The sequence below is a fragment of the Zingiber officinale genome, chromosome 8A, assembly GCF_018446385.1.
Source record: "Zingiber officinale cultivar Zhangliang chromosome 8A, Zo_v1.1, whole genome shotgun sequence".
NCBI classification, from domain to species: Eukaryota; Viridiplantae; Streptophyta; class Magnoliopsida; order Zingiberales; family Zingiberaceae; genus Zingiber; species Zingiber officinale.
Genome location: NC_056000.1, coordinates 80,618,850 through 80,680,924, shown reverse-complemented (window position 1 = coordinate 80,680,924; position 62,075 = coordinate 80,618,850). Strand labels below are relative to the sequence as shown.

At 39.0% G+C, this 62,075-nt stretch overlaps 3 protein-coding genes across 3 annotated transcripts; 1 reads left to right on the top strand and 2 right to left on the bottom strand.

The window, feature by feature from the left end:
• Nucleotides 1-1,389: 1,389 nt before the first annotated feature.
• On the top strand, nt 1,390-14,507 carry LOC122009705 (DEAD-box ATP-dependent RNA helicase FANCM-like). The gene is made up of 20 exons (XM_042565968.1): nt 1,390-1,550; nt 2,058-2,140; nt 2,264-2,378; nt 3,432-3,523; nt 3,740-3,794; nt 3,860-3,981; nt 4,780-4,896; nt 6,196-6,389; nt 7,235-7,365; nt 7,850-7,910; nt 8,171-8,241; nt 9,282-9,331; nt 9,409-9,574; nt 9,716-9,843; nt 9,933-10,268; nt 10,346-10,403; nt 10,896-12,047; nt 12,209-12,263; nt 12,409-12,555; nt 13,330-14,507. The coding sequence occupies exons 1-20, from the start codon at nt 1,520-1,522 to the stop codon at nt 13,910-13,912; spliced, it is 3,747 nt and encodes a 1,248-aa protein (XP_042421902.1). The 5' UTR covers nt 1,390-1,519; the 3' UTR covers nt 13,913-14,507.
• Nucleotides 14,508-16,099: 1,592 nt separating this feature from the next.
• On the bottom strand, nt 16,100-24,103 carry LOC122009706 (oligoribonuclease-like). The gene is made up of 9 exons (XM_042565970.1): nt 23,889-24,103; nt 23,140-23,261; nt 22,885-23,019; nt 22,538-22,614; nt 21,416-21,497; nt 21,280-21,335; nt 19,573-19,659; nt 18,145-18,235; nt 16,100-16,473 (listed from the first exon to the last, which is right to left on the bottom strand). The coding sequence occupies exons 2-9, from the start codon at nt 23,249-23,251 to the stop codon at nt 16,343-16,345; spliced, it is 771 nt and encodes a 256-aa protein (XP_042421904.1). The 5' UTR covers nt 23,252-23,261; nt 23,889-24,103; the 3' UTR covers nt 16,100-16,342.
• A 13,542-nt stretch (nt 24,104-37,645) lies between these two features.
• On the bottom strand, nt 37,646-39,202 carry LOC122011007. The gene has a single exon (XM_042567456.1). It carries the CDS (start codon nt 39,200-39,202, stop codon nt 37,646-37,648), a length of 1,557 nt encoding a protein of 518 aa, XP_042423390.1.
• Nucleotides 39,203-62,075: the final 22,873 nt, after the last annotated feature.

Sequence of the window (62,075 nt, the reverse complement as noted above, 5' to 3'; positions counted from 1 at the left end):
GGCCGAGTGCTATTAGGGATCTCAGCCCTGTAGGCCCCGACCATAGAGGTCCCCAAGGTCTCAACCTGCCACAGAGGTCCTGATCTTGGAGGTCTCGACCATAGAGGTCCCAACCTTGGAGGTTTTGGCCATAGAGGTCCAACTCTAAAGGTCTCGGCCAACCACAGAGGTCCAAGCCTTGGAGTCTCAACCTCAGAGGTCTTAGATCTGGAGGTCTCGGCTATCTTGAATAAGTTGATTGAGAGATGACCCCTTACTTGATACAGGCATGCAAAAGAGGCCCAACCTTACCTCAAAGCAAGCCAAGGCCAACTCGAGTTGTGTGTAAGAAATTGTCGCATCATATCCCCAAGAGAATATGTCTCTGTTGTCGATGAACTCGGGATAGGATTTTCTCAGGGGATAAGATCATAGTATCATACCCACTCTGTACTCCTGACTTCACCCTGCTATTCCTTGAAATTGAAGTTGCTAAATTTTTTGGCAACATCATCTCTCTTTCTACTTCTCTCTACATCTTCTCCATCTTTCCAAGTATAATTATTGAAGCTTTATTTTTTTTCTTATTACTCTTCCTCTTCAACAGTTGATGCTGGAAACCTATTCTTACTTTTTTTGCATTACTTTTCCTCTGATGTTGGCGTTGATTTTAAAAGATGGTTTATTCACTCTCTCGCTTCATGTATTCTCTTGGTTGTCGAGTAAATATCAAAATTATATCTAGTCTTTTCTTCTCATCTCTAAAGGAATATGTAACTGTATGTATGGCTCTTTTACATTTACTCATTTACATCATAAGAGTAGATATATCCCACTCTCTTTTTCTCTGTAACTATTCATAATTCTTCTATATTTGAAAAATAAATATTATGTAGTATCTTCAATTTGAGTGGAATAAGGAAGGAAATTAATTGTACTGTTTGGAAGATAAGATGAACAAATATCTTCAGTTTAGAGTGTTGCATCATCATTCTCAGTTGCTGCATCAGTGTCGTGTCTTCATTGTCTTTGTCAAGTGTGCTATTTGGTCCAAGTTTTTATTTGTGGTACTTTTTCTATTTTGTGTAGTGAGTTGATCATCAATCAATATCTATTCATGTTGAGTTAATAATTATATGAATGCTAGAATATATAGGTCTAATCCACATGGGAAGTAGTTTTTAGTTATTATGTTGGACTCCTATCTATATGGTTGTGATTTCTCTTTTTCTATTAGAATAAGAATAATGCAATTCTATCTATCTCAACTAGGAACATTGCACAATCCACATTTCTGCATACCATCACTTTGCAGTTCATTTAGCTTTACCTGAGCACTTTCAAAAAGGGAAGATAAAAGGGTGCATTATTTCTTATCACACTAATTCTTATCTTTTATTTTGCTTAAATTGTGTTGTTTAATGCAGTAAATGTGCCTCTACGTGATTACCAGCTTTCTATTACAAGGATTGCTCTATTTTCAAACACATTAGTAGTATTGCCAACAGGGCTTGGTAAAACTCTCATTGCTGCTGTTGTGATGTATAACTACTTCAGATGGTTTCCTGAAGGTACTATCTTTTGTGGCACAACATGCCTGATTGATCATAAAAAAATTCCCCAGTTTGATGCACTATAGTGTTTACATAAAATATTTAATCAGTTTTTTGAGATAACCTATGTAATTTTTGACAATGAAGGTAGTTTTATGTTGGCTGTGTATATAGAAATAATTGCCCTTTTAATTGCACTTACAATATCAGCATACAACTGTACATCAATTCTGATATCTAATTGATTTTGCATACTACTAAACTCTTTTTGTTTGATTTCTCTTCCTTGAGGGTTAGCCTTTGTTTGAATTATGTATTCAATTGATTTGCTGACTGCTAACCTTGAATTTAGTATATTCTGTTGTGCTACAGCTACTTCATTTGGTTTATGTAATTTTTTCACTCCTTTTCTTTCATTTGTTTGTACTTAAAAAATGAAGTTATTTTGTATTCTATTTCTTTCTTGCATTTTAATATTTTTCTTTATCATTTTTGTTATATCTTTATTTTATTTATTTGTTTTAGGAAAAATCGTATTTACTGCCCCTTCACGACCTCTTGTTATGCAACAGATTGAAGCTTGCCATAATATTGTTGGGATACCACAGGTATTATCATTATTTATTGATTTTTAAGTTTCCTTTATCGTGTAATCATCTTTTCAATCCTGTTACTATGCTTTATTTAAAATTTATGTGTTTGTGAGAACATTATTCTCAAACTGATTGCAGGAATGGACAATTGATATGACAGGTCAGGTAAACCCTGCTAAACGAGCAAATTTATGGAAAATCAAGAGAGTATTCTTTGTCACCCCGCAAGTGCTTGAAAAAGACATTCAATCAGGTTGGTGGATTCTTTTGTGATGATAGTCATTATCATAAACAGGCTGGATAAGTAAATAGCCACAAATAGTTTACCTGTTATTGTGCCATGCTGCCATAGAATATTTGTTATGTGGCCATTAGACGTGCATAAGGCTTGGTATGCTATACTTATGCACAATTTTTTCTCTTGCATTAAAATTATCTGCCAATCCATCATTGAGTTCTAATTCTTGCTACAGGTTTGTGCCTATCATTTAAATTATACATGTGTGGCTCACAAATTAGCATCAATTTTCTTAGACTTTATTGGTCAATATAAAATATTTGGGTATCCAGTGGATACAAATATTGACCTTGTCATCGTCTAGAAGAGAGAATTGTGTTAAGATTAAATTCAATTTTGACAATAAATTTTTTAATCAGATTGATGGATTAAGCTATTGAAGCTGGCTTAGGGTTGTAATGGAGTTGTTCTAAGTCCTTTGTTTTTTTATGGTCGTACTAATCTGCATAACTAGCTAGAAATTCTTAAAATTCATGAAAAATTGACCATACAATTTGCTGCTATTGCTTTACTTCACTTTAGGTAGGAAGGGTTAACTCTCTCATTGAAGGTTGATTTGGGATCATGTAGGATTTAAAAGAAATGAGATAAGTTTAAATTTGTATGGAACTTTGATGAACCATATGCAAATGTAATGTAATTTATGATTGCAAGATATAGGTGCTATTTTTTTTAATAAAGGAGGCTTATAGGCTGGCTTGTCTGAGTAGTTTCTCGCTGAAAATGCTCATCCACATTCATTTTCTCTATATTTTATATTTGCAGAATTCACTGTTATCAATTTAAACTTTAAAGATGTAAAACATTTTTTCTTTGCTCAAACCCTAACTGAGGAGTGCTCGATTAATTGTCGGCACTGTAGTTCAGGTGTCCATTGCTGTTTTACTAGTGGTTTGCATAGACTTTTAGCAATTGTTACTAGATCTTTGCAACCAATATTATGACTTTTATCACAGGCAACATTTAGTGTTCTCTGATCTCTGATCTTTTATCTTTTATGTTTGTTAGGCAAATGTTTGGTGAAACAACTTGTTTGTTTGGTGATTGATGAAGCTCACCGGGCTTTGGGAAACTATTCATACTGTGTAGCAGTTCGTGAGGTGTTAAACTTTTTTCCAGTTATCATTTGAATTTAATGTTTCATGATCGCTTGTTACACATCCATAATCCATTTATTATTAGAAATTAGAATATCTATCTCTATTCTGAATTCTTATAAAATCCTTTTTTCTTGATGTATGAGAAAGAAAGGCTAGCATGTTTGAGCTTTAACCATTCTTTCTGCATCCTGAACCTTTTTATCTTCATCTATTCAGTTGATGACAGTTCCTGTGCAGTTAAGAATTCTAGCATTGACAGCAACACCTGGATGTAAGTATTGAATTGTTAAAACTTCAAAATGCACGTATTTCCATTATCTTAATCTTGTTGCTCAGCAAAACAGCCGACTATCCAAAATGTCATCGATAACTTACATATTTCTGCTATGGAATACCGTAAAGAGAGTGACCATGATGTAAGCCCATATGTGCATAACAGGAAACTTGAATTAATAAAGGTAAGTACAAAATTTCTATGTAGTTTGTTGTTTGTTCATTATTTTTTTTCATTAGTTTTGAGTGTAAATATATTGTGTACACAATACTTTTGCTTTTGCTAATATTATTATATTATCATTTTGGTGAAGCCTTATAGCTCATATTTACTATGAACATTGATGTCCTGTTTGAAGCTTTAAGCTGTCTTTTTACATGCCTCATGCATCCTCCAACAAAAGGGCATGTATTGAATTTGTTTTTCCTTTTTTTGTGCATTTACGACTAAAAGGACATAATATTTTTCATTTATGACAAACTTTGTTCAGATGCCTGTACTTATAACACCTTGACTTGGATAAACAATTATGTAGAGAGAGATTTCTGACGATCACTAAGAGCGACGATAAATGGGTGGGGCACTATTTATGGAAGAAACTTGTCAGTAGAAAGATTGCATGCAGATGACATTGGGCTCAAGAGAGAAAGGAATTAATTTCTTGAATTAAGTAAATAGTTGTGCATTCTGAAGTTTTGGATAAATTCACCAATTTATGTAAAACATGGTTTATCAGTCTATGAGGATTAATTTCTCTCTTTTCTTGGAATAAAGACAGGCATTTTATAAAATTCTAATCATTTTGACATAAAACCTTACATTTTGTAGACTTTCAAATCACATACATGTCTATGTATCTTGTTTCTTTAGTTGTTAAATTGTTATATACCACTAAATATGAAATCTATCACTAAATGGCCAGGGATGCTATTAAAATATTGAATTTAATAACATTTGCTAATGCACATATGTGGCTAAGCAGGTTCCAATGAGCGAGGATGCAAGTGCAATCAATAATTTGCTATTGAAAGTTATACATCCATATTTTGCCTGGCTCTCTACCATTGGCGTGATGATGCTAAGTGTAGATGTTTCAAAAGTATGTAGTTACCTTTATGCTTGAACTTGCAAAGTAAACACATGTTTCACGTGTATTTATTAATAAGTGAAGCCATTTTTCATTGTAGTGCCCGTGTTTCAAAATGGTAAAGTTTCTCAATCTATTCTGTTACACATTCAATTTCGTAGTTTGGATCAAATATTAAGTGATGTCATATTAAAATGATAGTAGCATATTTGACTTCTAAATTTAACCAAGGAACTGAGGAGTTTGATGATTCTTATTAATTGTTATTTCTATTTAGCTTGATGTTAATGGGAAAAAAAAGTTGATAGAAAAAACCTTGTTCTTTTAATGAAAGTTAGTAAAATCTGGCACCATGAAAATTGGTAAATTTCAATTATTTTCATTCAATAATTTGGAGTGACTCGTCTTTACTCAGAAAATGTCAATGTCTAAATAGTAATGGTGGGCTAAAAAGGGATATGCAAAGTTGTAATGGGTTTAATGTCAAACTCATCAAGATGGAAAGTGTGGCTGAAAGCCTGAAACACAATCGGTACTTACTTGGATTTTAGGATAGAGCTAAAAGCCCAATTTTAGTCTGACAATATATTGTTTGTTGGAGATGTAACTACTTGAATACAACTCTTAGATTCTGTTTATGTGAATAACTTCTATGACAACGTTGTCCTCTGAATCCATGAGCAGCATAATAACTTAAAACATTGCAAATTTATGATCCTAGAGTGCAAGCTATGCCAGAATGGCATGAAAGTTCAAATCACTGCAGTCTTGGACAGAAAAATTGATACATCATGTGAGGCACTTTCCACAACTATGTGTATATTGCCGTATTCCTAAGGTCTCATACTTTCTTCTTGGAAACTTTCCAATAGGTAATCAAGATCTCTTGTTGCTTCAAAGTACTTGCACCAAAGAGAAAGTAGTTCTGAATGCTAATAAGCTAAAGCATGGCAGATAAATCTATTTCTGTGTGCCATGAGCTATGATGAGGAAGGTAGAAGACTAGAAGTGAATGACTTAGCATAGAGCCTGTAGGGTCTGAACCTCACCCATATCTTTATATCATTCATGGATTAGAGGAGTAAGATCTTCAATGGACTCAGTTTAGTATGAATTGAATTCTGATTATTTCTCAGGCATATTTAATATGCTCCAGGGATTTGAAACAATGGTTAGTTGTAATACAAATTTACTCCTGTTTTTTCTGGTGTTATGCTATTTATAATTTAATTACTTGACAGCTCCTCCCTTGGTAATTTTGTCTCTTTTTTGTTTATATTCTTTAATACACAAGTTTTTGCTTATTTCCAGTTGAGTCCTTGTGTATTACTTAATTTAAGGGATAAATTTCGTCAAGCACCACCAACAAGCCTTCCTCCCAGCAGATATGGAGAAGTAGAAGGATGCTTTGGAGTTATGATTACACTTTGCTACATACTCAAGTTGCTTTCAAGCCATGGTATAAAACCAGCTTATGATATGCTTGAAGAAAAACTGAAGCAAGTGTACGTGCATATATCCCTCTTTTTCATAATTTAACTTGGTTAACTAAGTGCCACATTTTCATCTTTGAACTTGCAGTACTTTTGAGTCAGTAATTTGATTAAATCAATCTAGTTTGTCTTTCTCTTTGAACTATTGTTCTTTTAATTTCCTTAAACTGTGTAAAGTTTGTGTATTCTATTATCCCATCTTATTTTATGTTTTTCTTCTTCATATATTAGTGTTTTGTGCTTCAGAGAGTATGCGAGGTTATTCAACTCCTAATAAGGTGTATGCATAGGTGGCTTTTTAAAAACAGTGAGCTGGTTGCATGAAGTGGTCTAACCAACTCTATGACTATAATATACCCTAATCCTTCTATCTCCTAATTATTCACTTGAATTTAAAAGAACTTTCAGTTGACACTCACTTGCCAATTACCAGAGGGCTTCGTGATCAAATTACTTCAGTTTTTTTTCCTCACTAAACGAGGATATTAAAATGAAAATGCAAAGTGAGAAAGGTGAAATTTTGCTCCCTCTCCCTTCTTGAAGAGTGTTCTGGAGTTCACCAAAAAAAAAAAATGCTATTCTCAAAATGAAAATGCTATTCTCTGAAGTTGGACTTGGGACTTAACTAGAGCCTCACCAATCATCACATAAGTCTTGTTACAATCATATTTGAGGTCAAAGCCACATCCTTTTGAACTTTAATTGTTAACTGTATTAGAGCCAGAGGTTTCTGTAGCATTCTCTTCTGTGGTTGTGAATTGTCCATTCCTCTAAATTTGCTGCCTCTTTTTTGTTCGATAGATATTCTTTATCTGTTGATTTCTTGTTTGCTAATTTCCACTGAGTGGCATTGGCAGATCATTTGGTCGAATGATGTCCAGAAATGAAAACATTTCCAAAGTGATGCATTTGATGCAGCGGAGCTTGTCTCATGGTGCACCAAATCCAAAGTTAATGAAAATGACAGAGATTTTGATGGATCATTTCAGTATGTATCTTAGTAGCCCAAGTTTTGATGACTGCTATTGTATGGTTATTTTCCTTCTTCACACACTAATTTGATTTGCTAAGAATTCCCCTTGTCCACTATCATGTTAGTGTAGTCCTCTCTACTATATATTCTCTATGGATTTTGTATGGGTAAGATATCCATGACATCTGAAAATATGTTATATATTAATTTTTCTCCAGTAACCTTATCTCGTTGCTTGTTTGATAGAGGGTAATTACTCAAGGGATCTTTGCACCAGACTAGAGTTGACACTTATTACAATGCAGCTGCTTGATGATTTTTTTTTCTTTTCTTTTATCTTTTTTGTTTTTGTTTTTTTACATTCTGATCACTAGAATTGGGCAAGGTCTAGCAAAATGACAACTTTTTCCTCTTATAGGGGAGACAATTTAAATTTGTTTCATCTCATATTTTTCCAGATTCATTTGTAATCAAATTTCAATTTTCTATCTGATCGCAGAGAAAAATGATCCAAAAAATTCAAGAGTGATCATCTTCTCAAATTTCAGAGGGAGTGTCAAGTAAGGAAAATCTTCCATTGATTTGATGTTTATTGATTATCTCATGCTGCCATACAACAACATTTCATTGTGTTTGCTTATGAAAAAAAACAACTTTTATCTTTAAGCAAATCCAGTGACATGTAATATGAAGAATTTTACAAAAAGCATTCAAAATGTCTTAGTCTGAGATAATGTTTATTGGTTGCATACATTTATCTTTTGGGTGTTCTTTCACTATCAAGTATAATGATACAAGCTTGATCTTGTTGATGTTCCAGGGATATAATGAACTGTTTATCCAATCTTGGTGACCTTGTTAGGGCTACTGAGTTTGTCGGTCAAAACTCAGGTTTGTTGTCCTGTGCTGTAACCTATTGTGTTTATGTGATCAGTTCTATCTTGTTCGAGGAGAACATTTTTCTGAATGTAGGCACCTTTTTCTTTATCAAAATAATGCTTATCTTGAGTGATTAAGTGAGAAGGAAGAAGTAAACCTTCTTGCTAGAACATTCTGATCTTTATCACCCTTTGTTCTCATTGATTATCAATTGCCTTTTTCATGTGATGAGGGGATTCTACTACATTTTTTTGTATCAAATTCTGCTTTGTGAATGATCACAACGTCCGTAACATTTTTTTTACTATATTTGAGAGATCCACAATCATTGGGGTAATTCAAAGATGAATACTGTACTCGTAGTCTTTAGAGTGTTTGTTGAGAAATTGTTCCATTTTAATATTATCAATCATGTATGTATTTTGTTCAGCTTATTATGGACGTTCCACATTAGTCCCACACCAAATTGGAGTGCTAGCATTTTGGTGGTACAAAAAGGACAGATTTTATGAATTTTATTTCTGATAGAGAAAATACCTTCCATTGCAATTATTACCTTTCTCATTGAGTTCTCATGTGAATGGGCCTTGGAAGTTTCAGAGCATTGCTAAGAATCTTGAGTTAATAATTTGCAATATGTTGAGGCATAACTATTTGTTGGACAGCTTCTCAAACAAGAAACATTTATCTAGAGAATATGTTCAGAATGGAGGCCTAGAAGCAATAATGATGTCTCAAATTATCTCCAGTACAGAAGCCAGTTGCTTGGTCTTGTTGGCATCTGTAAACCCTAATTAAAAATTTATGTCCTAAATAGACTAACAACACTGACATCTTCCATCTCAGAGATAAGCTTAGTGAGGAGGGTATTCAAAACTTTGTTAGCTTATGAATTTTGAAATTCTATAAAACTCATTGGCTGCTGGCTTCTTTTCTATTTCCCAAATTCAGATTTATATGCTTCACTGAATAACTTGGTCTGGAATCAATCTGCTTGTTCTTCAATTGTTTCCTTTAGATTTGGTGTTCATGCAATCACTTAATTACTGCAGATAAAACACTAAAAGGACAATCTCAAAAAATCCAACAAGCAGTTTTACAGGCAGGTACCAATTAGAATCCATTACAATTCTAAAGCATAATAATAGCTAGTTAATGTTTGCCAAAAATGTACCTCAGAAATTTCGAAGCGGGGGATACAATGCAATTGTTGCAACATCAATAGGCGAAGAAGGTTTAGATATTATGGAAGTTGATCTTGTTATATGCTTTGATGCAAATATTTCACCATTGAGAATGATCCAGCGCATGGGAAGAACTGGAAGAAAGCATGATGGAAGAGTGGATATCCTTTTTCTCTTTTGATTCTCCAGCTCCTAATGTCACTTCCGAGGGAAAAGATTTGTTTTCTTTTCCTAATTTCATAATCTTACACATTCTTATTCAAATATGTATTTTTCTTGAATGATTCCCTTGACGCCATCACTAGTTCTAGCTTGTGAAGGACCTGAGCTCAAGGGATACTTGAGTAAACAGTCTAGCGGAATTGCGGTTAGGAAGCATATGCATAATTGTGGAATTAACAGCTTCAACTTCCATTCTAGCCCTAGAATGGTGAGATGTGAAATAGTGATGGGATATAATTTGCTTAAAATTACATTTTCCATGTATTATTGAGTTCAAAGAATCCTTATTATCCATAGGTTCCACATATTTATAAGCCCGAGGTGGAATTTGTTGAATTGACAATACAGCAATTTATCCCCCGAGGGAAGACATTCAAAGAAGATGCCTCAAATTCATCCCCCCTTCTGGACAGCATATCAAAAGAAGAGAATTCTCTGATTGCTAGATATTTTGGTTCTTCTGGAATTAATACATGGAAACCATCTCTGATTGCCTTCCCTGGCTTCCAGTGTTTTCCATCTAGAATACATACAGTAAGACACTCATTCAAGACAACTGCGATGCTCATTGATACTATGCAAAATCTGGGAGAACTATCATTTACCAAATCCAAGAAAGATTTGGTCATTGAGGTATCACTACTTTTTCCCTTGTGCTTGTTCATTGAATGATTTTCTGAAAATTGTAAATTTTTTTTATCTATATTCAGGACTCAATAAAAAATCATTCTGATCCTGGTATACTCACTAAACCGAAAGCTATGCAAGGTATCCTCTAAAGATTAAACTACTGCTTATTTGCATTCTGACATAATATTCATATTGGTTTTACCTGAGGATATAAGAGAAGTTGATTGATGCTTTGTTGCACTTATATATGTTTTAGAATGTGAGTAAATATTGTAGAGTACTTGTGGTTGTGGGCCTCGTGGCATTCAATGCCATTGATTTATCAGTGGGGAACTATTGTTTTGCTGTAGGTAAAGAAGCAATTGATGTGTGGTTGTGCTCTGCAAGGATTTGTCTATGATTAAACTGCTACTTTAGCCAAACTAATGTAGCCGCACTATCACAATGGTCTATGCTAATGGTTTAGTATCGTTTCAGTGACTATTTTAATCTGGATTCTTTAATATTTATAACTTGAAACTTACTCATAGCATGGCATAAAAAAGTTAGATTTTTTCTACAAGATTTGGTTCTTTGATAGATAATTGTATTGTGTTGTAAAAATACTAGGATGATTCGCTCCATTTGCAGATTCCACTAAAGATTGTAGTGATGATAATATTGGCATCTCAAAAAAATTGCTCCATGGTGGGATTTGTGATGTAGAACCACCAAGTTGTGAAACTCCTCGACGAAAAGACTTGCATGGTGTCACCATCTGTAGACCTCATAATTACCTTTTTGGGGGAAATTTCATATCAGTAAATGCTTTAGGTGGCGTTTCTGTACCCTATGTGCCTTCCCTTCCGCTTGTTCACTCTGTAATTTCAGATATTCTTGAAAGCGGAAGCAAGAAAGACTTAGTTTCAGATAATATTGATGATGCATCTGAGATTATCACAAAAAAGAATGAAGCTACAGCAACAATGCTACATGATTCTTTATGTTTAAAAAATGTTTTAGAACTAGCAGATGCCACTAAGTGCTCATCTGATCAAATTAATCCAGGACCTTGTTCACCTAATGACGGTTTACAAGAAGAATATGAGCAAATGGAATTAGTATTTCAGACACCAGTTCATGCACAATGTGCTAAACTTACAGAAGGAGGTGTTGCTGAGACACCCGGTGACAGTGTTAAAGAATGTATCTCTTTAATGGTGGGCGAGTCTAGCAAAAACCCAAGTCCTATGGAGCTTAGCCCTAGACTTACTCATTTTATTGAGGAAGGCATTGTTCCCGAGTCACCTATTGCTAAACGTAAAGCAGATAATTCTTTTCATGCTAGCAAGATACCAGAAGATGAGCTAGTTGACATGCTTCAGCAGAAAGTCTGGGATCACATGGAATCATCTTCAACAATGTCTCACAATGCATTTCAACGAGACCCACATGAATTCACTTCTAATTCTACTAATGTCGCCAATCCTATAGGTAAAACAGAATCACACAATATCAAAGAAACTGATATTAACAGCAAAAGGAAAGCATCAGCTTCCCCTTTGACAGCAGAGCAAAGTCCTATGGCTAATCAATTAACTAACAGCTCTACAGATGATCGACAAATGAGCTCTGGGGCAAACTCAGTTACTCAAGCACCTAAGTATAGAAGGTTGCGCAAGTATGGTGACAAAATCAAGAAGTTATCTTGCCAAAATTTGGCTGACAAATACAATTGTTCTGTTCCAAAGGACACTGGACTTACTACATTGACTAAATCAAAGTTGGTCAACTGTCACAAAGGTAATATGGCCTATCAGTATACAAGCATTATTTCCATCTTTCACCTGTTGTCGTCATTTATTTTTTCTCTTTTTTCCAATTTGACATACACGGAAGGCATAAACATACAAGTATTGAATTTGAATTTAATTTTCATTATTTTCTCGTTATTTTGCATGTAGGTAGAAAAAATAAGTCAAAAAGATGCCCTGGCAACTTCATTGAAGAGGAAGCTGAGTAAGATTTTTGATGCTCTTTATGTGCTCCGTTTTACAAATTAATAACTGTTTTTTTCTATACTGCTAGTGCACTGTAACAGATTTTTTTATTGCGCTATAATTGGTCTGTAACAATGAACTGTCTTTTCAATTCGTGGACCCAGCGTATCTGAGGATGCACAAGTTTCTGAAGATGAGGTAGATGATGAACAAAATGAAAAATATGAAGACAGCTTCATAGATGACAGGATAAATCCCACTGAAGAGAACACTCAGGCAGAAAATGGAGGTGACATGGTCACCTTTTATAGGTAAATAAAAATATCCTTTTCCCTATTTAATACAAAGCTCCTTCTCCTTCCTGTTAACATTTTTCACATTAGTTTTAGTGAGAAGATCATTATAGTTATATGTTTGGCCAACTAATTAACCATTTCGTGCTGAATTTGTAAGATTAAGGTTCTAGTCTGGATTTTTAAGTGATATAGTTGGTGAAATTAAACCAAAAATTATGTGCTCTACCTACAGAGTGATTGTTAGGAAACCTTGGCTCTGGATGGGACCTGGGCTTTCACCAGTTGTTTTCCTCATGACTTTCTTGAAGTTATGGCAACTTTACAATATGCATTTCCTTTTCTATAAACTGGGACAGATACTAGTGGTTTTGGGTTACTTTGCATTGTTATTCCAACCTCACAATATAAGGTTGGAGATTATTTATATATTTAGTTTGTAAATAGGCTAAATGTGGGTACTAAATGCCTCATAAATATATTATACTTGGTTATATGGCTTTCATATGAGACTCACATCAGTGTTCCTTTACTAATAATTTCAACATCAACAAATCCGTTTAGTCAAACTACTTGAGGTTGGCTGCATAGATACTCTCTACTTTGAACTTTTATGCAATACCAGTTCTTCTAAATTTCAGTAGATGTCCTTGTGCTAGTGTCATGTTAGCAAAATATCCCATGACCTTCTTTCTAATTGTAACAATCATAGGGATATTTTGGTTTTATCAATAGTAATTTTTACTACCTTTTATTCTTGTATGGTTTCTAACACAAGTATCTTGTTTGCAGGCGTTCTCTTCTGACCCAATCACCCATGGAGATTGTACCTAAATGTTTGGTTGACTCAGTTTCCTCTATAGCTAGTAAAAGTCGAAGCTATTCTTCGGAGGGAATTTATATGTCCCTTCAGACTCCTCAAAATGGCCTACAATCTTTAAATGTTTCTGGCGGTGTACATTCTGCAACCTGCCATGCAGGTTCTAAGCAGGGTAATCTGGTAACAAGTCGCAGTGAACAGAGTTGCATGCTGAGAGAGACCTCAAGCAGACTGGAAGACAGAAAAAAGAAATTAACTTTCCAGAACGCTTATTCAATACCAACAGAAAACTTCCAACAAGATATTTCACATTTAGAGCTCTCTGCCGTGGACTTTACACATAACCAAGTTGGCAGTGACCTTTTCTGTGATGATGAGTTCTATCAGAGTATTGATCTTGATGCTATTGAGGCACAAGCTACTGAGCTCTTAAAAAACAAGTCTAGACTACCGGAAGATGCAACACCAGCATTGAGCCTTAACGCTCCTTCAGAAATCAATGAAGTTCCCCATGTGAATCAATTCAGTCATCCTTCATTTGACTTAGGATTGTAGTTGTCTATGTTTTTGCCTTTTCAGATTGGATGGTCGTTTGCACACATCCCTCTGGGCGCTGCACTGTTCTTAGTTCTAATTTCAAAAGTTTATGCGGCTGGGACTTTATTCAGGAACAGAAGTATCATCCAGGATGGAAAAATGCCTTACTGGCAATCAAGTTGCCTTTTGACTGCCGAGCTTTAAAAGACAGCAAACAACTCTCATCCGTGAATGCAGCAGTGGTGTTGGTTGTGCGCAACTACAGCCATTGAGTAATTGGGGAAATCAACATGTAATGTACAGCTTATGCCCAGAAAAAAAGAAAAAGCAGGTGAAATAGAATATTATGTATATGCATGCGCCAATGGCTACTGGGAAAAAAAAGGGTTTAGTATGCTGTAATTACTGCTTAAATTATAACATCCTGTGGAATCTTGGGATTAGCCTGTGACGAATCAACATGTGGTTGGATCGCCAATCCTTCCATTGGACATATAAATTGTTAAACTTTTTTGAAGAGTAGGGATAAGGTAAGGTAGCATAAATGTAGTCAAATGATCTGTGTAATAGCGTCATGGCTTGAGATGCAATAAACTTGAATGAGTGGGATGGAGATCGGAACATATCCATTATGAGCGGCGCAAATTAAACTCTAGCCTGTTTGTTGTTTGATGAAGAATTTGAAAGAACCTTGAAATTGTTTCAGTTTTTAGATTTCAGAAGATAAGAATTAAAAATAAAAAAAAAATGTTTCATAGTTAATTACCGTTCAATAAATTTTAATGTAAATATTTATTTTACAAATTTTCATTTTTATATTTTTTAAAAAATATAAACTGAATATAATAGGTTTTTATAAATTTACAAAATTCTTTTAATAGTTTTTAAAAAACATTTATTTCTTTCATGACACCGCCCACAATAATAATACAGCTTTATCCATTTTTGTTACTTTACTATAAATTCAAATAAACGATCACTGAAAACAAAAATCACATTAATATTAAATTTTGTACAACAAGAGCCTGAAACCAAAAAGACCTTAACTTTGGAATCGAATTAACCACGATTCACAGACATCAGATTTTCTATCTTAAGATTCTCATGTCCCCGTGAGCATTTATCAATCGGACGAGTATAACATCATTGAGATATGATCTAACTTGTTCTATCGGCGAGGGGACGCGGGAATATAAAAATCTTGGGACATGATTTGTGATTCACATTGCTAATGTTGTGCATGATAATATTCTTGGACAATCGGCCAGATATTTTAGAGAATTAATTCAATTTAAATGATACCTAATTAAATTTAGTTTATCTACTGAGATAGGTATAGCTTTTGAGCAGACAGTACAGAAGAGTGACTATTCAGGCCGAGTGGTGCAGGCAGCCGAGTGAGTAGGGTGGCCAAGTCACAGATCAGATCGAGTGACCAATCAGGCAAATTGGCCGACCGGGTAGTGCAGCAGAGCCACTAGTCGTGCCGAGCGGGCGAAGCGACCGAGCGGGCAAGGTGGACCAAGGCCTATGATGGACACAGTTTCCTTGAGATAGATTCGTCCCACCTTCGGCTATGCTTCGAGGTTTTCTTGGATCATCTGTTTCATAGGATACAGCGGTTAACTGTGATACACACCAAATACTGACGGTCACGATGAACTGAGAGGTATTCAACTACTATCATGAATACTCAACCGAATGAGAGATGAGGGGGAATGTAGGTGGAGAGCTTCAGCTCTTTCCGTGTGTGTGCTGCTCAAGGTCATGGTCTCCCTTTATATAAGAGCATCATCCCTTACCTACATTGAACGCCGAGTAAAGACCATTCAATACATAAGGATTAATCATAGCTGTCGATCAGTGGTCGACCATTATTATTCTAGAGATTACGAAATCACCATTAACAATAATTATTGCTTCTGTTACTTTTTTGAGCAGCAAATAAAAAGAATTAATGTGACAAAATATTAGTTATTTTGCCTAGACAAATTTTACCCGAATCAATCTGGCATTCGGCATGAGCAAATCATGCTCACACACAAATCAACTTACTTTAGTGGAATCTAAACCCTGGATTTGCACCCACTCTTACGTATCCACACGTGAAAGAGAATATCTCTCTATACATTTGTTTACATCATCAATGCATATGAATCAATATAAATCAACTAATATACCTTGAAATTCCCAATGTAAGACGCATCGTTTAAGCGGTAACGTTTATTAGCAACGTAATGATTATATTATGACAGTGTCTTAATCCATAGCATTCAGATTCGCATTACAACAGTTATCTGTATATAAACGATCCAAAACAACCTTTTAGTGATATTAACATTCTCCTGGATCCTGGGTAACGAGAGGGAAAAGAAACTTGGTACCAGACTCCCCTTGACTTGCCAATAACTTAATTTCCCCCCTCCAACCCATGGCGTAAACAAATCATCAGTGTCTGTACTTGGCGTTGTTTGGTGCTTTGAAGATGGCTTGTTTGTAATATTTTAATTCATTGATGCTCTCCTTGATGTCATCCATAGCTCTATGCCGTTGAGTCTTTTCTGGTGCGTTTTTCTTCTCTGTTTCATAAAAGAAGCAATCTTATTTTCTGAAATTCAATCAGATCTTGGAAAGTAAGAATGTCGTATTAACAGGACAAACAGTAGCCAATAATCTAGCTTCAGTCAATGCCAATCAGTTAAAGTCGGATTTTGAATACCTGATTATGCTTAATAGTCGGTTTCGGTCAAGTAAGGATTTGCTTACAATTGCAGACACCTACAGGCATCTACATATTTTTCCTGTTTAAGTCACACGCATATTCTGATATCCATTTATCATCTGAAACGGGTATATACCCACAAGTATATCCTTTTATCATCCAAAGTGAACCAAAAATTCAGAAATCTAGCATGTGGCACCTCTAGGTATCTGCAGAAGCTTATCATTTGAGCTCAACCGAAAGTTTGATATAAAGCATTCAGAGTGTAACAAACAAACAAAAACCTGGTTGTTCGCACGATGTTATTATTACCATTTCCACAGATGCCACAGTTGCTTAAATCACAAGTTCATGAAAGAATCGTGTTTAAATTTGAAAAAGGATGACCCATTCCCGAGTCATCAACTCCTTTCTAAGTTCTACTTAAATTTGTATGAAAGACAGTGTCATTTAAAAAAAAAATTATAAAAAAACTGCACAAGGCATTTATCATGGAAGTACTTTATCCATACATGAATGTATACGCACTGGTTCATAAAGAATAGGCAAGAATGCGGTAAATTGAAGGTTCATTGCCAAAGATGTCATATAGATGCTAGATCCCATTATCTAATGGATGTTTGCCTAGATAATGTTGAGAAAGGAATGACTTTTACTGGATGTTAATAATTTTTATATTTAAATCATAAAATCTTTTATATATTTAATCATTTATTAAATATCTGAAATATTTGCTAAATTAAATATTGAGCATATTATAGACAGAATTTAATATAACATTTTCAATCAATAACTACAAAATATGATATTAATTTATGGATAATTATATATCAATAATACAAAGTTATTTGTCAAATTTGAAACATGCTAATACTTTTATAATAGATATAGAATGTTATATATTAATATTCATAAATTAACAGATTAGTTTAGAACTATGGTTACGAAAATATGATGGTGAGAAATGAAAAGAGAAATCATTGGGATTGTATTGATTCAGTAAAGAATTCAATTTGCTTATTATCTCCAAAGAAATTTATATGTATTGATATTCTCAATGAAGTATAGATTATCCTTACAATTTTTGAACTTCTTGCCTTGTCTCAGGCATTAGATACTTTATTTTGTTTTCTCTTTCTCCTTTTCTTTTCACATTTTCCTACCCATTCCAATTCCACTGATCCTATATGGACATTACATAGATTTCCTGCTGGTTATGATATTAATATCCTGAATTGTGCTCATTAAATAGACAAATATTTTCCTTGAACCACATGCATATGCATTATGAATCTTGACTATTCTACCCCACGGGTTGGTGTAGTGGGTAAATGCATGGGTGTTTGCTCCCATAAATCTTGACTAGAATAAATCAGCTGCTTATTATAACATTTAGACAGAATGAGATTGAACATTATCATTGTGGGCATGAAAACCATGCTTTCAGAAGCATCTAAATTGTAAAAGGGAAAAAATATCCAAAATAATATGACCCATAAACACAGTTAAATGGTATCTGATGCATTACCTTTTGGAAACCAACGGATGCATAAAGCCATAATGCTGCTAACATCAACTAGCACATGAGAAAACATGGCAGCCAGAGAAGGCATATACTTCTGTCAGATCACATTTTAATGATTAGACAATAAACTAATTCCTTGAGCGATAAAATGCAATGGCATTAGAAAAAAGCCAATGAGATTTCAATGATGTTACAAGGCAGCGACAGATATGTCTAACATATGAGTTTGTTTGATGAGGAAAGAAAACAGAACAGGACGTTTTAAGGTTGAACACTGCCTAGGCTTCAATCAAACGAAGATGTTCCCTAAGAAAACTAGAAAAGCATAATTCCTACCCGCTGTAGCACTTCCTTAAGGCCCAATTTAGCCGCACCAATTTGCAAGGAGAGGAGAGTTCCAATTTCAAAGTGCTTTCCCTTGTTTAAACAAGTAAAAATCTTGAAGAGAGAAAGCAAATTCTCCCCTTTTGGAGCTTTTCAAACCAAAATCACGTGAGCCCAAAAATGGGTGGAGATGGATGGTCTTCATGGAAGGTATTCCCCGCAAGTGACATGGGGTGACAGGCGAGGTTGGCATTGCGTGGGGAGTGAGAGTAGGTTAGCATTGAGGAGGATGTCAGACAAGGTCAGTGAACAGGCTGCATCAGACTGTTGGATGGGCAGAGAGGGGATGCTGGGCATTAGAAAGCATGGGGATTGGAGTAGTGTCGGGCCTCGGTTGGCTTAGGGTGAGCTCAGTTGATGAACATCATAAGGTAGAGAGCATCAGGTAATTTTACCTTTCCTCTCCTCTCAGTCAACCAAGATGAAGTAAACAGGATCCTAGGAATTTTTTCTCCTCCATTAGCAGGTGAACCCAACCTAAGGCAAAAAAGTGAAAATCCATCTTGCTTGACAATGTTTCAAACAAAATTAGGTAAAAAGGACTTCAGATAAAGGTTTACTAGTATGAAATCCATCAACAATAAGAAGAACAATAACATTTAAAAATAATGCAGCACTTGTAAAACACAATATGGAGGGAGAAGTGGTAGGATTGAGCATTTTGTATTTGAAGCATTTTATTTATTAATGAACGTCAAATTTTGAAAAGCAAGAAAGAAGCCTTCTCATAATAAACCTTACTGGCAGTCCCACCTCCCCATGGTATCACATACATTTAAGGTTTGCCAATTGTGATAAGAAGCTACTAGAGTAAAATAAGTCAAAGAACAAAAGAAGTTTGTTAATCAAATGAAGGCCGTTTAAGTTTATTCAGATTAATAATTAATTAGAAGCATTCAGATTGCCATAGACGTGCACAATTTATTCCATATCTGTTCCTTAAAGAAAGCTTTTGCATGGCATCAGAAGTGTTGGGAGATCCAAGATATTGACAAATAAATGCTGAGTTTAATTATTCATGTAATAAAAATGAAGAGATGTTCTAACCTTCAAGAAGAGAAAATCCATATAAATAGAATTTCCAGCCAACTGTGGAGTTTGTGAACCCACATGCTTCTTCACAAAGTCTATAACCTGCAATTGGTCAATTGATCATTCAACAAAAATGCAAGAACTAGATAACATGCAATGCCCCCACTCTAAAAATTCATGCCACTCGCTACGTAGACCTATATATAGAGAGAGCAGAAAATACATGTGATGCTAGCCACTTGAGCTGCATGCATCAGCATGGAAAATTGTGCATACACATCTACCAAATAACCAGACAAATATGGTAGTCACAACTTGTACAACAGCATGTATACTGTATAATTTATTTGACAGCAAATTTAACAGATATCAACAACAAAAATACGGAAACTATCAGTAACTCAAACACTATATGCTACTGATTGCAATCATTACATAAGATGGCATACTTTGCACTTTAGCAATTCGTGCATTTATAAAAGGTGTGATCCACGGAAATGGGAGTACTAGACTCATGTGTAGTGGATTCAGATATACATTGTTAATATGCTAGAGCACTACCATCAAGCTCTAAAATATTGACCAGGTATTGATGGGAGACCAAAATGGTAAAGTTTCAGTGTCAACCTGGATATCAACTTTGTGCTCGTTTGCACCAATCAGGAAGAATAATACCCTAATGGAAAGATATTTCTGGCCTTCCAGTGTCTGGTATTGTGGCTGGCCAGAATGGTAGGTTTTGGAGTCAGACAACATATTGTGTCTGTAAAATTTGGTGTTGATCAGCACCAACCAGTAAGAAGAAGATGAAAAAGTACAAGATGGATGGTTGCCAAAATTCACATCTGATGACGTACTGTTATCCAAGAAACAAGTTCAAATGATTCATGTGCCCTTTTATGAAAAAAAAATGCACTCGAGACTAGCTATTTAAACAACATTTGCAAAGAAAACTTCTGGTATGCAGAAAAAAATTGTATCAACTATAATGTTGTCAATCATTATAATCAGTAGGTTTAAAAAAAAGACAAAATTATAATGTAGTCATGGAGGAAAAGCTAATTAGTCGGTGCATTGAAAAGTCTCAAGTAGCCAACCCCATTTAGCTACGAGAACATTCTGCTTCTTAATTTTGTTATGTTTCATTTTTGTAAAATTTTCAAACAGGATTTTCTGATGAACGAAATATTATACAAACCTTGACAACATGTCTAGTGCTGTACTACTTGACCGGTCATTAGGGATAATAAATCAATTGATGTGATCATTAACAAACTATATAAATAAATGTCCCATAAATATGTTTGATAAGGACTGGCCCAACCAGCACTATATCCTTTTTCAGTTGGATGCTATCTCTGCATCGAACAATACAAACAGTACAGAATTAAACAACAAAGGATCAATGCAACTACAGGCATCAAGATATAAAGCGTGTTTAAAGAAGTTTGTTGTTTGATTCAAGCTAAACCTTGAAAGTGGAAATGGAGGTTGGTTGTTGATTTATAATGTAATCAATATGTCATAGCTTCCTAGTCCAAATATACCCAAAGGAAAATCATCCTTGAAATGTGGTAATCCCTTCCAGCACATGTTTTTTGGTATTATTCCATGTGAATTTGGTTTATAGCATTACAGTTATATGCACCTTCATTTACTTGTTGCTGACATGAGGAAGACTACAAGCAAGTAATAGGAAAGCATTTAAAGGATTATCCATACTTGATTTTCCGCATCTGTTTCTGTTACTGTACTTTTTAACACTCTCTCTGTCAAACCTGCAGGAATAGCAAATGAACTTCCCAGTTTTTTAGAAGAAAATAGAGGAGAACAAAACTAAGGACAACAGGGCAGATACCACTTGCTGCATGATGATCACGACACCATTCTCCCATCTTGTCCAAGCACTCTTTTGGTTGTTTAATAACCAAATCTGGACCCTGAATATAGAAATGATTTAAACTGATTCAGTGTCACAGCTCATAGAATAAAGGCAGGGCCCATCAGTGTTCTACAAAACATATTTCCATCAAACATATTTGGTAAGAATATTACAGGTCCTTGTTCCCTAAAAGAGAAGGGGATAAAAAAAAGCATCCACTGTGGCCAGCTCAGAGATCTTTATTTGTAGGAAAATAATTGATCAATAATCTGGTAGACATAGAAAGCATCGAAGATTGTTGTCAAACTCCTCTGAGAGAGGAAGCAGAGACAAACTTATTTCATAGCGAAAATATAGATTTAGGCAACGATCCAATGTCAAATGTTGCTTGTATATACAATCACAAAGGTGACAATACAATGTCCAAATGATATTAGGAACAATAATTGTAGAAGGTTAATTGTTTACAGAAACAGTCCATTTTGTGGTTTAACATCTCGAGAAAGCCACACAAGATTCAGTTTGAATAATGAACTGAACTATAATAAAGAACATTTTCCTATACCATTACTATAGCTACTTTAATGAGTCTCTTGTGCATTCTTTAATTTATTTGGTAGGCAAACTGCCTTCTGTTTCCTCCAAAAAAAAAAAATGAACAGCAAGATAGTAGTTTTCAATAATAATAAGAACTATTATCCGCTCAAATAGAAAATGCTGCATATCTAAAAGATTTCCAACAATCTATAATCTGCAGAAAGATGATTCTCATTTAATATCTAACGACTCTAACCACATTGGTGCTCACACAGGCCTGCATCTACAAATTATGTATCCAAAGTAACAATATAATAATTTCATATATAGACTTGTTTCAACTTCAAGCTGTCAGAATATATGGAATCCTGTTAGAACTAATTTAATATTTCTAGTTCAAAAATGCAAACAAAGAGAACATAGAAATAGCTTTGCCTTACGAAATTTTAACAATTAGGACAAACATAGCAGAACAAAAGGGCAAATAAGAAGATGAAATAGATGAGAAGTTACACATGGTGCATGGGTAAATAAGATGCATGAACAAACAAAAGAACTCACATCAACTGATTTGGTTAATTTACCATCTGTTATAACACATGCAATCTCCAATATCCGATCAACGTCAATATGCAAACCTGTGTAAACAAGTCATAAAAGATCAAATTCTGGATGTTTGACAAACCATGCAGTATGGAGATCACACACACAAAAAAAAATTGCAAGCTATGATTGAGAATTGACTTCTTGTTTATATATGTTTTAAAAAGCAGGCATTAGGAGTACATATGTCCATCACTTGGTCCTGTGAATGTACATATACCAACAAGCATTGCCATATTAGATTCAATAAACTCACCAATGACTACCCTTTCAACGTACAGCATACCAATTCTTAAAATTCATACCTGTCATTTCCAAGTCAATCCACACAAGAGGCATTCTGTAGTCTTCTGAAGGTGATGCAAATGTTTGTTGTTCTACTTTATCATCTCTCGTGTTTGTATTTTCCCTTGGCCTTTGATTTTTAGTCTTTGTCACATCTGTTAGGAGAAGTACTGGAATTCCATCACAAAACAGATACATTCCAGAAATATATTCGAATATTGATTTCTCTAGATTTGAAGTAACTCAATTTTGATTATATATAACAAAGAAAAGACCTGATTTTTTATCCTTTTTTGCATCTTTGGCAACTGCGATAGAAATTATCTGTTCTTTATCATCTTCAGCATCCACTTCCAGAATAGAGAAAATATTTGAAAGATTGCTCATCTCAAAATCCCTAAGCAATAAAATAAAGAAAAGTATGCTTATCTGATTCAGGAAACATAGTATGGTTTTAGGAAGATGGTAATGCTAGAAGCAAAATATTTGAAGAAATTCATTTGTGTTTTCGCAATTTCAACCATAAACTCACGTGGAAATAAAAAAAAAAAAAAAAAAACTAGTTAAAGCATCTAACAAGAGCAAAAATTGTCAAAATCTGAACGGCACAATCCTACCATCCTGAAATTGAGGTATGGGCATGCTCCAGAGATAAACCAGCAAACACAGATGTAATTCCTAATTGTATGGTAAAAAACCCTAAACAGTTAGTTCGTGGAAAAAAGGCTGCCAACAAAGGGAGTTGAAGTGTATTAGAACGCCACCCGTATTCTCTACTTTGTAATCACGGAAGTTTAACGAACTTATACTACATCTTGACTACTGTCCTAGTATCCGGACAATCTGAGATCCATAGTAGAAGAAAAAAAAAGGCAGCCCTACCACAGATTAGTGGCTAAACAAACGCCCGGCGATCACGACACCGCTTATCCTATATTAAAATCACGAAAGGAAGATCACAAAAGCCTGTATCCCATATTCTAAGAGATCAACGACAAAATATTTGTCTGGCGAAAATGAATACCTAAAGCATCAAATCTCCACGGAATTAAGACCAAGGAGAAGAACCGTCAATGAAGCCGCAAAGCCCTATAAAGATCCTCTCCTGCGAGACTGAAAGATGAAGGGGAAAATGTTCCGTGCGCGAAGTAGAGAAGAGAAAGCCGCTGAGGACGCCGTCGGGTGTCGGATCTCAGAATTCGGAAAGCTGGAGCACGAGCAGGGTTCTAGTTTTTAATGCGCGTCTTTTAAAACCGAACCGAGAATCAAGGTTTTTTTTTTTCTGAACGAATCGATTAAATTTTTTAATAACGAATCAAGCCAATCGATTTCACTGAATTAAATAAAATTTTCTAATTCAGATCTAAAAATTTAGTAAATTTGATTTCAGTTTAAAAACACAGGGTCTAAAGATTTAATTTGATAAAAAAATAATTTATTAGATTATTTTATTTAATCGAATAAAAAATTTAAAAATAAAATCAAACTGAATTAATTAAATTAATAATTTTTTAAAAAAATTTAAATTTTTGAAAAAAATTAAATTTTTGAAAAAAATTAAATAAAATTTTAAAATTCAACCGGTTCAATTTGTTTAACCAAACTTTTACTCATCCTTATTTGAGGAAAAAGAGAGGTTAGGGTTGATTGAGAGAGTGTGTTAAAATTGTGCTAGAGATTTCAAATTGAGTTCTTATCTATTAAATAGAAATATACAGTAGCAGTTAGGTCTGTAACCTTAAAAAAAAATATCTTAAATGTTCCATGTGAAAGTAAAATTTCAAAAGCATTAAACTACTACTCTTAATTCTTTTTTACAATTTAAATATTTAATAATTTCTTTTGTTATATTGATTTTTTTATAATCCTTTGATCATTTATCTGTAGATAATTATTTAATAACTAATTAATCATTTTTTAATATATAATTATTGTTAATAATTATGATCCTGTCTAATAAATGATTTTATGAATTTATAATTTAATTTTTTTTAATATAATAAAATCTTCAACCTAAGTCGTCTTAGTTGATCATAGTATTCAACGGTTTAGAACCGTCAAACACTTTTAAATAAGAATCAATATTTGTAGGCTGTGTTTATCTATTTGTACTTATCACTATGAATCTATGATCAATATCTTACATTACTATATTTGGTTTAGGGGAATAAGAGTGGGGAATGAGAATAACAATCATTGATTGTCATTTTTGATTTTTAGATTATAGAAATGGAAATACAAATAAGATAATGAATTCTTATAATTGGGTAATGACTCATTCCCATGTCTCCCCCTTCAATGAGTCATTACTCTATTTTCAACAATCAAAATATTCTCTTATTCTAAAAATACCCTTGACAAAAAACTAAAATTTTCCCCCTTAATATCAAATATCAAAATATATTTATTTAATTTTTCTTTCATATCACTTTCTCTCTCCTTGTTCTTTCTCATCATATTTGCTCTCTCCTCATTTTATCACTCACTTTCTCTCTCCTTAATCTCTCTCATCACATTTTCTTTTTCTTTTTTTTTCTCATTACACTTTGTTTCTCATTACACTTTCTCTCTCCTTAATATCTTCCATCACACTCTCTTCCCTCTTTTTTTTTCTCATTACACTTTCTCTCATCAAACTTCCTCTCTCATCATACTTTCTCTCTCCTCAATCTCTCACATCACACTCTCTTTTCTCTTTCTTCTCATCACACTTTCTCTTTCATCATGCTTTTTATCACATTACACTTTCTCTCTCCTCAATCTCTCCCATCACACTCTCTCTCCTCATTTTTTCTCATTATACTTTCTCTTTCTTCATCCTCTCTCATCATATTTTTTCTTTCCTCATATTTTCTCTCTCATCTTCTATCATCATGCTCTCTCCCATCACACTTTCTCTCTCTTCATTCTTTCCATCATACTTTCTCTCTCATCATACTTTCTCTTTCATCATTCTCTCTCATCATATTTTTCTCTCACATCTAATTTTTCTCTTATTTTCCTTTAAGGGTAAAAAAGAAAATTTTAATTTATTCTGATAGAAAATATTCAATTAACCAAATATTATTTTTAAGAGTGATATCCATGCTCAGACCCATTCTCATTCTACAATACTATGATTCTCATTCCGATTCCTATTTTTAGGAAAGAACCAAACACCCCCTAAATTGTGTAAAGGGTCAAAAGTTGTATATTTATTAATCTTGCTAAATATCGAAAGTTGTGAGGTCCATAATATTGTTGAGGGTTAAAATTACATGCTTTGATAATTCTGGTTAAAGTTGATAATTCTTGTTATCTCTTATTATTTTTTATTCCACTGCTTTACTATGTGAGTTTTAAACTCCTAGTTTAATTAGCTCATAAAATTTATAATACTATTTATACCCCTCTAGTATTGAGTTAAATCCTACATGTTGTACAAGTTTTGAAATAAGAGCACATCACGATAGATTTTATGGTGGAATTACCCAAGACTTAGAAGGGGCATGACTCGATTTGGGTAATCGTTGATCGATTAATTAAGTCTATCCATTTTCTATCTATTCGTAAAATTGGTTCTTTGGATTACTTAGCAGAGTTATATTGCAGAGATATCACTAGACTTTATGGGATACCCTTTTACATTATTTCCAATCGAGATCCACCTTCACCTTACAATTTTGGTGTAGTTTCCAACAAGCTATGGGTATAGAACTCCATTATTTCAATATAACATTTCACCCTTAGACAGATAGATAGACGGAACACAACATTCAGATACTAGAGGATCTACAACAAGCATGGGTTATGGATTTCATAAGTAGTTGGGAAGACCACTTACACTTAGTGGAGTTCGACTACAATAATAATAGTTACTATTTTGCTATTCAGATGATGCCCTTTGAAACTTTATATGGTAGGGTCTGTAGATCCCCTACCCTATAAGAAGAAGTTGGGGAATGACAACTCCTAGGCTGATTAGGTATTCAATGGGATACGGAATCTATGCAAATCATCCGACAAAGATTACTAAGAGCTCAAAGCCTACAAAAGAGTTATGTAAATTGCAGACGAAGACCCCTGAATTTTATAGTAGGAGATCATGTATTTCTACGTGTTTCATCCATCAAAGGAGTGAAGAGATTTGGCCTGAAAGGGAAATTTACTATAGCCTTATTGACATGATACAATTACAATTCAAATTATGGAACCCCGCTACACTAATATAGCATAGGGAATGACTTGGACCATCTCTCACAAGTAATATAACGATAGGGTGGGTGATAGTCTCATGATTAAGTCACTATTGGTTTTGGGGTTTTTTTAATTGTAAATGGGTGGTTTGTGTTGCATTCTAAGACTACTAATTGGAAAAGTGATGTGAATAATTAAAACTCTAACCTAGTTAAACTACAATTGTAAGAGAATTAAAAAAACATAGAGTAAAGGATTCCTAACCTGATCTAACCTAATTACTATTCAAATTAATGAGAAGAACTTAAAGCATTAGATGAAACAAGCATGCAAGTAATTAAATGAATTGAAATGTATAAACAAAAGTAAACAAAGCGTAAGGGGCATTAAATAAACACATGATAATAAAAACTAGACTAAACTAGAGATCAATATCTTACATACTTGGATTACTAAATTATGTTAAGGGTAAAAAGCTGCATATTTATTAATCTTGCTGAATATCGAAAGTTGTGTGCTCCATAATATTATTAAGGGTTAAAATTGCATGCTTTGATAATTCTGGTTAAAGTTGATAATTCTTGTTATCTCTTATTATTTTTTATTCCATTGCTTTACTATGTGAGTTTTAAACTCCTAGTTTAATTAGCTCATAAAATTTATAATACTATTTACCCCCTCTAGTATTGAGTTAAATCCTACATGTTGTACAAGTTTTGAAATAAGAACACATCATGATAGATTTTATGGTGGAATTACCCAAGACTTAGAAGGGGCATGACTCGATTTGGGTAATCGTTGATCGATTAACTAAATCTATCCATTTTTTATCCATCCATAAAATTGGTTCTTTGGATTACCTAGCAAAGTTATATTGCCGAGATATCACTAGACTTTATGGGATACCCCTTTGCATTATTTCCAATCAAGACCCACCTTCACCTTACAATTTTGGCATAGTTTCCAACAAGCTATGGGTATAGAACTTCATTATTTCAATATAACATTTCACCCTTAGATAGATAGATAGACGGAACACAACATTCAGATACTAGAGGATCTACTACAAGCATGGGTTATGGATTTTAGAAATAGTTGGGAAGACCACTTACACTTGGTGGAGTTCGCCTACAATAATAATAGTTATTATTCTACTATTCAGATGATGTCCTTTGAAGCTTTATTTGGTAGGGCCTGTAGATCCCCTATCCTATAAGAAGAAGTTGGGGAATGACAATTCCTAGGCTGATAAGGTATTCAATGGGATACGGAATCCGTGCAAATCATCCAACAAAAATTACTAAGAGCTCAAAGCCTACAAAAGAGTTATATAGATTGCAGACGAAGACTCCTGTATTTTACTATAAGAGATCATATATTCCTACATGTTTCACCCATCAAAGAAGTGAAGAGATTTGACCTGAAAGGGAAATTGACTACGACCTTATTGGCATGAAACAATTACAATTCAAATTATGGAACCCCGCTACACTAATATAGCATAGGGAATGACCTGGACCATCTCTCACAAGGAATATAACAATAGGGTGATAGTCTCATGATTAAGTCACTATTGGTTTTGGGGTTTTTTTAATTGTAAATGGGTGGTTTGTGTTGCATTCTAAGACTACTAATTGGAAAAGTGATGTGAATAATTAAAACTCTAACCTAGTTAAACTACAATTGTAAGAGAATTAAAAAAACATAGAGTAAAGGATTCCTAACCTGATCTAACCTAAGTACTATTCAAATTAATGAGAAGAACTTAAAGCATTAGATGAAACAAGCATGCAAGTAATTAAATGAATTGAAATGTATAAACAAACGTAAACAAAGCGTAAGGGGCATTAAATAAACACATGATAATAAAAACTAGACTAAACTAGAGATCAATATCTTACATACTTGGATTACTAAATTATGTTAAGGGTAAAAAGCTGCATATTTATTAATCTTGCTGAATATCGAAAGTTGTGTGCTCCATAATATTATTAAGAGTTAAAATTGCATGCTTTGATAATTCTGGTTAAAGTTGATAATTCTTGTTATCTCTTATTGTTTTTTATTCCATTGCTTTACTATGTGAGTTTTAAACTCCTAGTTTAATTAGCTCATAAAATTTATAATACTATTTACCCCCTCTAGTATTGAGTTAAATCCTACATGTTGTACAAGTTTTGAAATAAGAACACATCATGATAGATTTTATGGTGGAATTACCCAAGACTTAGAAGGGGCATGACTCGATTTGGGTAATCGTTGATCGATTAACTAAATCTATCCATTTTTTATCCATCCGTAAAATTGGTTCTTTGGATTACCTAACAGAGTTATATTACAGAGATATCACTAGACTTTATGGGATTCCCCTTTGCATTATTTATAATCAAGACCCACCTTCACCTTACAATTTTGGTGTAGTTTCCAACAAGCTATGGGTATAGAACTCCATTATTTCAATATAACATTTCACCCTTAGGCAGACAGATAGACGGAACACACCATTTAGATACTAGAGGATCTACTACAAGCATGGGTTATGTATTTCAGAAGTAGTTGGGAATACCACTTACACTTGGTGGAGTTCGCCTACAATAATAATAGTTATTATTCTACTATTCAGATGATGTACTTTGAAACTTTATATGGTAGGGCCTGTAGATCCCCTATCCTATAAGAAGAAGTTGGGGAATGACAACTCCTAGGCTGATAAGGTATTCAATGGGATATGGAATCTGTGCAAATCATCCAACAAAGTTTACTAAGAGCTCAAAGCCTACAAAAGAGTTATGTAGATTGCAGACTGATCCTGCCCTGAAGCTGAGTAGACGGCTGCCGGGAAATAACGCTGATGTGGATCTCCGTGTGTGGTGGATACGTCTCTCTCCTGCAATCACAAGTCGTTAGTGCCAAGCCGGGAAGGGGTTCCCGGCGATGACCCTCCGACGCTCAAGTCACACAACAGCAAGAAGGGAAAATAAGGGAAACAAAGGAGTGAATGGTGGTGCTCAAAGACGTATCTGCGCGTACCTCCACGGATGACCACCTCCTCTCTTATATAGAGCTTCGGCAGGCTGACTGCACATTCCCCGAGCAGTCGCGCATTCCGAAAATTTCTCCAAAAGCTAACATCGAGAAAGGGTCCCTGACGTCCTACTATAACGGGGCGAACGCCTCTCTGTCAAGGCGGTGGGATCTTCTCCCGTACGATTTTCCGTTCATCAGCGTCGTTAGCCAGCGGCATTGACTCGCAAAAGGATGTTGGCACATATCTCCCGTCTGATTTGTCGGCCGTTAATCTGATTGAACTTCCCTTGATCGTTTTGACCAGCCAATTCCATATCCCCTTACGAGTATATCACATCCGAGAGGCGTGAGTGACTTTGGTTTCAGTGCACCGCAGGCTGACCCAACTCTTCTTGAATTCTTCCAGTCGGTCGACGAATTCTTCCGGCCGACCGGCCTGTATAGACGTCCGCTCGGCTGGTCCCTGAGCTGACCACCTCTCGGTTTTGACGTCCACCTAAGCGTTGCACTTCCTGGGAGGGGGCCCTCCTAGATTATCACCGGATCACATGCCTCCCCTTTAAGTCTAGTCGAAGGAGGCTGTAAGTCTGACTGATTGTTTTTGAAGGGGTGCTTTTGGCGAGCCGGTCGGCCGACATGCAGGATTGTCTAACCACGAGCTTTCTATCCTTGTTCGGTTGGCTCCTGGAGCTGTTGTCAGGGCGCTCTTCGCAAAATCTCTTGGAACCCGCACCAACCCAAGGCATTGATGTGAAGCACGCTTCCTTAATTACTCTGACAACCGCCTTATCGATGCACGCCATGCGTCGCCACCTGCCGACGCACGTTTGAGGTGACAGGCTGGGATGTGACCTTTGGGTTATTTGAATTTCAATGGTTGGATTTGCCTCTAGGTGTTTGCGTTGTCAATCGGACGGCTAAGCGAGGTCCCTTGATGTTTATAAGCTTGTCACCGCCGTCTTCTTTCTCTCATGCTTTTGCTTCCGGCGACTTCGTCCGTGTTCTTTGGCAATTTTCCCCGTGTTCCCCGGCGAATACATCGTGTTCTTCAGCAAATCCTCATGTTCCCCTGTCATTCCCGTTCCTGGTGAGTCCATTGTCTTCTTCTGTAGCCCCTAATTGCTTTGTCTCCTGCGATCTTCTGGCGAGCTTCTTGTCTTGCTTCTGCCCTCTTTTTCTTTTTGCACTTCCTCTCGACTCCTCTCGTTTCCTCCCTTCTATCATGGCTGGTGCATCGCAGCCTTCGTCCTCCGCTTCGGTCCCTTGGTACGATACTATGGAGTCACGATTCGATGAGGATGATACCCGAACCCTAGCTAATACCTTTGAACTCCCTCCCGGCTACGAGATCCATGTCCCGCTAGCCACCGATCGGCCTTCCGCTCCGCCGACCGGCTGTGTCTGCTTCTTCCACGACCAATTTACTGCCGGTCTGTGGCTTCCTCTTCATCCCTTCATCCTTGATGTTTGTAGATACTTCGGTCTATCCCTTTCTCAACTAGTCCCTAACTCCTTTCGCTTTCTGTGCGGGGTAATTATCCTATTCCGCTTACATCGCATTCCCCTGACCCCTTCGATTTTCCACTTTTTTTATTTCCCCAAGCTGTCCGATCAGCCAGGCACTTTCCTCCTACAAGCTCGACCGGGCTTGGTCTTTTTTGATAGGATGTCTTCCTCCAATAAGCATTGGAGAGAACACTTCTTCTTTGTCCACTTCCCCGACCGGCCTTCCTTCCAAACCACTTGGCAACTTTCGTTGGGGCCCCAACCTTCGTTGCCTCGCTACAAGAACACTCCTGCCTACTTGCTTGCTGCCTCCATGCTAGCTGGTCAGAAGTTCAACATTCACAAGTTGCTGGAGGAAGAAGTCTTGGCGCTTTTTGGCCTTAGTCCGATCAACCCCGACGAGCCGATCAACCTAGGTACACCATCAATTTTCCTCCTTTCTCTTTATCTAACTGATTTCTTTTTTTATTTTGCAGCCGACATCATCATGTGAGCGCGCTTGGTCGGGCAGTCGAAGCTTACCACTGTCGATGTTGACCAGGTAGTGGTTGAAGTGTTGGCCGAGTAGGGGTTTCAGCCGGAAGATCTCCCCGGACCGGTACTGCCCGAACAGGGGCCTACTCAGGAGGCCGGTGGTGAGTCGAACCTGATGCCAGTTGGAGCAACAGCAATGAGAGTGCCGATCGCAGAGCTTCCGACGGATCAACTAGCTCCAGAAGAGGGCTCGCAATCGGAAGCTCCACTTGAGAACACGCGCAAGAGGCGTCGCGCAAAGAAAGCTGCGTGCTCCGCGACTTCAGTGGCGAGGGTTACCGATAAGACCAGTGCTTCCGGTCAGATACTGTCGGAGGTTGCCAATGTTTCTTCTAACCGGACACCCTCCGCCCCTCTCGTTGCCTCTCCCGCCTCTAGTCTACCGCCACTATCGACTCAGGGCCGCATCTTAAGGTCAAGCATCAACCCAGTGCCCTCTTCTTCCCGCGCAGGCCGATCAGCCTCTTCCCATTCGGCCACAACTCGTCGGAGACACGTCACGACCACACTCCACCTTCCTACTGAAGATCTTTCAGCGCCGGGCAGCTCAGCCGATCAGACAGAACACCAGATTATCATTAAAGGCCATTTGGCTGAGATATGGGAAGATGCGCTCGCCTGGGTGGCGGCTGCTCCTCCGGGTGTATTAGCGAACAGCTACACTAAGTAGATTACCGGCATGAGTTTTTCTCTTAACTTCCATACCAATTAATTTGGCCTTGTTTCTGATCCCCTTCCAATCATGACTTTCGCAGTTTTGGGTGGACGGTCTGGCTATGAGCCAGAGACTTGCCTTTGTAGAGGATGAGTTGAAACGGCTGAAGGAAACCCCCCGGCCAGTCAAGCACTACTCACGGTCTAAACGACACTCAGGTGGCTCAGCTGCAGGCTGACTTAGCCAAGAGTGAAGAGCCGCTGACCGCCGAGCTGGGTAAGAGCGCCGAGCAAGTCGGGTATATTGACCGACTCAAGAAGAGATCTCCACCTTCGAGGGAAAAATCACTCTGGCCACCAACCGCAAGCAAAGGGCTGTTGAGGATCTGGAGAAGAAAAATGTGGAAGCCCGGGCTCTCGAACAGAAGTTAAAGCAGACGGAAGACAAGTTGAAAAATGTTGAAGGTCTGTTGATGTCCGAGCGGCAAGCTCGCGAGTCTGAAGAGGCCACTTTGAGAAGCTAGCTATCCGACAAGGATGCCGATCTTGCGGTGGTAAAGGCAGATCTGGAGAGCGCCCGGTCGGCCTTGGAGGCCTATAAGGAAAGCGAGCCTAGCCGATTCGAAGAGATGAAGGTGGCTTACATCCGGCCTGACACCTTCGTGGATAAGTTCGTTGCCCGAGTTCTCCGACTCTTCGGCTGCGCTGTGGACAACATTTTTGATCAACTCAAGAAAAAGGAGCATCTGCCTGCTGATATGCCTGGCTCCACGATTGATTGCGACCAGCTCAATGACTCTATCCCCGACGATGCCTTGGCTTATTTGGAGTGAACCCTCTAAAGCGTTTCTGTTCGCTTGGTTTGCTAAGTGCTTTTTTCAGTTGTACTAATCGACCATCGGGTGTACCCGGTTGGCATGAACTTTTAAGACATAACTGGCTTCTGTCTTATCTTTGACAATTTTCCTCAATATTTTTATCGTCTTTGAATATGATTAGGCAATCATCTTGTTCTTACTTGTCGCTCGATCATACGAGGGTTCAAGGTCGCCAATCGACCGTCAATGATGCGAGGGTTCAAGGTCACCGATCGACCGTCGATGATGCGAGGGTTTAAGGTCGCCGCTCGACCGTCGATGACGCGAGGGTTTAAGGTCGCCGCTCGACCGTCGATGACGCGAGGGTTTAAGATCGCCGCTCGACCGTCAATGAAGCATTTGATAAGAAGGGGTTAGGAGAGATCCCATTGTTTTCTTCCTGTGTCCAAGGAAACATACATTTAAGCAAGTGTACATGAATTCACTCGCTCACTCGCTCACCTCTCATCCGGCTCTGTAAGGTTGGAGGTGATTTGCACTCCGCGATCTCTCCAGCTTCCTTCCCTTCGCGTCCTCCAAGTAGTATGCACCCGACCGCAACCTTTCTGCTACTTTGAATGGGCCCATCCATGGAGCTTCCAACTTTTTGACATCTCCGACGGGCTTGACCCTTTTCCAGACTAGGTCACCCACCTGGAAAGATCTGGGGATCACCCGGCGATTATAGTTTTGCCGCATCCTTTGTCTATATGCTGTCAACCGGGCAGGCGCTTTGTCGCGCGTCTCATCGACCATGTCGAGCTCCAACTGTCGCCTTTCCCCATTTTCTTCGTCATAGTGAAGCACCCGATTGGACTCAATCTCAACCTCGATTGCGACGACCGCCTCTCCTCCGTATACTAAATGGAATGGCGTGAAGCCCGTCCCTTCCTTGGGAGTTGTCCGTAGCACCCATAACACACTGGGTAGCTCGTCCACCCAGCTGCCCCCATGTGATTGAGCCGAGCGCGCAACGCCTTGAGGATTTCCCGGTTGGTAACTTCAGCCTGCCCATTACTTTGAGGGTAGGCCATGGAGGTAAAAGCTTGTTATATGCCATAACCCACGCACCATTCCCCCAACTCTTGGCCTGTGAACTGTCTCCCATTATCCGAGACAAGTCGGCGTGGTATGCCGAATCGGCATATAATATTCTGCCATAAAAACTTCTTGACCATGCTTTCCGTTATTGTTGCCAGCGGTTCGGCTTCCATCCATTTTGAAAAATAATCAACGGCCACAAGCAGGAACCTTCTCTGACCGGTCGCCATAGGAAAAGGGCCGATTATGTCCATTCCCCACTGGTCGAATGGGCACACAACAGAGGACACTTTCATTTCAGAGGTCGATCGGTGAGTCAGATTGTTATACTTTTGGCAGGATAAGCAAGTGGCTACCAACTTGCTCTCATCTTTCTAGAGTGTTGGCCAAAAATATCCTGCTAGGATAACTTTCTTCGCTAGTGATCGTCCACCCGGGTGCCCTCCGCAAAAGCCCTGATGTACTTCTTGAAGGATGTATTCAGCGTCCTCAGTTCCCACACATTTGAGCAGAGGTCGTGAGAAAGCTTTTTTATACAATTGTTCGCCCACCAGGGTGAACCGAGTGGCTCTCCTTCTTAAGATTCGATAGGCTTCGTGACCTCCTGGTAAGCCTCCTGACTGGAGGAACCTAATGATGGGTGTCCTCCAGTCTTCTGGAAATGGTATCCCCCTTGACTGGTCAATGTGCGCCACTAGGGAGACCCGCTCAATGGGGGAAGTGGCGATGATCGATGTCATTGTGCTAGCCAGCTTTGCTAGTTCATCTGCCGCTTGGTTCTCTGATCGGGGAATTTTGTAAATAACGACCTCTTGGAAATTTACCTTAAGCTTTTCAAAGGTGTCCGCATATAGCCTGAGCCGAGCGCTATTGATCTCGAACGTTCCGTTCAGCTGCTGAACCGCCAACTGTGAATCTGAATGTAAGAGTACCTTCGTGGCCCTGACGTGCCGAACGGCTTGGAGACCAACTATGAGCGCTTCGTACTCAACCTCGTTGTTGGTGGCTCGGTAATCCAATCGAATGGATAGATGCATTCGGTCTTCTTTTGGGGATATAAGCAGGATGCCTATTCCACTACCCGGTCGAGCGGACGAACCATCCACGTATACCCTCCATGAGGACTTTGGCTCAGGGTCTGGTACTTCTGTGATGAAATCTGCCAACGCCTACGCTCTTATAGCCGACCGGGGTCGATATTGGATATCGAACTCACTGAGCTCAGTGGTCCATTTGATTAACCGGCCAGACGCTTCAGGGTTGAGCAAGACCCGACCCAAGGCGCTATTGGTCATCACAATTATAGAGTGGGCCAGAAAATAGGGTCGAAGCCTCCGAGCGGCGAGGATCAGAACGTAAGCGAGCTTCTCAAGACCTGTATAGCGAGACTCAGCGTCTTTCAATATGTGGCTCAAAAAATACACCGGTTGCTGCTTCCCCCCTTTCTCAGTGATTAACGCTGAACCGATGGCATGCTCGGTTGATGATAAATAAATTAAAAGCGGCTCCCCCACAGCTGGCTTGGCTAAGATAGGCAAGGAGCTGAGATATTGCTTGAGTTCCTCGAACGCTTTGTCACACTCGCCATCCCACTGGAACTTGGTCGCTCGCCTCAGAATCTTGAAAAATGTCAGGCTCCGGTCAACTGATTTAGATATGAACCTTGATAGAGCCGTGATTCTTCCGGTCAGCCTTTGTACTTCCTTCAGGTTGCGAGGCGGCGCCATGTCTTGGAGAGCTTTTACTTTACCGGGGTTCGCCTCGATTCCCCGTTCGGTGACTATGTAGCCCGGAAATCGTCCACAGCGCCAAACATGCACTTGGTTGGGTTGAGCTTGATCCCATAATTTCGCAGCGTCTGGCATGTTTCTTCCACATCTGCACATAGGTCGACAGATTGGAGTGACTTAATGAGTATGTCGTCAACGTATACCTCCAAATTCCGTCCGATCTTCTTCCAGAACACCTTGCTCATCATTCTCTGATAGGTGGCGCCTGCGTTCTTCAATCCAAACGGCATGACCTTGTAACAGAACGTCCCATCAGGCGTGACGAAACTGACCTTCTCTTGGTCTTCGCGCGCGAGTGGAACCTGGTGATAGCCTTGATAGGCATCGAGCATGCAAATCAGCTCGCATCCAACCGTCGAGTCCACCATCTGGTCTATCCTTGGTAGCGGGTAGGAGTCCTTGGGGCAGGCTTTGTTTAAATCCCTGAAATCGATGCACACTCGCCATTTATTACCTGGCTTGGAGACCAGCACTACATTGGCGAGCCAGGTTGGAAACTAAATTTCCTCGATGTGTCCGGTCTCCAGTAGTTTTTCTACCTTGGCTCAGATAATCAGGTCTTGCTCAGCGCTAAAGTTGCGCTTCCTTTGCTTGACTGGTCGGGCGTTTGGTCGAACGTGCAACTCATGCAGTGCCACACTTGGATCGACCCCGGGTAGCTCGTGCGTCGACCAGGCAAACACATCATGATTTCTTTGAAGGCAGGCGACCAACTCCTCCTTTTGCGGGCCGGCCAGATCGGATGCTACAAATGTAGTAGCCTTCGACAGGCTCGGATGTATCTGTACCTCCTCCTTGTTGTCATATACCAGTGGGGGTGGCTTTTCTCTGATGGCGTTTACTTCCAATCGGGGGCATTTCCTGGCAGCTTTAGCGTCCGCCTTGACCATCTCAACATAACACCGCCGGGCTGCCACTTGGTCCCCTCGAACTTCGCCTACCAGATTCCCCACCGGGAATTTGATCTTCTGGCAGTAGGTCGACACTACCGCTCGAAATTCGTTGAGGGTCGGTCGGCCCAATATCACGTTATACGCCGAGGGCGCATCTACCATGATAAAATTCGTGGTGCGCGTCCTAATCAAGGGCTCCTCTCCAAGCGAGACGACCAGCCTCGTCTGCCCGATTGGCGAGACTTCATTGCCGGTGAAGCCGTACAGTGGTGTTGCCATGGGCAGGAGTTCAGCCCGATCAATCTACAATAAATCAAATGCTTGTTTGAAAATAATATTTACCGAGCTTCCTGTATCGATGAAAGTCCGGCGAATGATGTAATTTGCGATCACCGCCTTGATGATCAGTGCGTCATCATGAGGGATCTCGATCCCCTCCAAGTCCTTAGGGCCAAAATTGATCTCGGGCCCCTCTGCCTTCTCCTTGCTGCACCCTACCGCGTATATGGTCAGCTGCCTCGCGTGGCCCTTCCGGGCTCGGTTGGAATCTCCCCCAGTCGGGCTACCTGAGATCATCCCAATTTCTCCACGGGAAGCGTTCCTTATGTTCTCCTCTTCTTGCACCGAATGTCTGTTCCGATCGGCCGAGGCGTGAGTAGGGTTTCTTTCTCGGGGATGATGCTCCCGTGGCTCGTGAGCCCTTCGACCCTCGATTTTTCGGTCGATTCGGTGCTCGGGCTGCCGATCCGACGTAGGCGACCGATGTCTATACTCCTTTGGCGCGGGCCGATGCACATTAGGGTCGCCTTGGCACTCCCACGTGTTGTGCGTCCCTGATTGATGGAACTTACAGAACATCGGGGGTCCACTTTTTGCCCTTCTTGAGTTGGGCAGCCTCCATATGGACTGCATACATTCTCGGCTCGGGATACGGTTGCGACCCCGCGGCCCGGGACCAGTCAAAGGCTGGTGGTTGCTTGGTCTCCTTCGATCGGCCGCCAGTTGAGGCTCGGCAGGCGCCTCTTTCCTTCGGGCCACTTGTGCTTCTTCCACGTTGATGTACTTCGTGGCCTTCCTTTGGAGATGAGCGAAATCTTTTGGGGGTCTGCGGATGAGGGATCGGAAGAACTCACCCTCTACGAGCCCTTTAGTGAAAGCGTTTACCAGCACTTCTGATGAGACTGCTGGTATGTCCAACGCCGTCTGGTTAAATCGTTGAATGTATGCCCTGAGCGCTTCTCGGGGACCTTGCTTCAGTGAAAACAAGTTGACGCTCATTTTCTGATGTCGGCGGCTACTCGCGAAGTGGTGCAGGAAAGCGGCCCGGAAATCCTTGAAGCTGCGTATGGACCCGGTCGGCAACCTGGTGAACCACCGTTGAGCTGGTCCCGAAAGCGTTGTCAAGAATACCCTGCACTTCACCCCATCGGTGTACTGATGCAGAGTGGCCGCGTTGTCGAACTTGGCCAAGTGATCATCTGGATTGGCACTCCCATTGTACTCCCCAATCGCCAATGGGGTGTAGTGGCGAGGTAAGGGATCCTCCATGATTCCTCGCGAGAACTGGTCGTTGATCCGTTCGGGCGAGTCTCCATCTCGTGGCGCTTTTCCCTTCCTCGCATCCCTTTCAGGCGCCTCATCTAACGAGGAACCTCGGTCTCGGTGGGCTCTGCCTCCTTCCTCTGAGGGCATCCTAAACAATGCTTGGTGAAAAGGGATTGACACGTTTGGTGCTGGCCCGGTCGTGTCTGATCTCTTGCCCACGTCCGGGTGGACTATGAGTTCAGCTCCGTGACCAGGATCTACAGGTTGGCCAGATCCTGAGATGGCTGGCTCCTGTTTCGGTCGATCGGCTAACATTTGCTACTGTTGTTCCATTGCTCTTACCACTCCGGCTTGGATCAGCCTCTCCAACTCTTCTGTCGTCAGCGTTACGGTTGTTGATCATCCGGTGTCTTTCATCCTCCGCTTCTGGGTTCAGGTTGAAGTTCCCACAAACGACGCCAATTTGATCCTACCCCGAAGCTGAGTAGACGGCTGCCGAGAAATAACGCTGATGTGGATCTCCGTGTGCTGTGGAAATGCCTCGCTCCTGCAATCAGAAGTCGTTAGTGCCAAGCCGGGAAGGGGTTCCCGGCGACGGCCCTCCGACGCTCAAGTCACACAACAACAGGAAGGGAAAATAAGGGAAACAAAGGAGTGAATGGTGGTGCTCAAAGACATATCTGCGCGTACCTCCGCGGATGACCACCTCCTCTCTTATATAGAGCTTCGGCAAGCTGGCTGCACATTCCCCGAGCAGTCGCGCATTCCCAAAATTTCCCTAAAAGCTAACATCGATAAAGGGTCCCTGACGTCGTACTATAACGGGGCGAATGCCTCTCTATCAAGGCGGCGGGATCTTCTCCCGTACGATTTTCCGTCCATCAGCGCCGTCAGCCAGCGGCATTGACTCCCAAAAGGATGTTGGCACATATCTCCCGTCTGATTTGTCGGTCGTTAATCTGATTGAACTTCCCTTGATCGTTTTGACCAGCCAATTCCATATGCCCTTACGAGTATATCACATCCGAGAGGCGTGAGTGACTTTGGTTTCAATGCGCCGTAGGCTGACCCAACTCTTCTTGAATTCTTCCGGTCGGTCGGCGAATTCTTCCGGCCGACCGGCCTGTATAGACGTCCACTCGGCTGGTCCCTTAGCTGACCACCTCTCGGTTTTGACGTCCACCTAAGCGTTGCACTTCCTGGGAGGGGGGCCCTCCTAGATTATCACCAGATCACAGACGAAGACCTCTAGATTTTATTGTAAGAGATCATGTATTCCTAAGTGTTTCACCCATCAAAGGAGTGAAGAGATTTGGCCTAAAAGGGAAATTGACTATAACCTTATTGACATGATATAATTACAATTCAAATTATAGAATCCCACTGTTAGAGTGTATACTAAAATTCTAGCTTTTGAAAACATTTATTTTAAAATAAAGAATCACATTCGTAAAAAATGTCTACATATATATGCTAAGTGTAGTTGTTCAATTAATTTATATTGTAGATAATATGGTGTGTGGTGTCACACACAGAAGATCATGTTATCAGTTCCTTATAAATTATAAATAGTAGCTCACAACCGAGATGGAAAGGAACAAACCATCAGAACAGTCGTAGTGTAATTAGGTATTAGTTTATCTTGACTATATAATTACACTAGTACACTTAGAGTGTATTGAGTAGGACCATTGAGGTAGTTTCTTTTTATACTGACTAAAAAAAAAGAACATGACCTCGATTATTATGGAAGTGTGTGCTCTTAATCCTAATATAATGACAAGCACATATATTTAATATTTATTTCTTTGACTTATCAAAGGGTAAGATTTAGTTCGATAAATCAAAATGCCCGATAAATTGGGAAATGATATTACTTATAGTGCATGTTGTTGATTATAGAAGGAAACTATGTCCTAGTTGTTGGTGCGGGAAGCATCCGACGATCGACCGTTGTTTTGATAATGGCAAAGGAATTCAAAGTTAAGTTGTTTTGTGATCTAATGCACTTAATTGAGTGTTTCAGGAAAGTCCTAGCTCCGGTTAGGCAGGTGGAAAATTCTAGGGGGTGGTAACTCTAGGTCATAGGGGGTGGTAACCCTATGCGGAAAGTCGTGGTGGGTCGAGAGCTTTAGGCAAAAGTCCTAGGGGGGAGGTAACCCTAGGTGGAAAGTCCTGGTGTCGCGAACCAGGTGAGAGACTGGACCAGCCGGGAAGCAGAAGTCCAGTAGAAAGTCCGGAAGCTATGATCGCTGAGCAAAAGTCCAGTCGATCTGGAGGATCGCACTGGCATTAGGTAAATCTCCTGAGTGGAGTAGGTGAGGACGCGTTCCCCGTAGAGGGAACAGTAGGCGTCGGGTCGACCTAGGATTTTCGGTTGGAAATCCGAAGTCAGACCCGGACAGTCCGACGACTGTCAAGTATATCTATCATATTGTTTCTGTGCTAACTTTGTTTTGCAGCGTTTGTGTTTGGGACTAACACAATTTGCAGGAACAAAGGAGCAACTTAGACCTCGGATGAACAGTGTCCGAGGCGCCTCTATGGGGCTTGGAGGCGCCTCGGGTGCTAGCCGAAGCCAGTTGTCCAGAGATGCCGGGGGCACCTCGGAGGTCACTGGAGGCGCCTTGGACCAGGCATTGGAGGCACCTTCAGTTGGATAAGGCGCGACCAGATTAGAGTTGATCCACGCGTGCGACTCGGCGGCCTGGAGGCGCCTCGGACAGGCTTGGAGGCGCCTTCAGCACTGTTTAAAAGGGGGTTCGAGGCAGAGGCTCAGAACATCATCTTCCAAGCGATCAAGCTACAACGCGCTGCCTCAAAAACACCCTGAAGTGCTACTATAAGTTTCTGACGACCCAGAGCTCCGCGATTCTAAGATTCTATCGTCGGTATAAGTTTACTTTAATTTACACTTATTGTAATTCTCAGTTGTACAAACGTTTGCGCGATATAGTTGTTGCCCACAGTAAGCGATCAACGATCGCGGGCCTTGGAGTAGGAGTTGGAGTCTTCTGTGTGTTGGTTGTTTTATTTATTTCCGTTGCGTTACTCGTAAGATTTCCGAAATGAAAAGTGAAAGCCACGAGCGCTATTTACCCCCCCCCCCCCCCCTCTAGTGCTTTCGATCCAACAATTGGTATTAGAGCGGGGTCGCGTTGATCTGGTGCAACCACCAATCACGTAATTTTTTCGTGGTATTTTCAGTTTTACGGAGTCAATTAGAATTAGCTTAATAGCTATATTCTAATTATTTTTTTTCGAATCAGTTTTTTGCTCGAGGCTGGTGCAACACCACTCGAGTTCACTATTTCTTAACTTTATTTCCCGCACTGCTAATCCAAGACCTAGTCTTGGGACATTTCTATTTTGTCGTTGTTTTTGCATATCGCTAATGGCCCAACAAGAAGGTTTCAGCATCGTTCACCCCCCACTTTTCTCCGGAGAAGACTTCGGATATTGGAAGGGGCGAATGGAAATCTTTCTCAAGACACAGTTTGACATGTGGATGATTATCAAGACTGGAATACAACTGCCAACCGACGAAGACGGCAAGCCGACACCCTACGAAAAATGGGAACCGACCCTAATCAAGAAGGTGGAAGCTGATGCCAGAGCGACCTGCACCCTCCAGTGCAGACTGACCAAGGAGAAACTCAACAGAGTTGGACCGTTCTCCAACACAAAAGAGCTTTGGGAGAAGTTGATCGAACTCCACGAGGGCACCTCCGACACCAAGGTAAGCAAGAGAGATCTTTTGTTCAATAAATTATATAATCTGAAAATACAGGAAGAAGAGACAGCAAGTCAACTCCATGCACGGATTCAAGACATCCTCAACTCCCTCCATGCTATCGGGCAAAAGGTCGAGAACAGGGACATTATAAGGTACACACTTAATGCTTTTTTGAGGAGCACATTGTGGGCATCGATGGTAGATGCCTATAAAGTCTCCAAGGATTTAACTTCGATTAGACTAAATGAATTGTTCTCAGAATTCGAATTGCATGAACAAACTAATACACAGCCAATCGAGAAAGGTATTGCTTTGGTTGCAGGTACTAGTCGAACACGCAAACCAAGATCACGGCGAAGAACTGAACCTGAATCGGAAGTCGAACCCGACTCAGACGATGAAGACGATGAATTGACCTCCGAACTCGTGAATCTTGTGAAGAAGCTCTACAAGAAGAAGAAGGGATTCAACAAGAGAGACCTAAAGAAAGCCGTACAATCAAAGGAGGTTCAACCCAGCTCAAAGGTCAAGTTTGAGGTGATCTGTTATGGGTGCAACCAGAAGGGGCACATCAAGGCCAACTGCCCCCAATCAGAAGGATGCAAAGAAGTAGAGGAAGAAGAAGGTGCTAAAAGCAACCTTTGAAGAATCTTCAGAAGAGGATACCGACGACGAGCTCGAATAGACGAGCCTTCTTGCCCTGATGGCCCGAGACCAGATCGATGTGTCCGAGAGCGAGTCGGAAGCAGAATCGGAAAGAAGCCACGGATCCGTATCCGTTTCCGAAGGGCCCGATCCCTCTGTAAGTATCCCTCGACTAAACAATCTAGTCAATTACTTGTTATGAAAATTAGCTAAGTCTAATCTAATAATTAAGTCACTTCTAAAGGAAGTAGCTATCCTTAAAGAAGTGACTAACTCCGAATCTTTGACTGAACCAGTTCAGACTGGAAACTCGACTCAAGTCCAAAAACTTAAGAAAGAGAATTCCAGCCTGAAAACTCAGGTCAAGGATATGGAGAAAACATTAAAACGATTATCTTTGGGTTCTAAGAACCTTGACCTAATTCTTGGAACACAAAGGGCAATCTACAATAGAACTGGACTAGGATTCAAATCGAAAAAGAAATATAAGTCATATTTATTACTTATACAAAGAACAAATAGAAAAATGGTCCAAGCTGTTGGTGCAACCTTAGGTCAAGGTTGACCTGGTTGACCAGACTCGAGTTGACTTGACTCGAGTTGTGTTTTGATGTTTGACGAGTTATGTTTGACAATGTTTGACGTGAACAGAAAAGTTGTATCTTGATGTTTTACAAGGATACAAGCTTGGGAGATTGTGGGTGCAACCCGTGGTCAAGGTTGACCTGGTTGACCCGAGGTGAGTTGACCTGACTCGGAAAAGTCCAAGCAGGGAGCTTGACATGGGAAAAGTCCAAGCAGGGAGTTTGGCATGGTGAAAAGTCCAAGCAGGGAGCTTGGCACGGGGAAAAGTCCAAGCAGGGAGGTTGGCATGGGAAAAATCCAAGTATGGAGACTTGGCACGGAGAAGTCCAAGTATGGAAGCTTGGCACATGGGAAGTCGGAGAGGGATCGGTAGCTCGTTCCCCGAACTGTGGTCAGAGAGGGCTCGGTAGCTCGTTCTCTGGACCGGATGTGGAAAGTCCTGGTGAGTGAAGCCAGGCAGTGGGAAAGTCCTGGTGAGTAAAGGTCCTGGTGAGTGAAGCCGGACAGATTGGAAATCCTGGTGAGTGAAGCCAGGTGAAAATCCTAGTGAATGAAGCTAGGTGAAAGTCCTGGTGAGTGAAGTCGAACAAGAGAAAATCCAGATGGATCAAGGGTGATCGGACATCTGGTGTTGAGAAGGTCAAGTAGGTCAAGGGAGTGACCGGATACTTGACACGAAGAGAAAAGTCCAAGTGGGTCAAAGGGATTGACCGAACACTTGGTGGGGAGTCTTAGCAGGTCAAGGGAGTGACCGAATGCTAAGCATGATGTACCAACAGGTCAAGGTTGACCAGATGTTGGTTTAGAAGACTTGGGACTTGGTTTGGGCAAAAACCAAGCTCTGGATTGATCAGTGGATCGATCCAGTGATACATTGGGTATCTGGATCGGTCTGGTGACCGATCAGTAACCAAACAAGAGCTCATCGAGTGTTATCGATCGGTGCACCGATCGAAACAACGATCGAAGGCAAGAAGGAAGGACATGCATGCCGATCGGTCCTCGTGACCGATCGAGTCTTCTGACCGATCAGACATAGCCCGATCGGTCCTTAGCCGATCGGCCCCAAGACCGATCAGATAGTGGACCGATCAGTTGAGCCCGATCGGTTCAGACTAGCCGTGAGTAACAACGGCTAGATCTCGCTTCGTCTTCTTCGCCTTCACGGGTTTGCGTGTTCAGCTATATAAAGAGTCGAGCGACTCTACAGGCCCTTCTTCTTCTGCAAGTTCTTCCCGGTTCCTTCTGCGAGCTTTGCTGAGCTCTCACTACCCCTACTGGTTTTCTAGCTGAGCTTGGATCCGAGAAGTTGCTGCTTCATCAGGATTCCAGTCGACAACGAGAAGGCAAGCAAAGGGTTTTACATTTCGATTGTTCTTGTTTGCTTTCTCTACTGTTGTACTCCTTATTGCTGTTGCAAAGTTATTGTGGCGAGGTTTCTCCACCCAAAAGGAGTTCATATTAGCCGGTTTTCCGGGGACTCATCCACCGACGGATTGATAGGCTTCGTCCACCTTACGGGCATGCCGAGGAGTAGGAGTTTCATCTCCGAACCTCGTTACATCGTCGAGTTCGAGTTTGAGGTTTGATCTTTCCTTTTTGCATTTCTATTTAGTTATTTCCGCTACGCTAACCCTAATCGTAGGAAGAAACGAGCAATTTGGGGTCGGCTATTCACACCCCCCCTCTCTAGCCGCGACCATCGATCCTAACAAGTGGTATCAGAGCGAGGTTGCTCTTCGACGGATTAACACCCGGGGGAGCACAAGCTAGAGAATGGATTAACTTGGAGAAGACGTCACGATTCCACCCTTCTACGATCGCGACGACTTCGCGTTTTGGAAGGTAAGAATGAAATACTTTCTTATGACTAACCTTGAAAATTGGAGTTGTGTTCAATTAGGTTTCAAGCCTCCGATGGACAAGAAAGGAGAAACCCAAGAGAAGAAGGAGTGGACCAAGGAACAAGTCCACCAATCCCTAGTCAACGATGAGGTATTGAAAATTTTTGAATTTTCTTTACCTAATGATATTTTGTGTAGGATAGGTGGATATAACGATGCCAAGGAGTTGTGGAACAATTTGGCAAAGTTTCATGAGGAGAACTCCACTTCAAGTCATGAAGAGGAGTCAAGTGAGCCAAGTAGCTCATTTCATGGAGGAATGGATTTAGAAGTTGAGGGCCACTCAACATCTAAAGAAGAAGAGGAGGAGAGTTCTTCTTCAAGTTCGGAGCAAGAAGAAGAAGCTTCTACCTCCGAAAGGGATGAAGGAGAGAGCGTTCATCCATCCTCAATTCTAGGTAACTCAAGCCATTTAGTTTCTAGCAAATTACACATAATGTACTTTGAGTGTAGGGAATTTGGACATTACAAGAGTAAATGTCCAAAGAGGGTTAGAAAGACTCCACCGGCGCCAAAGGTCAAGGAAGCCGGAGTCCCGATACGCAAGAGCAAGGAGCACGTGGTGTGCTTCCAATGCAAGCGAAGGGGACATTATCGGAGCCAATGTCCGAGGGGGAGGCAACCTCACAAGGACAAGAAGACGAGCACATCTATAGGGGGAGCTAAGACAAACCCTAAGGTAATCTCTAAGGCACATTATTGCAATAATAATAAGACACATGCTAGTAGCCTTATTGCTATTGTTAATAATGGTAAGCATGATAACATTAGAAATCGATACACATGCTTAGGTGCCAAACATGTGAGCCTAGATAAGGATAACACTAGGAAAGCCAATCCTAGAATTAACCTATCTAAGGTTATGGAAAATCTAGGTAGAAACCCCAAAACAACTAGACACATGCCTAGGAATACCTCAAAGAAAAATGAAAAATGAAAAATGAAAAATTGAGGTATTAGAGAAGGAGAATCAAGTATTGAGGTCAAGACTTGATACTTTGGAAAAGGCTCTTAAGAACTTGGAGAAGTCATCTCTAGGGTTTAAGGGTCAAAAACCAATGTCCAAGGACAAGAAAGGTTTGGGTCACAAACCTAAGTCCCAAGTGGTCAAGCCCACTTATCATAATATTCCATTCGATTATGGAACAAAATCTAGGGCTAGGAAGATCATCACCAAGGTCACAAGGGGAGTCACCCCTAGAGTTGATCTTGATGAGTCCCAAATGACCAAGGCTTCAAAGCCTAGGAGGGTCATTAGAAGGGTTGCTAGGGAAGTCATCCCTAGTGAATACTTAGTGAACCCAATGAGCTCCAATAGGTATTGGGTTCCTAGGAGCGTGATTTCATCACGCTAGATGGTTTAGGGTGTGCCAACCTTACTTGAATAGGTAGTTAACCTAATCATGGCAAAAGGTGGCACCTTAGGAATTTTCAAGGTCTAATCAAGCCTTGAAAATGAAAGTGAAAATTATTCCTAAGGTAATTAGGATGTGCCAACCACATTTGAGGAATTTTTCTAGAGTCAATCTAGTTGGCACATAGTGATCTAAAAGTCTTGAGGATATGATTTTAGGTCTATTACACTTAGGAATATAGAATTTATGGCAAAATGATCAAAACTATCAAAAATGGCAATTAAGGCTAGAATTAGGTATCTTATATACCTTTACATGTTATTTGCCATATATTGTTTGCCATATGCCATGTCATGACATCATATTTAATTTAGTATCATTTGAAATGTCATGATAATGCTTAGGGTATTTATATGTCATGCTTTAGTTAGAGTTTCACACTTTATGCCATGACATCATGACATTGGCACATGTTCCATTTATGATACTATTTTATGCCATGTCATCATCTCATGCATTTATAATCAATGAAATTGATTTAAGGACTAAAACATAATTTGATATGGAGATCAAATTGTTGTTTAGAAAATGCATGAGAACTTAGATTAAGCTAACCTAAACCCATATCTCACATCAAAATTGACTTGGATGTGTTTGATACACCTTAGATGTGTGTGAGATATTAGGATTGTGAGTTAGGATCAAGGTGCATAGTTCTTGTACCTAGATGAGCCTAATTCTAATTGGGGGATCATAGGGAAAGCTTGTGTACAAGTCATGTACATTTAGCCCTAAGATTGTGGTCCCAAATTAAAGGGTTTAAAATCATTTCAAAATTGATTTGAAAAACCATGATGAAACTTTTCTAGTGATAGCATTCATCATTGAACAAGTTGATACAAAGATAAGTTAACTTTGAGCTATTTCAAAGACTTTTGAACTTTGTATCAAGATTGAAAAATGGAAGTTATTTTCATAGAAAACTATTTTTCCATGATAGTATATGTTATGAGGAATGTATCCTCAAAATTTCACAATTTTTGGAATTTTCTGTAATTTTCTAGAGGTTTCTGAATTTCGTGGAGAGAAATCAGAACTTATCAGACCTTTATCAGGTTTGTGGACCGATCAGAAGGGTTTCTGATCGGTCCAGGGGAGCCTGGATCGGTCACTGTGACCGATCCAGAGGGAGCCTGATCGGTCTGGTGACCGATCAGGGCGTGCCAACCTGCTGAATTTCGACTGTTTGTCTGAAATTGTAGCTATGGAAGTGGTGTTTTAGAGTTCTAAAGGTTTGAAACTCTCCAAGACATTGTTGGTGCAATGGTCAAGGGGGAGTTGACCTTTAGGGGGAGTTTTACCTATTAGTCAAGGAGGAGTTGACTTTTAGGGGAGTTTTTACTCCTAAAAGACTTAAGTGATATGGGATCATCACTAAGTCAATTGTTGACTCTAGTGTCAAGGGGGAAATTAAGGGTTTCAATGAAAGGTATGAGACTTTCATTAGGAAGAAACTCTTGACTTTGATTCACTCTTTTTGATGTGTGTCAAAAAGGGGGAGAGTGTAGGTTTGGGGAGAATGTTCAAGGAAGAACATTAGAAAACCTAAGTTTGATTATGAGTTTTTTCAAACATCAAAAAGGGGGAGATTGTTGGTGTAACCTTAGGTCAAGGTTGACCTGGTTGACCAGACTCGAGTTGACTTGACTCGAGTTGTGTTTTGATGTTTGACGAGTTATGTTTGACAATGTTTGACGTGAACAGAAAAGTTGTATCTTGATGTTTTACAAGGATACAAGCTTGGGAGATTGTGGGTGCAACCCGTGGTCAAGGTTGACCTGGTTGACCCGAGGTGAGTTGACCTGACTCGGAAAAGTCCAAGCAGGGAGCTTGGCATGGGAAAAGTCCAAGCAGGGAGTTTGGCATGGTGAAAAGTCCAAGCAGGGAGCTTGGCACGGGGAAAAGTCCAAGCAGGGAGGTTGGCACGGGAAAAGTCCAAGTATGGAGACTTGGCACGGAGAAGTCCAAGTATGGAAGCTTGGCACATGGGAAGTCGGAGAGGGCTCGGTAGCTCGTTCCCCAAACTGTGGTCAGAGAGGGCTCGGTAGCTCGTTCTTTGGACCGGATGTGGAAAGTCCTGGTGAGTGAAGCCAGGCAGTTGGAAAGTCCTGGTGAGTGAAGCCGGGCAGATTGGAAATCCTGGTGAGTGAAGCCAAGTGAAAATCCTAGTGAATGAAGCTAGGTGAAAGTCCTGGTGAGTGAAGCCGGGCAAGGGAAAATCCAGATGGATCAAGGGTGATCGGACATCTGGTGTTGAGAAGGTCAAGTAGGTCAAGGGAGTGACCGGATACTTGACACGAAGAGAAAAGTCCAAGTGGGTCAAAGGGATTGACTGGACACTTGGTGGGGAGTCCTAGCAGGTCAAGGGAGTGACCGAATGCTAAGCATGATGTACCAACAGGTCAAGGTTGACCGGATGTTGGTTTGGAAGGCTTGGGACTTGGTTTGGGCAAAAACCAAGCTCTGGATCGATCAGTGGATCGATCCAGTGATACATTGGGTATCTGGATCGGTCTGGTGACCGATCAGTAACCAAACAGTAGCCTACTGAGTGTTATCTGATCGGTCTGCAGACCGATCAGGAAACAACGATCAGAAGGCAAGAAGGGAAGGGACATGCATGCTGATCGGTCCTCAGGACCGATCAGAGTCTTCCTGGACCGATCAGGACATAGCCTGATCGGTCCAGGCTTAGGCTGATCGGTCCCCAAGACCGATCAGGGACAGTGTGGACCGATCAGGTTGGAGCCTGATCGGTCCAGGACTAGCCGTTGTGAGTAACAACGGCTAGATCTCGGTCTTCTGTGTCTTCTTCTGCCTTCACAGGTTTGCAGGTTTAGCTATATAAAGAGTCGAGCGACTCTACAGGGCCTTCTTCTTGCTTCTGCAAGTTCTTCCTGGTTCCTTCTGCGAGCTTTGCTGAGCTCTCACTGCCGAAGCTTCGGGTGAGCTTCCTGCTGGTTTTCTAGCTGAGCTTGGATCCGAGAAGTTGCTGCTTCATCAGGATTCCAGTCGACAACGAGAAGGCAAGCAAAGGGTTTTACATTTCGATTGTTCTTGTTTGCTTTCTCTACTGTTGTACTCCTTATTGCTGTTGCAAAGTTATTGTGGCGAGGTTTCTCCACCCAGAAGGAGTTCATATTAGCCGGTTTTCCGGGGACTCATCCACCGACGGATTGATAGGCTTCGTCCACCTTACGAACACGCCGAGGAGTAGGAGTTTCATCTCCGAACCTCGTTACATCGTCGAGTTCGAGTTTGAGGTTTGATCTTTCCTTTTTGCGTTTCTATTTAGTTATTTCCGCTGCGCTAACCCTAATCGTAGGAAGAAACGAGCAATTTGGGGTCGGCTATTCACACCCCCCCTCTCTAGCCGCGACCATCGATCCTAACACAAGCATGGGTCCCCAAGTCCAACCTGATCAATCAAGTTGGACTTGGACAATATTGGGTCCCTAAGGATCAAATACATTACCTCGATAAACCATATCGAGGCTATGATCCAGGGGGAGCTAGAAGAAAAACAATAAAAATAAAACTAGATTCAAATTAAATTAAATTAAAAATAAAATTAAATTCAAATTAAATTAAATTTAAATCAAATTAAATTTAAATTAAATTTAATTCAAATTAAATTTAAATTAAATTTAAATCAAATTGAATTCAAATTAAATTAAATTAAAATAAAATCAAATTAAAATTAACAATAAATTAAAATAAAATCAAATTAAATTCAAATTATATTATATTAAATTCAAACTAAATCAAATTAAAATCCAAAGGAAGGCTCCAGAATAGCTGACACCTCCGAAATTAATCCACCCGATAAGGGTAAACAAGAGTAGATTACTCGGCTGGGTAATTAAGGTTAGATTAAAATGGGCTAGGTTTAACTTGACCCACGGTACTGGTGAAGTATTGGATGATAGTACGTTGGGGAAACTTAGTCATCGCATGTCTAGGAAGATATGACTTCGACCTGGTGCATTTGGCTAAGTGGAACTGACCGAAGTTACCCTTTATGGATCCTAACCAGTTAGACCAAGGTTTTGTATTAAGTTCAATGGGTAGGACTATTTGGAAAACCTCGAAGGCATGGTTACTTTAATGATGTCCTTGTGACTCACCATAGCCCAGAAGTTTATCCAAAGAACGTCTACTTGTTGAACCCAAAGTTAAACCTGAATCTAACACAAAGTTAAACCAAACCCTAAAATTGAACTTAATTCATCTCACATATATTGTAGGATTACCTGATTGAAAATTTAGATCGGGTGAGATGACTAAGAAATAGAAATATAAAAGAGTCAAATTTGAAATTCAAATTCGTAATTATAATTAAATTTGAAATTAAAATTCGTAATTAAAATTAATTCAAAATTAAATTTGTAATTAAAATTAATTCAAAATTAAATTCGTAATTAAAATTAATTCAAATTCAACTTCAAATTATTTTTCAAAAATTTAATTAACTTAAAATTATGCTTTTTAACTTATAAAATATTTTTCAAATTAACTAACCTAATTCATCCATCTCACAATCACCCATAGGAATAACTATTGAAAACTTAGAATGGGTGAGATGAAAAAAAAATAGAGAGCTTAATTCAATCAAACTATCTTTTAATCCATTAAAAGAATCCAAATCAACTACTTTGTGTGTAGGAATTGGATCAATGGATGATAGATAGTGGATGCTCCAGACATATGACTGGAGATAGGTTGAAGTTTACTAAGCTCAAACTGAAGAACCTAAGGTCAGTGCGTTCGGCAATGACGGTAAACTTAAGGTAATCGGAAGAGGTAATATCAAACTTAACTCCAATTTTGTCATTCAAAAAGTTCTATTAGTTGAAAATTTTAATTTTAATCTATTGAGTATTAGCCAATTATATGATAGTGGATACTTAGTTACCTTTGATAATTCTGGGTGCTTAATTGAAAACGTCGACAACCCCAAAATCAGACTTAAAAGACTTAGGAAAAATAACATCTATACAATTGACCTACCCTTAATAAAGTGTCTCTTGACACAACAAGAGGAAACCAACTTGTGGCACAGAAGACTAGGCCACACTCATATTATACTCATTTCGAAAATGAGTCAAAACGGCTTAGTTAGAGGATTGCCCAAATTAAGAAACCTAGAAAACACAATTTGCCATCCCTGTCAACAAGGAAAACAAACCAAGTCAACCCACAAGTCAACCAATCTAGATAGAACTAACTCTTTACTTGAGCTCCTTCATCTAGACCTATTTGATTCACATGGAGCCAAGTCACTAAGCAAGAACCAGTATTGCTTAGTTATAATTGATGACTACTTCAGGTTCACCTGGGTAAAATTTCTAAAAACAAAAGATGAAACCTTTGAAGTCTTTAGTAATTTTTGTAAATTAACAGAAAATGAAAAAGATACTAAAATTAAAAGGATTAGAAGTGATCATGGGGGGGAATTTGAAAATCATAGATTTATCCAATTTTGTAAAATTAACGGATACAAACACGAATTTTCATGCCCTAGAACCCCCCAACAGAACGGGCTAGTAGAATGGAAAAATAGAACCTTACAAAGAAGCCGCTAGAACCATGCTCAACGAATATAATCTAAATCATCAATTTTGGGCTGAAGCAATAAATACGGCAAACTATATTCAAAACCGAATTCTAATTAACAAACTTTATAATAAACCCCCTTATGAAATATGTTATAATAAAATTCCCAACTTAAACTACTTAAAAGTATTTGGATGTAAGGTTCATATTTTAAACACTAAAGACTACTTAGGAAAATTTACAGCCAAATCAAAACAAGGAATCTTTTTAGGATACTCTACAACCAGTAGGGTCTATAGAGTCTATAACCAAAATACACTAAAAGTTGAAGAAACAACTAATGTAATATTTGATGAAGAAAACAATCTACCAAATATAGGTAAAAATGCAGACATTAACCCAAGAATTATAGAAGACGATGAAATTCAACTTAATACTAGTAAACCAGAGGAACTAATTCCTAACACAAATATAAGACCAACGAGAATAGGTATTTCTCACCCACTTGACCAGATTTTGGGTGACCCAAACCTAGGAGTTAGAACTAGATCCTCTTATAGAAACCTAAGTCAGATTGCCCTTATTTCTAAGATTGAGCCTAAGACGATAGAAGAAGCCCTACCTGGCCCAGACTGGATCATTGCTATGCAGGAAGAGCTAGCACAATTCGATAGAAACCAAGTCTGGGAACTTGTACCTAAACCCATAGATAAGTCCATAATTAACACCAAATGGGTATTTAGGAACAAATTGGATGATCAGGGTGAAATAGTTAGAAACAAGGCCAGACTAGTAGCCAAAGGGTTCAGTCAGGTTGAAGGTTTAGATTATGACGAAACCTATCCACCAGTAGCTAGACTCGAATCCATTAGGATGCTGCTAGCTTATGCAGTACATAAAAGATTTAGATTATACCAAATGGATGTCAAGTCAGCCTTTTTGAATGAATTTATTAAGGAAGAGGTATATATAGGTCAACCCCCAAGTTTTGAGGACTTAGATCATCCAAACCATGTATTTAGACTAAAAAAGGTCTTATATGGACTAAAACAAGCACCTAGAGCATGGTATGAACGGTTATCTAATTACCTAATATCCAAGGGCTTTAACCAAGGTCAAATAGACCAGACTCTATTTGTCAAAACCATAGAAAAAGACATTTTTGTTGCCCAAATATATGTTGACAACATAATTTTTGGCTCAACCAACACTAAACTATTAAAAGAATTTGTTAATTTAATGGAAAACGAATTTGAGATGAGTTTGGTGGGGGAACTCAATTTTTTATTAGGTTTACAAGTTAAACAAACCAAAGATGGAATCTACATTTACCAAACCAAATATGCTAAAGAACTAATTAAAAAATTTGGCATGGAAAACTCAAAAATTATAAATACTCCAATGGCAACAAATAGTAACATTGATTCTGACCCAGATGGAAAACCAGTAGACCCAAAGTACTATAGAAGTATAATAGGTAGTCTACTCTACCTAACTGCAAGTCGACCCGATATTTTATTTGCAGTAGGTATGTGCGCAAGATACCAATCCTGTGCAAACGAGTCACACCTAACATATGTTAAAAGGATACTTAGGTACATTAAGGGCACCCTAAAGGTAGGACTTTGGTACCCTAGAACTTGCACCCTTGACCTTTTTGGCTATTCTGATTCAGACTATGCCGGGTGTAAATTAGATAGAAAAAGCACAAGTGATAGCTGCCAAATTCTAGGTCAGCGCCTAGTAAGTTGGTTAAGCAGAAAGCAACACTGTGTTGCTCTATCCACTACTGAAGCTGAATACATAGCACTAGGAGAATGTGCTTCCCAACTTTTGTGGATGATGCATACACTAAAAGATTATCAGCTAGAATACAAAAATACAAAAATTTTAATTGATAATGTGAGCTCAATTAACTTAACCAAAAATTCAATTCGCCACTCTAGGACCAAACATATAGAGGTAAAACACTATTTTGTAAGAGATCATGTGGCTAAGGGTGAAATTGTACTCAGCTATGTTGAGTCCAAGTCAAACCTAGCTGACATTTTCACTAAACTCTTACCTGAACTTGAGTTCAGTGCACTTAGAAGGCAAATAGGAATGTGTTGGGTAGAATAGTTTTTGATTTTCAAATCAGTTTCCTACAGTTTTTAAAATCATCTTATGTTTTAAAAATTCTAGGAAAATATTATTTTTAAAATTCCAATTTTACTAGATTTTCAAAATATGGAATTAGCTCAGGCTCTACCCTAGAAATCATGCTCCCCTAGAATTCAGCCAGAGCATCTCACAAACACCTAGGCTTACCTTGCTTGTGTTTGAAAAACATAGAACGACGTGAGATGCATAGGGTACAGCCTGGACTCAAGAATGCTTATATCTGTGCATCAATATGGCGTTAAACACCTAGTTAACAATAATCAAGTCAAGTCTTCCAGCACTAGTCAAATCTAACTGGATCTATTGACTTAACTTGACTAACCAAGTGAAAGTTATTGCCCTCTAGGTAATCAGCTAGTAGCTAAATGGTTAAACATGTGGCCGTGAACCTACATGCTTGATTTTTAAACCTTTTGAGATCACTGAGGCATGAACATTAAGGCTCTGATACCTTACTTAAAGAGAAATTAGCTAATTTACAATCAATCTCACTTAACTCATGCTTGGACATTAAGGATTGAAGCTCCTCCCTTGCCCTCAAAAGTTTTAAATTAATTATTTGTCTAAAAGAAAATTTCTTTCAAATTTAGCTAAGTTTTCAAAGCTTTAAACTTTCAAAAGTCATTTTTGTTGTAATTTTTAGACTGAGCTTTCAAAATTCTGGCCATTTTAAAAGCTAAGTATTTTGAAAATTTAACTAAGTATTTTTTAAAGTCAACTTTTTTTTGCTTTTTTGAAATAAAAATTGCTCTTTGGTGTAACGACCCAAAGTTCCTCATTTTGAGCCCCAAAAATAATTCAAAAATATTTATAGATGCTATAGAAAAATTCTAGAGATTTTTAGAAATTTTTAGAATATTTTTATGAAATTTTTGGAGGTCGTTTGGTATTTTTACCAAAAGAAAGAAGTTGTGACAAAAAGATATCCAAGCGGAGGCTCGAACCGGCAACCCTTGACCCGAGCAAAACCCATCTACCCAACTGGACTAGCAGTTGTTATTTAATTAAATAAAGGGAGAATTTTATTTAATGAACAGAAGTTAATAACAAGAATTAATGAGCAGAAAATGATTGCAGCCGAGTTTCGAACCCGCAACCCGAGCCTTAAGCAAAACGCAGCCAACCGACTATGCTAGCGATCGTTTGTCATTAAAAAAGGAGAAAAATTCCATTTAAGCTATAGTTGGAAACGAAAATAACCTTGCGTATAAGATTTAAATCCTTTTCCTAAAACCTAAAATTTCTCCCGAAATTCCCTTTCTCCTCTCTCGCGAACGGCGACGGCGGCGGCGACTCCACTGTTCGGGCGGAGAAGGCGACGGAGCTAGGCTTTTTTTTCCGGCCGGTCTTCACTCAACCATGACCTTCTCGCCTGGAGAGCATGCGGACGCGAAGAAGCCGCCGGGGATCTTCATCTCTCCGAAACCCTAGATCTCCCTCTTCGGATTGTAAGTCCAAGAAACGAAGGGTAAGTTGCTACTCACCTGCAGTAGGAGTAGCTTTCGGATTTTTGTTCTTTTTGTTTCGTTGAAGTATGCTGTAAGAAGTTTGTTTTGAAGATTTCTGCTGTGGGTTTTATAAAGAAGATTGTTCTTTTTTTTTTTATGCTTTTGGATTTTGTTGTAAAGAATTTCGGAATTTCTAGGGACTTAGTTTCTTCTTGCTTCAGGATTTTTGCTGTGAAGATTGGGTTTAGGGCTTGCTGCCGTGAGACTCAAAGTAAGGATATGGAAGAGTTAAGTATGATTGAGCAATTTGTTTCCTTATAGTTTCCTTGTCATAGCACAGAACAGCAAGAATTGTTGTGATTTCGGTTGCAAGTTTAAGCTGTGAACAGGTTTTATTTGAGTTCTGTTCTTAATTTTCAGCAAGCTTTATTGACCTTGCTGTGCAAGTCTAGATCTGTGCGATGAGAGGGGCACGAGCAGCCTTATTGTAAGTTTCGGTTGTGCTATCAAATGAATAAGAACAGCCCATAAGTTTATACTAGTTTTAGACCGTAGTTAGTTTCATTGTTACTGTTTTGGTTGTGTAGCCTTGCAAATCTTAGCTTGATGATTGATATTTTGATGGAGATTTTAGAACTAAATCAGCGGATTAAGAAGCAGGATATCGATTATGCTTTGAAAAGGTTTGAAGCAGATGGACAATTTGAAACTAGGTTTTCTAGATTAAGAGTCCATGCAATAGAGCTGCTGGGTAGAAGATTATATGATCGTTAATTCATTATGCATTATTAGGCTCCTGATAGTTTAATTCTTGTGTTATGTTTATTAATTCTTCATGCCCGATTTAGGCTCTTGATATTCTAGTGCTAAGCATGAATTGTAAATAGAAAGGATACTGTGAATCTGTATGGTTACAGAGTAAATGCCATGTGCTTTCAATCCAAACATGAAGTAGATGGGTTATGATATTTATGTGACTAATTGGATGGGCATGAACATATGTGGTGATGGGTTTTAAGCTTTAATGTGATCTGGCCATCATTCAAGTTCATTGAAGTGTAGAGCACTTATATGAAAAGCTACAGCAAGCATTTAGTTTTAATCTTTAAATAAGGTTTAATTTTCAATCTGGTTCCATGTATCAATTAGCAAGTAGAACCATAAGTCATAATAGTAGTAATCACAGTCAGCTAACATAAAGTATTTGTAAATGTCATAAAGATGCTGACCATCATAGTCAAATAGAAGAATGTGGAAGAGGTTAGATAGGGTTTTAATGTTTCCCTCTTAGAATGAAAAGGATTTAGAAGAATGCTATGTTTGGAGTCTTCATCTTTTTGTCCAGCAACTATGTTGTTAGGTATTGTGACAAGACAATTTTAGTGTTTGAACAATGGTCAAGAATCCTCAAGCAAAGAAGCTATTTACATAACGATTTAATTATGATGACAATAGAATCGTTAGTTTAGCTATCCTAGGCTGGACTGGTTTTTCTAACTTGAAGGGAAAAATATTCTTTCCATACTATGTACACATTATGCTAGTCTTCAGTTAGGTATTAGTAGTATAGTGCAGAATTCGTGTTTACAGCAAGCATGAACAGCTCTATTTAGAGCTTAGAATAGCCTTTCTTTCTTTGTATTTTTGCAGGCCTGAACAACTTTATTTGAAGCTTAAAACAACCCTTTCAATTTGCAGGTTAAGCAAGTGCAAATTCAGTTTCAAGTTAGTTTTCTTTGCTACTGTACAAAACCTGAACTGCCTTTTATTCCAAGTATATATATATATATGTGTATATAGTTAGATTTGTCTTTAAGCTTTTAGTTTCCCTTGGTTCTGTTATTAGGCAATGAACATAGAATGACTTGGATCAAGTATTGGTTTATTAGGCTATTTGGAGGTTGATCCGGCAGTGATTTTAGTTTATTTTATGATGAAGTAGGTAGTGTAATCTCTTTAGTGCAGAAGCGTGGATGAAGAGTGAAGATGAGCATATGTAATATGTTGTTTTGGTGAGTATCATGTATTAAACTAAAGATGATTTGAATTGAGGTAATGAATTTAACAGGTGAGAAGTATGCGAGTAATTTAGATATGCAAGTAGCAAGTTCAGAGTAGAAGTTTAATTTAGATATTAGAAGATAAATTAAAGGGATTTATATGTTGATCAATATAGATTTTATACTGAGGATTCCTTTCTGACTATAAGTTTAATGACATAATTGATGTTCAGAATTAAAGTATATGGATGTGGCAATATCAAGGATTCCATTTGGTTTCAGCCGGTTACTAGAATCTGAAATTCTAGGTTTATAATTGTCATGTGAGAACTTTAGTGTAGATTTTTATTAAGCATTAGTGTGCATATTTTTAGTTTCTTTAGTAGTGCAGATTTGCTAATAGATAGTTTATGGATAGCATTATAGAACAAGGCTTTAGATTTCCCTTAAATATGCATGATTGTGTGTTACCTAGTTGATTTCACTTATAGATGCATATGGAAAAAATACCCTAACAGTATTTTGGGTTTAAGAAAAGTATAAGAAAGATAAAGAAAAGAAAGAAAAAGACCAAGGTCTTAAATTGAGCCAAAATTCCAGAAGTTTAGGATTTAAAGCACACTAAGTGTTTGAATAAATGCCAAGTCATTTTGTTATAAGAGAATTAAAGAATAACAAGTATAAGGAAGTTATAGTTAAGAAGAAAATAATTATTTTACTTTTTAATGGCATGTACCGGACACAAGGTCCATTGGGTGGGCTCCTAGATCGCCCCTAGGCATAAGATCGCCTAGAAGTACCTTAGTAGTTTCGGGATTAGCTACCTCGACTCATATTAAGGATGCACGCAAAGTGGTACAATGTCGGGCCCAAGAGAAGTTGATTATTATTTTAAAGTAATAAAGAATAAGTTTTGAAACAAATGAAACAAGCTTCATTTATGCTTAGAATCAGTAAGTTTAGTTCTTTTGAGTTCTAGCATGCAGTATTAGTTTTGTTTGTTTCCTGATTTGATATTTAGCATGATTAGCTTTATCTTCCAGCATGCAGTTTTATCCATGCATAGCATGATTAGTTATTGGAATTACATGAGTAGTTTCCTTAGTTTTCTTTGTTATTAGTTTGGCATGAGCAGTTATATTTATGCTTTACTTTCTTTTAGAGCATATAGTTTCTAGTTCTTTCTGTATACATGCATATTCGTGTTTTTGTGAGTTAGATAGCGCTTACTAAGCAAATTTTACTTATAGACTGCACTTCCTCTTACTGCAGATACAAGAAAGGAAAAGATATAGAAAGGAAGGCGACAAGGAGGTGTTTGAAGGATGTGTGAAGCCAGGACTATGGAAGCCTTGGGACTAGGAAAGAAGTTTTATTTTAGTTTCCATTGTCTTTTGCTATGTTAGGAGTATTTGAGATAACATTTGTTATTTTGATGTGATTAGGACATAGTAGAAGAATTGTGATATGGTGTGATGAGTTGTGGTATTGTTTTCTTTATTTTGGATTTATTATACTGCATGGTTGATTGATATGTGTTCCAGCCGCTTGTGGCTGAGTATATATTGCATGTATTGTTGAATAAGGTCACCGGTACAGGGGAGATTCTATCGAATTTTTTCGATAGGGTTTCCATGTGATTTTTAATCATACCGGTTAAGTAGAGTTAGTAATTAAGTAACGGTCACTCTTAGAGAATAGAAGTAGTAAGAAGGGTGGTCATTACATTTAGACCTTGGTTTCACTTAGCTAAAGAATGTTATAAAAAGCCAAGTGTTACCAAAATACTTTGTCCCTTATTAAAATCCTAATGTTTCAAAATATTGACTAAAGTGCTTAAAACTAAAGTTGCTTTTGCTATCCTACAAAAGAAAAATCTTTCTCTAACAAAATTAATTGATAAAGCTTTAGAAAACTAACTTCGAACTCAAACTATTTCACTTAGCGATTTGATCGCTTTAAAAAAAAAAAGTGTCTTTACTTAGTTTTTTTCTCTTGTCCTAAAATTTTTGTGAAAAGTCAAAATTTTTTCAAACGTGTTCATTCTTTTTGATAAATGGCAAAGGGGAAGAGTAGAGAAATTCAGAATTTAAAAGCAAAAATTTATAAAGAAAACTTTTAAAGAATGCCTTTATTAAGGGGGAGCCTGACAAAGTTTAAGTTTTAGCTTAACCATGCGTGTATTTAAAATCTATTAAGCTTGTTTACTTAAACTTTATGCATCTATTTTACTTAGCTTTGAATTTCAGTTGCCATAATAAAAAAGGGGGAGATTGTTGATGCGGGAAGCATCTGACGATCGATCGTTGTTTTGATAATGGCAAAGGAATTCAAAGTTAAGTTGTTTTATGATCTAATGCACTTAATTGAGTGTTTCAGGAAAGTCCTACCTACGGTTAGGTAGGTGGAAAACCCTAGGGGGTGGTAACCCTAGGTCATAGAGGATGGTAACCCTATGCGGAAAGTCTTGGCAGGTCGAGAGCTTCAGGCAAAAGTCCTAAGGGGGGTAACCTTAGGTGGAAAGTCCTGGTGTCGCGAACCAGGTGAGAGACTGGACTAGCCGGGAAGCGAAAGTCCAGCAGAAAGTCCGGAAGCTACGAACGCTAAGCAAAAGTCCAGTCGATCTGGAGGATCGCACTGGCATCAGGTAAATCTCCTAACTGGAGTAGGTGAGGACGCGTTCCCCGTAGAGGGAACAGTAGGCGTCGGGTCGACCTAGGGTTTCCAGTTGGAAATCCGAAGTCAGACTCGGATAGTCCGATGACTGTCAAGTATATCTATCATATTGTTTCTGTGCTAACTTTATTTTGCAGGGTTTGTGTTTGGGACTAACACAATTTGCAGGAACAAAGAAGCAACTTAGACCTCAGATGAACAGTGTCTGAGGCGCCTCCATGGGGCTTGGAGGCGCCTCGGGTGCTAGCCGAAGCCAGCTGTCCAGAGACGCTGGAGGCGCCTCGGAGGTCACTAGAGGCACCTTGGACCATGCATTGGAGGCGCCTTGGAGCAGCTTGGAGGTGCCTTCAGTGGGATAAGGCGCGACCAGATCAGAGTTGATCCACGCATGCGACTCGGCGGCCTGGAGGCGCCTCGGACAGGCTTGGAGGCGCCTCCAGCACTGTTTAAAAGGGGGTTCGAGGAAGAGGCTCAGAACATTATCTTCCAAGCGATCAAGCTACAACGCGCTGCCTCAAAAACACCCTGAAGTGCTGCTACAAGTTTCTGATAACCCGGAGCTCCGCGATTCTAAGATTCTGTCGTCGGTATAAGTTTACTTTAATTTGCAATTATTGTAATTCTCAGTTGTACAAACTTTTACGCGATATAGTTGTTGCTCACAGTAAGCGATTAACGATCACGGGCTTTGGAGTAGGAGTCGCCCTAGACTCTGAACCAAGTAATCTTAGAGTCTTTTATGTGTTGGTTGTTTTATTTATTTCCCCTGCGTTACTCGTAAGATTTCCAAAACGAAAAGTGAAAGCCACGAGCGCTATTCACCCCCCTCTAGCGCTTTCGATCCAACACTAGTAATCTAGGTTGATAATGTCCCCAAGAGGAGCTCATAAGGATTGTCATGTTAAACCCTGCAGGTGGACTTAATCTGACATGACGATAAGGTTGAGTGGTATTACTCTTAGACTAAGACATTAATTAAAATGAGTTGTCAGTAACACAATTAATTAGTGGACATCCGATATCTTAAACACAGGGAGATTAACACACTCATGATAAGGAG

Excerpts from the sequence above, each read along its gene's own strand:
- LOC122009705 (XM_042565968.1), top strand. The coding sequence starts at position 1,520 with ATGTATAACTACTTCAGATGGTTTCCTGAAG. Across the intron at positions 2,141-2,263 it reads ATATTGTTGGGATACCACAG|GAATGGACAATTGATATGAC; the intron begins GTATTATCATTA and ends AACTGATTGCAG. Across the intron at positions 12,048-12,208 it reads GTTGGTCAACTGTCACAAAG|GTAGAAAAAATAAGTCAAAA; the intron begins GTAATATGGCCT and ends TTTTGCATGTAG.
- LOC122011007 (XM_042567456.1), bottom strand. The coding sequence starts at position 39,202 with ATGTTAGCCGATCGACCGAAACAGGAGCCAGCCATCTCAGGATCTGGC.
- LOC122009706 (XM_042565970.1), bottom strand. The coding sequence starts at position 23,251 with ATGAGCAATCTTTCAAATATTTTCTCTATTCTGGAAGTGGATGCTGAA. Across the intron at positions 21,498-22,537 it reads AATTAACCAAATCAGTTGAT|GGTCCAGATTTGGTTATTAA; the intron begins GTGAGTTCTTTT and ends TTCTATATTCAG. Across the intron at positions 21,336-21,415 it reads TGATCATCATGCAGCAAGTG|GTTTGACAGAGAGAGTGTTA; the intron begins GTATCTGCCCTG and ends CTATTCCTGCAG.